The sequence below is a fragment of the Schistocerca piceifrons genome, chromosome 2, assembly GCF_021461385.2.
Source record: "Schistocerca piceifrons isolate TAMUIC-IGC-003096 chromosome 2, iqSchPice1.1, whole genome shotgun sequence".
NCBI lineage: Eukaryota > Metazoa > Arthropoda > Insecta > Orthoptera > Acrididae > Schistocerca > Schistocerca piceifrons.
In genome coordinates, this window is record NC_060139.1 from 310,314,082 (window position 1) to 310,386,170 (window position 72,089).

The 72,089-nt window shown below is 37.9% G+C and overlaps 1 protein-coding gene and 1 non-coding gene across 2 annotated transcripts; one reads left to right on the top strand and one right to left on the bottom strand.

The window, feature by feature from the left end:
• Window positions 1-12,631: 12,631 nt before the first annotated feature.
• LOC124777502 lies at window positions 12,632-57,329 on the top strand. Its single transcript, XM_047252944.1, has 5 exons — window positions 12,632-12,814; window positions 25,355-27,591; window positions 28,768-28,983; window positions 35,156-35,381; window positions 57,230-57,329. The coding sequence occupies exons 2-5, from the start codon at window positions 25,494-25,496 to the stop codon at window positions 57,288-57,290; spliced, it is 2,601 nt and encodes an 866-aa protein (XP_047108900.1). The 5' UTR covers window positions 12,632-12,814; window positions 25,355-25,493; the 3' UTR covers window positions 57,291-57,329.
• An 11,947-nt stretch (window positions 57,330-69,276) lies between these two features.
• On the bottom strand, window positions 69,277-69,350 carry Trnat-ugu. Its single transcript has one exon. It is a non-coding gene; the product is annotated as a tRNA-Thr (tRNA).
• Window positions 69,351-72,089: the final 2,739 nt, after the last annotated feature.

Below are 72,089 nucleotides of genomic sequence, written 5' to 3' on the forward strand. Positions count from 1 at the left end.
CCGACCGAGACTCGAACTCGGGACCTTTGCCTTTCGCGGGCAAGTGCTCTACCATCTGAGCTACCGAAGCACGAATCACGCCCAGTCCTCACAGCTTTACTTCTGCCAGTATCTCGTCTCCTACCTTCCAAACTTTACAGAAGCTCTCCTGCGAAACTTGCAGAACTAGCACTCCTGAAAGAAAGGATACTGCAGAGACATGGCTTAGCCACAGCCTGGGGGATGTTTCCAGAATGAGATTTTCACTCTGCAGCGGAGTGTGCGCTGATATGAAACTTCCTGGCAGATTAAAACTGTGTGCCCGACCGAGACTCGAACTCGCTAGTTCTGCAAGTTTCGCAGGAGAGCTTCTGTAAAGTTTGGAAGGTAGGAGACGAGATACTGGCAGAAGTAAAGCTGTGAGGACCGGGCGTGAGTCGTGCTTCGGTAGCTCAGATGGTAGAGCACTTGCCCGCGAAAGGCAAAGGTCCTGAGTTCGAGTCTTGGTCGGGCACACAGTTTTAATCTGCCAGGAAGTTTCATATCAGCGCACACTCCGCTGCAGAGTGAAAATCTCATTCTGATCAAATGTGACTTCATTAGACATGCAGTTTTCAGCATGCTTAAGTTTTAATTCCTTAACCTCTAATTTCAGCTGGAATTGTTCAGCCGTAACTTCATTATGTAAGTCATCATGCTTTCTTGTGAAAATATGAATGAGTTCCTTTTGTAATTACCCTAATAATTTTCTGTGCTGTAAAATCTTTAAATCTATAGCTTACTCAGTATCACTGTATCTTGCAAAATGAATTTTGTAAATTTTCTGTACATCTGATGTCTAGAAGCTCTGTCCTGGAAAACATGTATATTCAAGTACTATAAAAATGAGGATTCAAAAGTGCTAAATTGCATTAAGTGTATTATATTGCGTTGTATTTTATGTTAAACATACCTCACTTAACAAAAGAAAATCAAGCAAAATGCCACTGTAAAGAAATTTATCTTTTGTAAAATCCGCTTATACAAACAGCATAAAATGGCCCTAACGAATAATATTCAATGTAACAAGTTTAGATAAATGAAATTTTTGGCCAACATCTAAGGTATAATATATATACCTCAAATAAATGAAAGTAAATAAATAAAATGCTTTTGGAAATTCTTGTGTGGGGAAAAATGTTGTACCTAGCAGATAGAAACACATGATATATTTTGGTTGGTACTTCAGTCGGATGACTGATTTTAGAATCACATGAAGTAACATGCGCTAAAGACCTCCATATGCAGTTTCCGCCATTTTGTTGCTGTTGTTACAAGTGAGGTTGTGTCTGGCTGATTTATTGATTCATCTGTTTTGCACAACATTTATAAATTTCCACCTTCTGCATATTTAAGTACTGTTAATATATTAAAGCGATTTGGAATTTATAGTTAATTCTTCAAGTATAAAATTTTATGGTGAGTAACATGCTACATATATTTCCAGAACTATTTATCTAGCATTTGGCACAATTAAGCCATACTTCCTGCACCATCTTGTACCTTGAAACAAAAGTAGGGTTTAACCACAGAACACATGATAATTGCAAATGAACTGAGTTTCTTTATATCTTAACTATTTTGCCAGTGTTGGGAATGGAAATTTGTGTTCATTTCCATTCGTTTTTATTGCAGAATGTATTTAACTTGTAAATGGTTTTTGATAATAACTCTGTTTAATTTGATATCAATTGCTGCTTATTGGTGTACAGTAGATTAACAATGTAACAGACAGACTTATAGAACTGACTAGATTTTATCGATTGCAATGCTTTTAAATTTCTATCTAATGTTTGTCTCTCGATACATGTTGTAATTTCGAATGTGTTCACATTTGGAAAAAACTTAATTTTCCAGAATAATTTGTTCAAATTAGAAAAAAAGAATGCAGCACATAAAAACTGAATGCCACCGTTTAAAACTGGAGAAAGGAAATATATTAAACTTCTATTATGGGGCTGGCTAGAGGCAAAAGTCTAAAGACATACAAAAGTCTCCTTCACTGCTTTTGACCTGATCCTCCATATGAAAAGTATTATCATTTGCAGCCTAAGATCATTATTCATTGCCTTGGTAGAAACAAACAGTTCATTTAGTCCCACCCTTACTGATTCATTGCTAACTGTTTGTTGTGATAACCTTGAATGATGAGGTGGGTACAGGTTCCCTATGTTCACCATTTTCACTATTTAAGTTACTATTACTTAGTGTGATTCCTGATTTGCACCCATACTCAACATCTATGGTCGTATTGTCCTGTATCTTGTTATCTCCTTACACCACTGTAAGCATTCAATATCAAGGATAGCATGTGGTCTCTTATTTCGAAAAGTCGCCAGCTGTGAGGCATCACTTGCCTCTGTTTGTTGAGGATTAACACTTCCCCTTATTGATAATCAATTGCTCCTTAATTAATATCATTTCAATATGATAGATGAAGCCACAAAGTACAACAGAAGTAGGATGCAGCTTTTGATTTATTAATTCGTTTGTGAAAGGCACTTATTGAATCAGAATAATGAAATCATGCCATGAGATTCTAATAACACTAACATTCTTCACACACACTGCCAAACACACATGATGGCACTACTTCGATGTTGATTCTTAATGATTTCCTGCTAATGCTTCTACTCTAAAACAATCCTGGTCGACTATGAATGACAATTCCTAATAATGTGCTGCTCACCCAAAATCCAACAATTCAAACCTGATTGTTGTCCCCAGAGATGTTTAACCACTTGCTGCCACAGCTGACAGAAGCTATATTTTCTCTTCTAATGATCGAGGTACAGCAATGATGACCACACAATATGTTTATTATTGTATTTGTAGCATTAGAATGCGATACAACAGTGAAAAATAAAATTGTGCATACTTTACTGTAATGTTTTAAATATTTGTATTAGCTATATATTGCCATATGTAATACCACAACAGCTAATAATTTGATCTATATGTATCAGTTGTGTACGTATCATAGCTGTATTGACATTTGTAATTCTTTAAATGAACTCTGAGGTATCTAACACAATAAAATTTGTAAAAGTTACTTTTAAATTACTTATAATGACATCGACTTCGTGTACATATTTAAAGATGAATGAATTAATAAATAAAATAAAATAAACAAGTAGTACCATAATAATATTTATTGCAGAAATTTCAAGGAAAAAGTGCCACAATTTAAAGCACTTGCACAATGTGCCTGCTACAACAAGACAACAAGCTTGCTTATTGCCTGGTACATGCTTGATGGCCGCTTCTTGAATTTTCCCAAAGATGTAGTGCACACAAACACTAATATACATTGTCCTCTTGAGGCAGTTTACTGGCACTTACATTATCAACAAGAAGAATAAGAACACTCTCTGGTGCTGAAATTTCTTCATAGAGCTTGGATAGCCATATTTCTTCTCTTACCACTTCTCTGGCAGCCAAATATTCTGACTCAGTTGTTAACAGTGATATGCACCATTGCCACTTAGTAGCCCAGGAAACTGCTCCTCCACAGAACCTTGCAATCACTCCACTAACTGAGCATTAAGTTGTTGAATCATTGGCATAATCAGCAACACTATCTATCTCCAATCTTCCGTTTGCATGGCTAGCATTAAACTTTATATGCAATGACACTCATTTTACATACTTTAGATTCCTTTTTACCAAAGACCAGTGATTTTCTTGCAGGTTCTCTAAAAACTTAGACACATAACTCACTACAAATGCTGTATTGGGCTTTGTACCAACAGCTAAATACATAAGATAGCCAAATGCTTCTCTACATGGAACATTAGTTGGTCTATCATTGATCAACTCATCTGACTGTAGATATTACTCAACTGGAGTTGACACAGGTTTTGTCTCTGTCATATTAAACTATTGAAAAATGTCTCTAGTATAACTTTCTTGATTAATCTCTATTTATAAATTCTCATAACATATAATATTAATATTTAAGAAATATCCTACTGGCTAAACAGTAATCTTAAACTTATCCTAGATTTTCCTTAGGAAAACTTCAAGGGCCTTCATCTTACTTGCAGATATTAAACCATCATCGATGTGCAGGACTACCACCAACTTGTCATTGCAGTCTTCTCCTTAGAACAGACACAGATCTGCCTTACTTTCCACAATCTGAACATCCATTAGGACGTCTTTGATCCATTGGTTCCAGCATCTTGAAGATTGTTTTCGTCCATATAAACTTTTATGAGGCTTGCACAAACCATCAGTCTCACCACTAAATCCCCCAAGCTGCTCCATAAACAGGGTGAATCACCTAAACCTAGCATCACAAATGGAAAGTGCTGTTGATGTGCAGTTTTTGCAGAATGGATTGGTAGTAATAGCTTCATATTGTTTAACGACCAACAGTTTGTAATAATACTTAGAAAGTGACTTTTTGTGCAAACATACACTTTTAAATTGAACAATGCCTAGTGACATTAACAAACTAAAAATAAGGTGAATTAGAATGTCGTTGGTGTTTGTTGCAAGATCTCAGTGCAAGTCGTTTATGAGGTAGTATATTTTGAAATGTTCCCATACTGTCACCTGTGCAAAACCTTTGGTAGCACACACTAAAGAACAACACTAATGCGTACATTAGTTATGTGAATTCTGACCAGTAACAAGAAAACTGACCATCACAGATTGTATTCAAAATGACCATTCGTACCACCAATACATGCTTCCAACCTGGTATGGAACAACTGCAGCACACATGCTAGCATTTCAGCAGTGGTGTACAAGCAGGCTACAGTAATATGTCATCGCATGCCACTGGTTGTAGTTGGTACATCCTTGTAGGAAGTGTCTTTCAGCATTCCCCACAGAAAAAAAGTATCCAGGCATCAAATTGAGGGAACAGGCTGGCCAAGATACAGATCCTATATGTCCAATCAAGCGATTTGGAAACAATTCATGAAAACATTTTGTAGTAATTCGTGCATGATGGGCTGGACAGCCACCATGTTGGTACAGCTGGTTCCTCCTAGTTTGCAGAGGAATGTTTTTTAGCAGCCATGGAAGATGGTCTGTTAGGAGGCTGTCATACTTGTGCACGTGCAGTGTTCTGTCTATGAGAAATGATGTCCCACTATCCCACATACCACACCACATGTTTACACTCCACAGATGCTGCAGCTCCACCTGACCATGCCAATGGAGATTGTCAATAGACCAATAGTAATGTTTCGAAGGTTTACCTGATCATGAGTGGTAACTGTGGCTTCATCACTAAATAAAATATATTACACATCTAGAGTATCCTGTCTTAATGCTCATGTATAAAAGCTAACAATATTCTCATAATCGTATCACACAGCTCTTGATGCACAGAGATGTGATAAGGATGGAGCCTATGTCTGTGGAAAATGTGTAGGAGATTAGCCTGACTCATGTCACTACCTCATGCAATTGTACAGGAGCTAACATGTGGGTCAACTGCAACAGCAATTAGGACATTTATTTCCCCCTCTCCTGTTGTCAACTGATTCCTTCTGTAATATGTTGTCTGGGTGTTATACCACCACTTTCACAGAACTGATAGAAGAGGTTGATAAATAATTGCCAAGATGGTCGACGTCTACTGGGATATCTTGCTGCATACACCATACAAGAACGAATTGCGTTCTTCCTACACACTCCATACACCATGAACATGATGGCTTCTTCTGCATTGGTAGATCCCATTGTCCACTCACAAACAACTGCTTGTAGTGTCACTAACTGACTAAAAAGTCGCAATGCACTCAAGAAACATTCAAGCACACTGTAAGCAAACATAACAACATCGTACCAAGCAGTTTAGCAGGTTGAATGAGATAAACAAGAGTCACCGTGGGAGCCTTTCAAATTCCGATATCTCATAAAAGACTTGCAGTAGAATCCAGCAACAAACACCAACGACATTCTAACTTACCCTACTATTAGCTTGTTAATGTCAATAGGCATTATTCCATTTAAACATGTATGTCTACACAAAAAATACAATTTCTAAGTATTATTACAATCTGCATAATGGCTAACAATCCACGCCTGTGACTACCAATGTATTCTGTGAAAACTGCACATCAATAGCATGTTCCATTTCCACAATATCTGTGGTGCAAGTTGTAGATGATTCGCCCTATATATCCCTTCTCTTAAGAACCCATTCAAAAAAGCAGCTTTTACTTCGAACTGTGGTACTTGGAAATGCTTGCTAGAAGCAACACACAAAATTGCCCTAATTATATTGTATGTAGCAAGAGGACTAAATGTTTCATTATAATCAATACCTTCTTGTTGACTAAATCCATGAACAACTAGTCGTTCTTTGTAGTGATCAATTTTATCATCACCTTTGCACTTAATCCTATAAACCAAATGGTTTGTAATGGGCTTACAATCTGATGACAGAGGTTCCAAAGTCAGTGTACATTTTTCTCCAACAAAGCCATTTCTTCCTCAATTACTACTCTCCAGTGTTAATGTTCTACAGAATTAGTAGCCTCTATATAATTCTTAGGCTCATTTATTTTGGGGAGCATCATTTCAATAAGATGGTCTGGTTTCTTCAGTTGTTGCCTATATGTCAGTTCGCTTTCACTAGAACTTGCTTTTGCAGGTTTTTTAAACACGCCTGCATCATCCTTATGATGACTACTCATCGCCCATTTCACACTGAAATAATATCATTGTCCTTCCAGTATTCTCAGGTTCAAAACAACATCCTTACTCTGAATAATGCTGTTTTCTGATTCAAACCGCACTCAAAATCCATCAACACCATCAGAATAACCGAAAAAGATTCCTGGTTTTCAGTTGTAAACAATATATTTCGCTTTTCCTTTAGAATATGAAAAAACTCTTTGCCCCGAAATTATGAAGTTAATTCAGCTGTATCGTGTTTCCAGTGAATACATTATAGGTTGTTCTGCCGTTCACACAACTTGTACCAGTTCCATTTAACACAACAAAAACTTAGCAGACTGTGAGCTAGTAACATGATTTGAGCCAGTTCAGCCACAGTTCTAACCGAGCGAGGTGGCGCAGTGGTTAGCACACTGGACTCGCATTCGGGAGGACGACGGTTCAATCCCGCGTCCGGCGATCCTGATTTAGGTTTTCCGTGATTTCCCTAGATCATTTGAGGCAAATGCTGGGATGGTTCCTTTCAAAGGGCACGGCCGATTTCCTTCCCCATCCTTCCCTAATCCGAGCTTGTGCTCCGTCTCTAATGACCTCGTTGTCGACGGGACGTTAAACACTAATCTCCTCCTCCTTCAGCCACAGTTCTGTTGGTAAGCTCAACACATCCATTCTGCTCTGGATTGTAAAGATTTATGATGACGAGTTGTATACAATTTAATTTCGTCACATCTTTAACTTGATTATTATCAAATTCCTGTCCGCCATCACACTGAAATGCTTCTGGTACTTGGCAACAAGAAGTCGTAACACTACACACCATTTCCACAACCTTCTCTGCAGCCTCAGATTTCTGCTTGAGAAAATATACCATGCATAATCTTGGAAAATCACAAATAAAGCAGAGAAAGTATACTGCTCCTCCCTTGATTTACACTGCACAATTCCACACACATCAGCATGAACCATTTTTCCAAGTTGTGTGGCACACTGCTGTCATGACTGAAAACTGCTCCGATGCTGCTTCCCCTTAATATATGCCTCACAAAATTCTTCCCCAAAGGATTCAATTTTACCACCACGTTGCTTCAGGAATTACTGGATGTAATGTTTGCTCATATAACCCAAACGTTCATGCAAAATTTACAGAGATTCCCTTAACGCAAGATTTACATCAGGATTACTAAAGAAACTAAAGTCCATGAAGGCCCTAACGGCACTGACCGGTCGGCGTGTCATCCTCAGCCCACAGGTGTCACCGGATGCGGATATGGAAGGCAAGTAGTCAGCACACCGCTCTCCCGGCTGTATGTCAGTTTCTGAGACTGGAGGTGCTACTTCTCAATCAAGTAGCTCCTCAGTTTGCCTCAAAGAGCTGAATGCACTGTGCATGCCAACAGTGCTAGGCAGACTGGATGGTCACCCATCCAAGTGCTAGCCCAGCCCGACGCTACTTCTCAATAAGTAGCTCCTCAGTTTGTCTCACAAGGGCTGAGTGCACCCTGCTTGCCAACAGTGCTCGGCAGACTGGGTGGTCATCCATCCAAATGCTATCCCAGCCCGATAACGCTTAACTTCGGTAATCTGGCGGCAAGCGATGTTACCACTGCGGCAAGGCCTTTGGCACCTCAGGATTATGACAACGAATTTGTTTTGTTGCTCGAATCAGTATCTTCAATGAGTTGTCACAGAGTATGTCACACACTTTTACAACCCCATCGTTTCGGAATTTACTCTTGTCTTTCGACGAATAAAAATATAAGCCATTATAGTTAGCAGATGATACAGAAAAGATATTTCTTCGCCCTTTTGGAGTATTCAAAACATTATCCATATGGCCTAACTTCCATTCTCCATCGACAAAAGCTTCAAAATAAATAGTCCCTTTCCCTAGTGCATTCGCAAATGAATCACTGCCCATACCTGTCTGCAGTGGTTTTGCAAACTTAGTAAACAATGTGTACCACTCAGCTTTCTTGGCCTTGTGATTCGTCGTTCCACGATTGTCAGTTCACGAGTCGTCTTCCAATTCCGCACTCATTACTTCACCAATGAAAGTCTGGTCAGGTAGTTCATTTTGGCTGTCGACAGTTTTTTGTTTGTGTCTGACATTTAGACAACCGAAAAATTTCAGCTTCTTTTTGTTTGTCGACTTTTCGTATTTATTTGATGAAGTAACATTTTTGCCAATGATGTGACTGTATTTTCTGTTTCTCTATTGTCATGCTTTTGTAGCGAACAGTGCAACTAACTCATCTCGTTTCTCCCTCCGATAAGCACGACGACTTTCATCAGATATTAATACATCCATTAAATGTTTTAAATCTTGCCCACTATGACTGTCATAGACTTTCATAATTGTCATACAGTGTGTCAAGTAGTCGCACTATTAATGATGGATAATCAGGTTTCACAGTTGAGTTGCCGCATTTGAAGAAGTTTTCAAAACGAGCGAGTGTGTCACCCTGTCATCACCAGAACTCATGTGAAATTAGTTAGATACGTATTCCATGGATCATTTTGCACAACAGATCGGAATGGTATGGAATGAGTCATTTTACATTCACATTGCTAAATAATTTGTACATGCTTACATTCTGAACTATATATATATCTCTGTGTATGTGTGTGTGTAAAACAAAAAGGAAAAAGATATACAAATGTTAATTAGTAATTCCTACCCGCAACCTAATACACATTACAGTGATAGAAATTCTCCTATGGCAACAAATTGAAGACCTTTGACAGAACAGAATAACCAGGTTGCTTTGTTTTCTGATCAAACACTGTATGCAGCTTAATGTCCCACGTATCTCACGCACTCTAAAACGCAACCAACAATGCCATGATTTCTCCTTCAACAGTTCTGACAATAATGCGCCACACGATTAGTTTAGCCCCACGTTTTTAGCGCGGCATTAAACACATCTATTTGTGCTGATGTCGTATCCGTTTGCAAAGTCACCAATTTTTCTATGTCGCAAATATACGCTTCATAAGAGCCGTCTGAGGCTTGTAATAATTTTTGTACTACAGACTTCCATATGGTCGAATTTGGAAATACAGAAGCGTCCGATCTTACCCGTCGGCTTTGACCCATGACGTCACAAATGTAGCGGAAACGACTATAAACGACAATTCCAATATGGCGGATATAAAAACATCGCATACGTATTATCCAATATGGCGGATATAAAAACATCGCATACGTATTATAAACACTGAAATACACAAGTTTCACAAAAAGGCTAATGACTCTAACGGGACAAGCGTGGGAAATTGGGGGTTTTTGGGTGGGGACAAACTAAATATACACAAATGTAGCCACCGACCTCCATACAAAACCACGCAAAACAACGAAATAAATCAACATCACAAAACTGACCAAATACCAAAAAACACATTCCTATCCAGAATCGGACACTTCCCTTGACCTATGTAGCTCAACAGAACCTACCGATCACATCCTCCAATACAAAAAAAAAAAACGAACACTTCCCTTACACCTACATACATCTACAACAGCTCCCAATCACATAAATTACGATCGAACAAAGATAATAATAAACAAGTGGTACTCGAGGCCTGACCCCCCCCCCCCGCCAAAAAAAAACCTCCCAACCTAACCTCGTATTCAGGGCTACGCTACAGATCAATGTGTAGGTCCCTAACGTCACGGGTCAAAGCCGACGCGTGAGATCGGATGTTTCTGTTGACACAAAACACACATCAAAAACAAAAAAAAACGGAACTTACCTCAAAAAAGTTCCAGCCCCACAAACTAGATTAGCCACCACAATCACACACAAATGCACCCTAACTAACCACTTTCGGCCTAAACATTTTACCCACAGCCCTTAAAAAAACCCGAAAAATGCAATAGGCCTCTGGGACACTCTTCCGCCAACAGTACTCATCTAAATGAGACTGAAGGTTGGAAGAGCGCCTCTTCCCCCTCCCAAGAACTGACTTAACCGCCCCCCACATCCCCTCAATTGTGTTAGTGCAAGTCCCAGTATCATAATTCTTAAATTCTAGACTGTGGTTCACTACTAAATGATTAAATCCCCTGTCACCCAACCCCCTATAAGAAGAAAAAGCATCAGAAACTATTGTGGACCCGGGCTCTACATACTCCTCAATTAACCCCACTAATTCAGCCTTCGACCTCCCCTCCACAACCCTAAAAACACATTCAGTACCCCCACCCCGTGAACAACAGCCCCCCCACACCCAAAGACCAGCCACAGACTTCCCCCTCCCATACTTCCTTTTACCAAACTGCGACTCGTCCACCTCCACAAGCACCCCATGCCCACCCAACTTACCCCTGTACTTAATAAATTCCGAACACACTTCACGACAAAAGGAATACCAGTCTAAAACAGTCCTCTCACTCACACCAGTCTCAAACGCGGAAAAACTCTGTGGGCATCTATAACAAAAATAATATGTAATAAGCACAATCTCACGCATGCCCAATCTAGACTTCTCGAACCAGGTACCACGCCTTATAGAACGCCATACGCCATCTTTCCGGCAACACCACATGTATCCGTCGCTGGTCCGAGAGGCCGGAACTTTAACCAATTTCATCCCCTCAAGGCAAAGAGAACACTTAACAACTTCGGCGATTAAACCGAATAGTTGTAAGAACTTGATAAGTTCTAACGCTGTCTCGCCCATCATCGCCCTCAACCGAACACTATTAAGGCGGTCTTTCATATCCATTCCTAAACAAAAAACCACAACCAAATACACTCAATAACAAACTCACCCGACATACAGCAATGAGCATTAAATTAAAACAAACGAAAACCATGAACACACCACCAGAGAGCACCACAAACAAAAACAAGACTAAACTCCGCGCCGTAATGACGTCACACACCACAACACGCTTACGTCACGGGTCAAAGCAGACGAGTAAGATCGGAGGTTTCTGTTGACCCTCGAATTTTCAGGCCCACACAGCGCTCAATACCACCGTAATCAATTGCAGCCCTGTAAAACAGTTCAGATTTACAGCTGCAAAAGTTCTATACATGAATGTGTAGCAGTTGTTTGCGTATACACAGTACGAACCGTGTGTATCCTACAACACACGCTAATGTGCTACAAAATTACAGAATCCAGTTTCTTTCTTCGTTGATGGACTGGGCCAATAATCTGCTACAGAAACTTTAAGAAAAAAGGGTCCAATACAAAGCACACACACAACATGGTTGCTACAACAAGAGAGATATATTTTAGGGCAGCAGCTAAAAACAGAGACATGCTACACTACATAGGGATATAAATATTTCAGTTCAACAATATTTTTTACGTTCCAGTTTCCTTTTTATTGACGTTAGTATGGTAGAACGATCTACACATTAATTCTAGATGGTGTTAAAGTTGGTACTTACTCATTCTCATTTATCGTGCTCCAAGACTGTCATCAAGAATCTCGAGGGCCATGAAATGAGTCAAGATATACGTTAAAGAGGGTGCCTTCAGACTATTTATGATTCCAAAACCATCTTCTCTAAATATTTGTCGTTTATTATTTTTTCGCTTCGAGAAGAGGTTGAATCCAATAAATTTGTTTAAAGGTCGCTCCTGGCTTTGTCGGTTATTTATTGTATCATTTTGTAGTTAAATTCTATCCTGATTCACAATCTACAGCGCAAGCAATGAAATTCTTAGGTGATATGCTGATTGAATACGTCAGGGCTTCAATTATATTGCTGAGTGAGTTCGTTGTGTTGAACTCTTGAATATATTCTTTCGAATCTTGATATTTCCAGTACCGTAAATTAGTGAACGCATGAAATCAGCCACTTTAGCTATAATCGATACGTATTGATCGATTATAAACATCGATTTTGCATGACCTATATCACATTTTCAATAGTTTTGTTTGCTGTGTGGTATTACTTCAGAAGTAGTTACCATTACGACGTTGTAATTGTTGTAGAATTGCCGTTTTACGAACGTTAATATAAATTCACTTCATTATTAACAGCCAATCCGATGCACTTCCTTTTTGGTGAATATAGTTTAAAGTCTCCTGGTATGTGCTAAGCCATCTGTCAAGATCGTCTTCAGCTGTCAAAACTGTCAAAGTAGCCGTGTTTGTTATTAAACTGACCAGCTGTGTGTACGACTGAAGTTGGTTAGTATCACACTAAGCACTACAACATACCATGTAGTGCATAACGCAAAAACAAAGTTGTAAATGCTATGCGAGAAATAATAATACGTACAGTGATTAAAGAACACACTGCTAAAACTTTAGTGGTATATACCATTGCTATTCTCCACTGAATGCGGTTTCTTGTAATCAATATCGAACAGTAATAGTAATTACCATGTCACCACTCTTTTATAACCACTTTTAAAGGTGCGAGAACTGCGTGCTATTTCAATGTATCGTGACACATATCGCACAAGAAGGCTTGTGAAATTGGTAGAAACACATTGTGAGGATTCGGCGATCCCCATTACGATAAAGCAGCAATGAAAAATGATTGTTGAACCAACCAATACAATTCCTAAAACAAGTTATGGTCTTAAAATTAAGTTCAACAATTCCAGCATAATGTGAGAAAATGAATTTTACCTGTCAACACACACACACACACACACACACACACACACATACATTCCTTAATCCTTGACTTCTACACGCATTTATTAGATATTTTATAACTGCTGACCGTCATTTGAATGTAGTGAAACAGCTATGGATTGTCATTTGGTTTTGTGAGGGCGAAAAGAACTGGAAATTTTGGACACACTAAAGAACACAATAATATGTACTCAGTGGTGAAGAGAAATGAGAACGGGCGGACTCATGCCTAAATTATGCGTAAGTCATGAAACAACGATAAATATGTAGTAACAAAGGTGTTATTTTGTATGTCATATGTACGGTATAGACATTACTTACTATACAAGGCCCATATATCCGCATGGGTGAAGAAGTTGCTTGCATGTGAACAAGTAAATATGTCGAATATAAATATGTATTCTCGTGTCATTTACATCTGTTGTGACATCTGAAGGCAAAGAAACACAAGGACAATGATATGAGTGTTGTTGTAATGTGCAAAGTAACTCCTATCCATGGAGAAGTGAAAGAAAAGGAAAACTACCTGAGGCATGTAGGGTATCAGTTCCCTACCAAATATTTTGGTTCAGTTTGTGTAATTTGACAATTTCTGTACCACCCTCTTAATTCAGGCTAATTTGTGGTTGGACTCCAAGAACTATTATGAAAACCACTTTCTAAACTGAGGGCTCACATCATCATTTTGACTGGTACTATAGAACTAAAAGAACCAAACTAATTCATAATATTTATTTACTATCCAACTTTAAGTATTTAAATGCAAGTGGTTAACATCATTTTGTGTGCATACATGTTTTTTATGAAGTCACCATGTGTAACTATGGAATCCCTTAAAATATGGAAGAGATTGAGTATAAACATAGGAAGGGAACTTAGCCACTTGCAACACACTAATATAATGGACAAAAACTGAAACAAAACTCTATATTTTGGAACTAGAAGTTCAGCTATCTGGCAAAAGAGAGACGTGAAATGGAATGGAGGTATATTGGTTTCCCTGTAATTCCTCCCAGTTCTCTTTTATGTGATCAAGGATCATATGTGACTTTTGTAACTAGTCCTTGTATAGCCAATTTTCTCCAGCCCTATCCTCTTTTTTTTAATGTAGTGTTAACTGTTATATTCTCTTATTTATTACTCTGAGTAAGTAGTAAGACAAAGGAATTGTCTGCCGTAGTTTTTGACATAATGACTGGAAGAGAAATATGGTAGCCCAAATATTTATTCAGTCCAGTAGGCTGTGGCTTACCAATACATTCTGACAAATAACTTTGTGAATTTTTGATTGATTTATTTATTTGTTTATTCATCCATAGAACAATATACGTATGGATGTCGTCAAATGTTTGATGTATTGCTGTATCAGCTGATTGGCGAAACTGGCTGTAAATGCCAATATGAAAATTGGTCTGGTTGTGATCTAGCAATTGGCCAATGTTTGGTTTTAAATTGATGCTTCATTTACAATGGCTCCTACAGCTTAACATACAGTGTATTACGTCTGAGAAAGGAAAGCTAACTACACCCAGATTGAATCCACGTGGTGGATTAATGACTGTTGGCTGATACTTTGGCCAGAGTGAGTGTGGTGTTCAGGTAGCTTCTCACACCCGTTTAAGCAAGTACTGGACTAGTCCTCAATTTCTGTCTAAGAAAACACAATACACAAACAGCAAAGTACCAAATGATATACACAGAACAAAGTTTACGCAATCCATGTACAAATGGCTCACATGACTTCCCTCCCCCATGTTAGCTGTTGTACTTGGCTATAGGGTTGGCATCTAGCTATAAAGTTAGAAGAAATAAATTTGCCAAATCGTGGAAACAGGGGTCCCCATTTAATGGGATAAATATTAAGAAAGTGAGAGAGATTTAGATGTTACATTTAGGAAATTATTCTCTTTGAGACAGCTTTAAAATCATGATTTTAAAATTTTATGAGGCTATTATCTTAGTAAGAGATTATCATCTTCTCAGTGGAGTCAAAATATTGTATTTCACTTAATAAGTACAGGTTATCTCGAGACAGACAATGATGGTAAAGTTTGTTCTAAGAATTGGACTTAACTACTCATGTTGTCTAGCTTGAGTATAATGTAGCAGAATTAAAATGAGCAATAAAATTAATTGAATTATATTAACAATACCTTGACAACAGTAAGTAATATAAAACAATTTGATACTTTGTGTTGCATAAAAATTAAATACTCTTCCCTGATGTTCTCATTTGATCCTGATATGCACGTTGTCTTGACTTCTGATGCTGTTAAATGATTTTTCACAGTTGTTTTTCATTGCTTCCTTTTTCATAGATCCTTCAGTTCATAATTTCTTCTTCTTCTTCTTCTTCTTCTTCTTCTTCTACTACTACTACTTCCTATCCAGTATTAGTCCAACTGGCCTGTTATGGTCTCAGTCCATCTCCCTTACCTCCTTGCTGGTTCTCCTACATCTCTTCTGCCTATAGGTTAGTATCTGAGGTTTTTTTTGTGATCCATCAGTCTTTATCCATAGTACATGGTCTTTTCCAAAATGTTCTGTACTCTGCTGAGAACTGATTTTAGTTTGAGATCCTTAAGAACATCTTCAGATCTTTTGCTGTACCTTAGTGTTTACCTAGATCTAATTTTTCTGAACCACATATCAGTGCTCAGTAGTCTCCATTTGCTGTCTCTACAGACTGTCCAAGCTTTGCTGCCAGTCAAGAGGCTAGATTTGACCAGAGTGTTGTAGATTTTGGGTTTGAAGTGTGCTGAACATGAGGTAATCTGAAGATGTTATTTATTAGTCCTGTGACTTTTGTGCAGTTTGTGATTTCGTGTTTCATATAATTTTCCCGAATGATGCTGAGATTTGAATTTTCATACTTTCTTGAGGATTGTTGTAGTGGGCACTGAAATAATATTACACAATAAAACACACCTTTCATGTAATTTCTTTACAGCATTTTATTTTACACTACATACATGTCAGCTTATAAGTCCCATTTTTAGTGTTATACAAAACCTGAAACTTAGGTTGCCGAAAATAAAAATTTGCGGGTAGGCAAACAATATGTTTTCTTTTGCAATAATTACAGTGTTTCTCCAAGAACCTACAATCAGGTCATTTAAAATGAAATACTTATTCTTTCAATGTCTCTGTGAAATATCAAAGCTTGAAATTCTGTTCTGCAGCAGCTGCTGCCAGTGAGACTGATTCTCACGTAGTACTCCACAAGTCTAATCAATGAAGATCAGCCTTTAGTGTGGGGGAAAAAATCCTGCTGCTTACTAACAGGCAAATTCTGAACATGATGTGCAGCATTACTCAAGGGACCTGAGTTGTTGCTACACATTTGGATTCTCCCACCCCACACTTGTTTACTTGAACTCTGGAGGTGAGGATATGCTCTCCGATACATTCTTCCATCCTGAAACTCTCGTGGACTTAATTTCTGTTAACTTATCCACTCTTTCTCTTTTCTTTATTACACATATTGTTATATATGCTTTACCCTGCAGCTTCATCTGCATTCATGTATGTCACATATAATGCGCACAGCTCTTGGTCCATCTCCTCCTCTCCTCTCTCTCTGCCTATTGTCTCCTCACCTCCATATCTGTCCCTCTCATCCTCCCACCTCTCTCTGTCCATTCCCTCCCCTCTTTCTTTCCATCTCTATTCATCTCCTCCTTCCCCTTCCTCCCTCCTGCCCCCCCCTCTCTCCCTATTCATCCCCTCCTGACCCCCCTCTCTTCTCTTCTCCTCTATGCATTTCATCTCCCCTCCCTCCCCCCCCCCTCCCCCCTCCCAGGCATGCTCATCTCCACGTGCATCCACTGCAAAAGAGACAAGTAATGCAGACTGGTATTACTCCTACGACATGCCTCCCATGCTGCACAGTCTATATACCAAGGGCTTGGAAACTGATTTTATCCGATGACATGTAAGTTGCCATCAAAGCAGACAGATGCTACTTCAACACATCACACTTGCTGTGCTGGGAAACCTACACTTCGAGGGCTGGAAAACTGTTTCTTGCATCTGACTAGTAGGCTGCCGTGCATAGTGGGTCGATAGGGCAGGTTGATGATATTCCCATACAACACACCTGTTATGCAGGACAACCTATACAGCAGAGGCTTAAAAAACACTCATGTATGTTGTTGTTGTTGTGGTCTTCAGTCCTGAGACTGGTTTGATGCAGCTCTCCATGCTACTCTATCCTGTGCAAGCTTTTTCATCTCCCAGTACCTACTGCAACCTACATCCTTCTGAATCTGCTTAGTGTATTCATCTCCAGTAAAGCTGCATGCCCTCGGGAAAAATTACGGCTGTAGTTTCCCCTTGCTTTCAGCCGTTTGCAGTACCAGCACAGCAAGGCCGTTTTGGTTATTGTTACAAGGTCAGATCAGTCAATCATCCAGACTGTTGCCCTTGCAACTACTGAAAAGGCTGCTGCCCCTCTTCAGGAACCACACGTTTGTCTGGCCTCTCAACAGATACCCCTCCGTTGTGGTTGCACCTACGGTACGGCTATCTGTATCGCTGAGGCACGCAAGCCTCCCCACCAATGGCAAGGTCCATGGTTCATGTATGTATCTCTGTAAATATTGAAACTAAAACATAATAAACTCCCCTAACTTATTTTTTTGTATTCACACTCTTCGGCCTTTCCAACTCACAATCAGACTGCCATTTTTAGCCTAATCTGTACCTTGGTCTATTCTGGAGATCAGTCTGTCACAAAAACGACTTTCCAAAATATTACAGACACAAAAAAATCTGCCATTGTTCTGTTATGGCAAAACTGGTATCTGGTGGTATAGTGTGTAATGCCTGTCTAACTGTGAAAAGTATAGATTGCTATTCATCATATAGAGTAGATGTAGAACCACAACGAAAAGACTGCTTTATGTTTAATCTTTTGGTCAAAAGCCCTTCTTCTGAAGTAGCAAATACACATTCACACAGACTTGTGTAGCATTGTTGTTATCTGTCCTGTACTTTGCATTGTTTGATGGTATCTATCTAAATAAGTCTAATGGCTCTACTTTTGATGTTTTTCCCTGTGTCTTTACTTATTGTTGAAAAGAATTCATTGAATTTAGGAGCCAATGATTTTAATTTAACGTTGTCTGTTTCACTCCTGTGTATGATTTTTGCCTTTTTGGTGATGTGGTGGGAGGGTATCACCAGATGATTACTTTTGCATGTTTTTAATTAGGTGTTTAATATAAAATCTGTGCCTATACAGATCACAGAATGTAAAAAATGAGTATCTCAAATATCGGTAAACATACAGCATTATACAACTACCATAAATTAATTTAAATACGGATATCGTGTCTAGTAGGATCCACACATACATGGACATGAATCCCATGTGAGAGAAATTACAGAGACAAAATGCCTGGCCAGTTCCTCTCTCCAGATGGTACAATTAATTCATAGTATTACTGATAGAAACATACCATACTTTATTTTATTTATTTATGCATTTATTTCACCTGGTGAGATTAGAGCCTGCTGGCCTTTTCTTACATTGAACCAGACATCCTAACTAAGTTTTTCTCAGGTATACTAGGAATTACATCTTTTGATGGTAAGTATTGGCTATCCATTTGGTCTCTGTATAATTATTTTCCAAATTTCTTTTCTTAATTGTGTTTTGTGTTCAATATAAGTATCAATATTGAATCATTACCTAATTAAATCTCAGTGTCTCTCTTCCCGTATTGGAAATGAGGAATAAAGTGTTGGGGAGCTCCCACAACCAGCCTTCTGGTCAAATAATATTCAGAATATTTATGGGAAGTAACTAGTTTTGATGCTGTGTGTTTTTACTGCAATGATACGGCATAGAATATGAAGCACCGGAATGAATGGGAACAAACTAACAGTCTTTGCATAGTATTTCAACATCCCCACCCTTCACCTCCTTGACACAATGTAGTAATGACTGCCAGTGATGGATTGCTATTGGACCAATTGTACTAAAATCTATGTTCACTTATCTTGAATTTTGTTTACGGTGATTTTTCTTGATTGTTTCAGACCTGTTCTAGACTTGTTCTTCAAAGGAGTATATGGCCTTTTTCTTCTCCATTGAAGCAGATACTTTATCCTGAATGACCTCTCTCATGATCTGATACTAAGTCAAGATGAAAAACTATCCATGTAATTGGATCTTTCTGATACTTGAGAGATATTACAAAGCATACAGTTTGTGTGCACTAGTCTACATGCTGTTACATGTGAATGAATGTTATGTCATCTCTATTATCCTAATCAATATTGCCTCTATAGTTTCACTTCTGTTCCAAAATTTTGCTGATTTATTCTGCAACTTAAAATTCTTGACATATCCAAATCAATAATTTGCTTTTATTGGACAAATAACAAGGATTGTTTCCACCTGAATATGGATAAGGTAGGTGGAAAAACAAAACCTGCTGCCAATACTGTGATCAAATATGTACTGCTTTTTATTATTGAAAGAGTAGCAAACAAATGTAGACATTGCCACACCTGCACAAGCATTTGATTGAAGATCATCATGATAAGACATTGCTATGTTTGTTGGAGACACAAATTTTGAACACATGTCTAGCACAAGATTTTACTCACACCTGCTTAAAAATACTGTAAATGCATTTACTATTTTCACACATTTTCTGCTGACTTCAGTGAAACGATGTGGAGGGTATGTGAAATTTTTGTGTCAGTTTTCAACTACAGTGTTGCCACATGAGAGTTCGGACCATTTCTGAACGTGTTATATTAGAGAGTGATGACATAAATATTGAAATTTCCTTGAGTATGGAATTACATTTTCATTCATCTTAATATAACACTTACAAGACAGAGGAGGATTTTGAAGGGCAGAAGTGATAGAGCCGGGCACTCTTGTTTCAACAAAACCGTTAGTGACCAAACTGTCCACTTTTCTCCGCCATGATCTTCATGAGCTTATTATTGCTGCATGTCTCATAACGATTAGGGCATAATTTCATACATTGCTGCCCCCATTTGCATTTCAGCTTCATCTTTTTGAATCTGGGGGGGGGGGGGCATTTATGACCAAATAAGAATGGTAGACAGCTGAATGAATAATAAGACACAGGTTGTGGTCTCTGGTGCTATGCATTTGATTATATTGTAGTATTTTGTAAGACTACAAATACCCCATTTAGAGAAATTGTGAAATAATTAAAAAAAGCTCACACAATGAGGATACTTTCATTAGGAGATATTGGTCATTTGTCATGTTTTGAAACTGTCTGTTCAGGTTTTGTAAACATTAAAGGTTATGTTATACTTCTTCTTCACATATTGCAAGTTTAATCAGTCAGCACATTTGTCCAAAATTAGTCATATTGGAAAACAGGCCATAGACAAATTTGAAGTAGGCTGGTTCATAGAGGACTAGGCTGACACACTTATTCAGACACAGGACTCCTGTCAGGAGGAATGGGGTCCAGATGTAGGTTTTCCATAATTTTCTTAGATCGACCCAGTCATTTGCCTGTTCACGTATGGGTCCCACACTATCCTCATATGAAGTTATGTGACTTTTAATGTGCGATTTTTCTGAGTTGTATCTAAAAATCATGAAGTTTATAATATAATGCAATTGGATAGATAAAAAATCTACTCACCAAGTGGCAGCAGGACAACACATAAAAAGAGGTTTTACATATGCAAGTTTTCGGAGCCAGTGGCTCCTTCTTCTGGTAGAAGGGTTGAAGGGAATGGAAGAGGGGTGAAGGAAAAGGACTGGGGAGGTTTAGAAAAAGGGGTAGAGTTTGGTAATGTCACCCAGGAGCCCAGGTCAGGGGAGACTTACCAGACAGGATGAGAAAGAAAGAGAAGTTTATAATATACATGTTGAGCAATGAGTGGTTTCAAAATCTTTCCAAATATTTACTTTAACAGTCTCAGTTGCAAATTTTCACAATTGACTACTAGTTATGATCAATTAATGATCATCTTCAGATCTATAAACATAAGTAAACCTGAATAAGTATATGAATAGGTAACATAGACTGAACATATTTTAAAAGTTTTAAAATTATATCTGATTAATCCCAGGTTGTCAAATGTCAAATTTCTTTGTAAAAGAACTTACTCAAAAGCTATAAAGACAGAGGAATAGCTCTAGACAAGATTTTTAACAGCACAGTTTTAAATTTTTTAAAGATTTTCAGTCTGTGTTATCTGCTCAAATGATTACTCATTAATGTCTGTTTTTCTTTTAGCTCTAGAGATAATCTTTAATTGATCAAAACCCATAATCATTTGTGACAACTTTTAACTAAAACTGTTAATATAAATGTTACCTTGTGACATCTTTCAGACACATATTTATGCATATCATTGATATGTTGTTTGATATTGGGGGTGTTCATTACATCCATCATAATCTTTTTTCCTTTTACAAAGATCTCTGTCTCTATGCGGAAATTGTGTTTGTGTCTTGTGTCACATTTATGGATACTGTAGTTTGTTTGAAAAAATTTCTGTTGCTTATTATGGTTGGTTTGTGGGGGCTGAAGGATCCAGACTGCAAAAGCCATCGGTCCCTTGTTACTTATTATGAATAACATCATATGAATGTAAGTATCCCAGCTTGAGAAGAGGCTCCTACATGATATGCAGTCACCAACTCCTACATCTACACCTTCATGACTATTCTGGAACTGACACTTAAATGGCTGGTAGTGTGTTCAGCAACATCTTTAGACTATTTCACTACCATTCCACTTGTGAACAGCATATAAGACAAATGCTTAAATCTTTCTGTGCCATCTCCTATTTGTCTTATTTTATTATGATGATTTCTTCCAACATAGAGTAATCAACAAAATATTTTCACATTGAGAGGAGAAAGTTGGGGGCTGAAATTTTATGAGGATATCATCGCAATGAAAAATGCCTTTGTTTTAACAATTGCCACCCCCAACTCACATATCATATCCATGACACTCTCTCTACTTTTTGTGATAATATGAAGTGAGCTACCCCTCTTTGGAGATTTTTGATCTCTGGCATCAATCCTATCTGGTAAGAATCCCATACCATGCAGCAAGTACTCCAGAAGACAGACAGACGAGCATAATGTAGGCAGTCTCTTTAGTAGACCTGTTGCATCTGCCAAATGTTCTTTGGTTCGCCTTCCCCACAATATTATCTGTGTGATAATTCCAATTTAAGTTGAGATATCTTGTCAAAATCATTTTACCATTGTTTTTGATCTTCTTGGGGAAAGGCTTCTGGAAATCTAGAAATTTGGAATCAATTTGAGATCCTCTGTCGATAACAGTCACTACTTTGTGCGAATAAAGAGGATATTTACTTACTCATGTTGCCAGGTATTCTTGATTCAAATTTTGGAATATTTACTGTGTCTTCTTTCGTGATGGAATTTCGGAAAATTGTGTTAGTAACTCTGCTTTAGGAGCACTGTCATCAATAACATTACCATAGCAATCACACAATTTAAGTATTGACTATCTTCCCCTGGTGCAGTTTATGTATGACCAGAATCTCTTTGGATTTTCTACCAGGTTTTGAGACAGAATTCTATTTTTGAAATTAGTAAAAAATCTGTGTTAAATTTCGAGCTTCTGTGGAACATTGCTAATCTTGGAGATTTTGCTTTGTTTCAAATTTGGCATGGTTTTTTGGTTGCTTCTGCAACAGTGCTCTGACCTGTTTTGTGTACCGAGGAGGTAAGTTCTGTCTCTTATTAGTTTGATTGGTATAAATCTGTCAATTACTGTTGATACTATTTCTTTGAATTTAAGTCACATCTTGTCTGTGTTTATATAGATAGTTTGAAAGGAGTGGAGCCTGTCTCTTAGGAAGGCATCAAGTTAATTTTTATGTGCTTTAATTTTTGGTGGATTTGGATGTTATGGTATTGAGTCTCATTATGATGATCTTGCAGTCACTAATCCCTGTATCTGTCATGATGCTCCCTTTTTGCTCAGGATAAGAGCTCAAGTATATTTTTACAACCTTTTACACTCTGAATGGGCTCCTGAACTAAATGTTTGAAATAATTTTCATTTAGTATGATTTGGGACAATTATTTTTGTTTACCATTAAATGTGCTTTTCCCAACATATTGAGGGTAGATCGAAGTCACCACTATCTATAATTATATGAGTGGGATGCCTGTTTGAAACGAGACTCAGCTTCTCTTTGGACTGTTCAGCAACTGTATCATCTGAATGAAGGAGTCGGTAAAAGGAACCAATTATTAATTTATTCCAGTTGTCAAGTATGACTTTTACCCACACTAACTCACATTCAACTTCTCTACGAGACAAACTCCTGCTAACAACAACAAACAAGCCACCACAAACTGTATTTAATCTGTCCTTTCAGAACATCATTAAGTCTTTCGTAAAAATTTTGGCAAAACTTATCCCTGGCTTCAGTCAGCTTCTAGTACATATAACAATTTGAGCTTCAGTGCTTTCTACAAGGGCATGGAGCTCTGGTTCTTTCCCAACACAACTACAACAGCTTAAAACTATAATACCAATTTTTACTAGGTGTATTCTTATCCTTTGTTTGGCATGAACCCTTTGAGAATGAAGTCCTTTTTGTACTTTTCCAAGAACCTTTAACTTAAATCACCAAGTGCACTCCACACAGCCTGCACTATCTGTCTGTTTGTCTTCTGTGTGAAATGGACCCCTGCTATTAAGTGGAACCTGAAGCACCACAATCCTACCGCAAAAGTCGAGGAATCTGCAACAGACACAATCACAGAACCATTTAAGTTTCTGGTTCAGACCTTCCACTTGACTCTACCAAAGGACTGCAATTGATCCTGTCGATGAGCTACAGATGGTGAGCTCTGCCTTCATCTTGCAAGCAAGACTGGCAGTCTTTGTTACTTTGGACAGATGTCTGAAACCAGAGAGTATCTCTTCCAATCCCAAGCAACACATATCATTATTACAAACATGAGCCACCACTTGCAGTTGGCTGCACCCTGTGCTTTTCATGGCATCTGGAAGCACCCTCTCCACATCTAGGATGACTCACCGCCCCCCTGCCCCCTCCAGAATGCTTGAAGAGTGCACACTGGCCTTCTTCCTCTCTTTGGTAGCAATATCCCTAAGGAGCCGTATTTGTGCTTGACATTGGAGCTCTGAGTTACTAGTAGTCTCACTATCTGTGAATGATCATATCTTGCAGGCTGAGAAGCTCCCTCTGAAATGGGGCAACCGACTGCATATGGCTCAGGATCTTTAGCAGCCACAGACAGCACCTGAAACCTGTTTGCCAGGTGAACTGTGGAGGCCTTTCAATTATCCCCTCCTCTGCCTCCCCACTGCTCTGCCTTGGGGCAGTTGTTGAGTGACCGTTGTTCAATGTTTTCTGTTATGAAAATCTTATCGATTTAGACATGTGCTACGACAGTTTTATTTAAAAACGCTTAACTCAGTTTCTCCATATTCCCTGCTCAATTACTGTTGTGTGTGAGGCTGAGGAAGTGACAGTTTTGATTTGTTGAAAAAGCTATAATAGGCTAATTATCAGATAAACTGTATACTACATTGTTGAAAGCAGTATCACTGATTATATTCATGATTACATTCAATGTATGTATGTGCACTGATGGTGACAGATCAGTCTGTCTTGGATTATAATCACAGTCACATTCACATCAGATAACAACATGACAGCCTGAAAATTATTATTTTTTTTTTTTTTTACACTGCTGTCAATATTTAATACTTTCCAAGTGATTTCCTTGCGTTAGAATTTTCATAAGCGTATATATTTTCTGCAGTGGTGTCAAGTTACTTTTTATTAAGATTTAGTTGTAAAACTGGTAATATTTAAATAATTACTAATGCACAACAGGCGAAGATAACCTTAGTCTACCTTAGCTTACTCAGCTGTTAGTTCAGTAAATTTTTCAGAAGCTTGGCAAACGATTTCTACATTGTTGCTCTTCAATCAAATACTCATTTGAATGTTGCTTTGATTCTCTCATCATTATGTAGCATTTGTATCCTGACATAATGTGGACAATTGTTATAATATTACAATCTGCTCTTTTTGTTTCAGATTGTTGAAGGTAGTCCTCCTGTGGCACTCTGAGCAGTATTCATAATTACTTTTGAGGGGAGTGAGAAATCTAGGATTATTGCTTCAAAAAGTCACTGTCTGCGTGATATAAGGGTATAGTCATGACAGTAGAAGCTGAATGGAAAGCACAGAATGTGGGGAAATGTTTGCTCCATTGGCCCCTGACACACAGCACCTGGAGACAGTGAGGGCACTGCATCAGACAGTTGTTGCCTTACGTGTGGCCCTCGATAAGTCACGTACAGAATTGGAAGCACTGCGACTTAAAGTACGATCGAGTGCTGTTTACACAGACACAATTGAAAAACTCTCACTGGAAAACCACATTTTGCGGCAGCGAATTTTGGATGTAAAAAATGTTCCAGAATTCGTGGGTAATGTATTACACCCACGTGAGGAGCAGTCTGCAGTAGAGCAAGCTACTGAACACATGGAGTCTTCCACAAACAAAAAACTGAAAGAAAGTTCAGAATTGATTGTTGAAGGAAAGGATCTATCAGGTAAAACAGGAAGCTCCGCTGAAGCTGTGCAGGAAAATATAGAGGCAAGAGTAACTACTTCATCTGTGCCAGTAAAAGGTGCTGAAGCTACTACACAAGCTGCACATAATCTCCAAACTATTTCTACAGCTATAAAAAATGCAAATCAAATTACAGAGAATACTGAGAATAGTGTTGCTGATAAAGGCAATAGAGATGCTGTTAAACTGGATTCAGATGAGACGAAGACACAGAAAGGTGAACAAGTGCAAGTCATCAAGTCACTGTCAGAGAGCAGTGGAGACAAATCAGCATGCAGTGAGCAGGAGCAGGTATCCCCACAGGGTGGCAAGAACGCCGGCGAGTCTGACAACGAGTCTGAAGAGGTGGATGACATCGAACTCATATTTACGACAGAGGAAACAAAAGAGTTGGGCATGCTGCAGGAAGACCTCGTATCAATAACTGAAGCAGAGAATTGGCAGCCGGGCAGTGTCTTGGTGAAATTTTCTGAGGCTGACCATTTTGATGAACTACCTGAAGAGGCACAAGAGACAGATGGTGAGGACAGGGGATCAATAGAAGATGCTAAAGATGCGTCAAAAGAATCTAACCTGACGAAAGTATGGACACAGTCTGTACTAGTGGAAACAGACATATCAAAGTGTGGAGTTGTTGATGAAATTGAGCAACAGGGACGTGTGTCCAGAAGAAACACTCTACCAAATCCCCTTATCCACCAGCCGATAGTGCGTGACCCACTGCCCGGTAGCCGAGGCCATGGCACCGTTTTGTTTTCTGCCAGCCCAAGGAGCGCCACTGTAAAATTTTCACCAGTGGTGAGTAAAACAAGTGGTTCTGAATGCAAACAGTCTCCAGTGAGACCTATTCTTTCAGAAAAGAATGCCATAAAAAGAGAGTCTGAAGCACAAACTGATATCACTGCATTACCATCTCACTGGAAATCTGAAAGCTACTTAGCACATAAGGTGGCGCACAACTTTACAACCTTACCATCAAAATTCACACTCCCAGTGCAACAACTGCCAAATAAGTATTCCCTACGACTCTCTGAAAAAACTCGAGAGGCACGAAGAACGTTATTGTCTGACATCAACTTCACAAGTATGGTACCAGAGCTTTCACGCAGTGCAGATCATCTTTGCCAGGATGAAGTTGAAGGAGGTTGCACTGGAGTGGTTGGTCCTGCTCTTTGTAGGAATTACCCTCATGCTCATGCATATATGAAGAATGTGAATGGAGGACATGATGGGCACACAGGATCTAGTCTGATATCTCCAGGCTATTCTCATTTCCGTGATTATGGGAAGGATGCTTGGTCTCCATCCTGTGACTGTTCACAGAGTGGCCCAATAAGCTATGGTAGTTCTCAAAACAGGCTCGGATGGGACAGTGTACCAGGGAGTACTCGTTATCGTGGGTCACTGACATCCATAACCCATCAGTCATCATACGAATATCCTGAATCCAAAAGGAGGTACTCATGGAGACCTTCTCCAGATTCCTATCACAAAGCAGGTGTGCCGCAGAAGCCGACATGGGGTTCTGTTCCCTCATCACCAACACGTTGCCGGTGGGGTCACGTTACTCCATTTGCACCTTCCTATGCTACTCCACAGTCTGAAGCAGACTTGTATACTCCATCATATTGGTCTGCAAAACAGCCCCAAACAAGATTGTCAAAAGCAAGAACGAGAAACAGAGTTACTTTCTTTGGTAAGAAATAATGTAAAATATTTGTGTAGTATCAAAATATCTTTTTTCAAAACTAGTTAGTTTTACAATATTTTGTGTCTGTTATAAAAGGCATCCATTTCTTTCAATCCCTTTTATATATATTTTTATAGACTATTATATTCACCCTGGAAAATCAAATGCTAGAAGAAATGAGTTGCTTTCAGGTTTGATAAAAGTCATTTATGTTTGTGTCTCTTTGAAATGAGTAGCAGTGAAAAATTTGCCATGGGAGTAGAGCCTTTTGCAGTCCAGAATTGTTGTATGTATTCAGTTAGTATCAAGGTATCCGTGCAGGTTTGTGAACTAATATCAATTCAGGATTGTGCATTACTTTTATGCTATATGAAAACATGTCATTCTAAATGTCCTAAAATGGTTAAGTCCTATATGTGCTAGTGTCGTACAGTTACAAAGAATTTATAGTTAATACCGTGCTTCTCCTTTGGCTTTTGGAATTTAATGCAACAGTGTGTGTTTTTAATGAAAAGATGAACTTCCAAGGCCAATTAGAGCTGTGTGCCAGGCAGGGACAGAAGCCCACATCTTTGTGGTTAAAGTACAGTGGTCTAGCACCTGTACTATCCAAGCTCATTAGACCTACTAAAAGTTTTAATTGCCTGTGTTCTAGTCTATTTTTCCAAGCTCCTGGGAGGCTTTCCTTGACACCTTTCTGAACTAGCACATCTTATAGAAGGGATGTTTTGGATAATGAGTTAGCCACAGCCTGTGCTCCACATTTCAGAAAACAAATTTCACTCTAAGACGTTATATGAAATTAGTTTTCTGTCAATTAAAATTTGTATCAAACTGGAACGCTAGTGCAGATTCAGGCTGTGAGCTTGTTGTGGGATGACTGTTTTTGTCAAGACACTACAAACATCGAGGAAATATCTTGAGTTTGAGTCCCGATTTGCCACACGCTTTTGAATTAGCCAAGAATGTTCAGTTTACATGGACATTCTATTGAGAATTCAAAGTTTCTTTCTAGAATAGAGCAATATTTTGAACTGCTGGTGCAAAATTATTAAAAAAGGAGCACAAAATTTTTTAGAATGAGATGCCTCTTATATTTTATTTGTTGAAATTTTTATTAAAGGCATACAGTAAAGTTCCAATCACACTAATTACAGTCATGTTACATCTTAATGGCTACAGATGCTCCATTGCACCATCGAGGACACCCTGGCCAGTCACTGCCTGATCTACGGGCAGACGTGGAACTGGAGAGTGGGGACTCGACAGATTCTCTTATTGATGAAGCAGAAGAATATTTGAGGCGATCAATTGACTCAATGTTGACTGGTACAGACTGGAGTAGAACTGTAAAGCGCAGGCAGGTCCGACGTGTATCAGAGCCCGATCCAATAAGAGGTATGTCAACTTTAATAAGGTGTATATAATATGTGTGCATGTCTGTGTGTGTTGTGGATGGGGGGATTCTTTAATTTGGATGTATTAAAAACATTATTTTAATGCTTTTTTTCATCAGCGGGTTAAGTCCAAATGTTTGTTATAGTAATGTCTAAAAATCTGAAGTAAATGAGTAAAGTAGTTTTTCAGATTTTTGGCAAAAATGTTTCCCCTTTATATATTATATACTTACATAATTAAAAAATATATACGTAAAAACATATGCCTATTTGCATGCAACTTTGTGTCAAATTTTCAAAGTAAACATTGAAGACCTTTCAGAGAGTTAAGATTTTAAACAAACAAAGATGAGATTTTTGATAACAATATATCCCTTTATATATTATATTTATATACTACATGGCACTCCTGTAGGTATATAGAAACATGCTAGTATTCAAATGCAAAATTGTGTCAAAATTTGAAAGCAGTTGGTGAAGAACTTCCGGAAATTTAAGATGTTGAATAAAAAAAAAAAATTTACATTTTTGTTTAGTCTTATCTCGATGTGTATCAGAGTGTGATTGCATTTTCTACTACATAGCTTTGTAAACAACAGTGCTATAAATAATGAAATCTCCAAATGTTACTGTGAAGGAGAATCAGCTTGATCCAGAAATACTTTTCATAATTTGATAGAGAGAGATCCATCCTAGTTGATGTATATATTGTTGCAGTGGACTTATGCATTAGAGGAATGCAAGGCAACAGCACACATTTGTCTTACAGTGATAACTGCCACCTAAAACTGTGTAGATGCACTTGTACTGCATGGTGTGTTATTAACATACCATGAAACTACAGTGTTATAGAAGAGTCTTTTTTGTAAAGTATATTTTTTGTATTAGTTGTAAACATATCTACAACCAAAAGCGCTGTAAGTAATAATATGAGTTGTCATTCTAGCAGTGGCACGCCACCAGTGAGATGGCAGAAAGCTGAACTAGTGCTTCAGCTGGATCAATGTAAATAAGTAATTAGTCACTAGATGTTAATGCACTAGCTGTCATAACAGTGACTAATTAGAGAATGCATTTCTTGTGCTGTATGTTCTCCCAGATGTTATCAAGATGCTTCAGTTCCTGATTACCACAGTCATTTGCAGATGACACTTGTGGCAGGTAACTTAATTTTTGTGTACAGTGCTTCTCTGTGGGACGTATTTATTCAGCACATGGTCAGTAAAGCAGTGGAGAGAAGTGATAAAAGCTGTTACAATCCAGTAAAGTGAACTCGGTTCTGCATGGCAACAGGGACTATGTAAATGTTTTCAGTAGGGGACTGGGCATCTATTGCTGCTGCTGCTGGTGCCACCAGACTGCATATGCAGGCAATTATTGAAAGACATAGAGGCATCATTGCATATTCAATTACACATAAGTGTTGATCATTTTGTTATTCTGAAGCAGGTACAGACAAAAAGCCACTCTCTAATTTTCATTGCACCCTTCCCTCTCTTTTGAAGGAAATCTTGACGAGTTGTGTCTTCTAACTGTAAGGCAAGATGTACATTGCAGCGCTCACACAAACATTCTCCACCATCAATGTCACACTGTGTTGTCTGGCCTGCACAGTATCAGTGCAACTCCAGGCAATCATTTTTGCACTGCAGTAATCAATACTTTATTTTCTTTTAAAGTGTTCTTTGTGTTTTGTTTTCTTCAGAAAAGTCTATTTCATTAATAAGATAGTGTTAAACAACAGCAATAATATCACTCTGAGTAGGTTCGACTCATCTTCACTGCCAATTCAGATGGTCCAGTGCTTAAGACACTGAAACTAGACTTACACTTGGGGAGGACCAAGGTTCAGTTCCTTGTCTAGCCATCGTAATTAATGATTTGTATGGGTTTCCCAAAATTTCTGAATTTAAACATCTAGACGGATCATTTCAAAAGGACACAGTCAATTTTCTTCTCCATTCCCCCCCCCCCCCCCCCAATCCACTCTTGTATTCTATCTTTAATGACCTAGTCACTGGAGGGATAGTAAACCGTAATATTCCTTCTTTTTACTGAGCAGGTACCCTTAAATGTGGTCTGCAGCTCGTGGTCGCGCGGTAGCGTTCTCGCTTCCCACGCCCGGATTCCCGGGTTCGATTCCCGGCGGGGTCAGGGATTTTCTCTGCCTCGTGATGACTGGGTGTTGTGTGATGTCCTTAGGTTAGTTAGGTTTAAGTAGTTCCAAGTTCTAGGGGACTGATGACCATAGATGTTAAGTCCCATAGTGCTCAGAGCCATTTGAACCATTTTTTGAACCTTAACTGTGGTAGTGTTTATGAACTTTGTCATGTGGTACTATTACTTCCATCTCTGTCACAATTCTGTTTTGTGGTATTCATAAAGTGAATTCATAAGGTGAATGAATAATTGAACATCACACAAGCAATGCTTTGCAACAGATTACTGTTCTAGACTTGAATGTGCTCAGTCCCATCCCATCTGACATAATGATACCCACCTAGCAAGATGTATTGTGGATGTGTGGCCAGTGGCTCCATCCAGCTCAGCTCACTGTAAAAGTGCCAGTAATTCCTGAGTGAAAGAGATTAATGGAGTCTACTAGCAACAAAATTAATGCTGACTGTGCAGTAACATTCCTACCATTCATTAATTCACTATAGTGTACAAGGATTTACAACATGCTGTCAATTATAGCCAGCATCCTCTACATTTACCAACCCAACCCCTATCCTACTGCCGTTAGCGTAAGTCACAGACAACATTGCACTTACAAATGAAACACTTCTCAAACATCATTGGTACAAATGTATTTTATATAAAAACTCACTTAATAACTGCAAATAAGTACTCACTTAATGAACCAAAAATAACTACATATATATAAATATGAGCACAGTGAAGTTACTTTGTCTACTCACATAAGAGAAATTGGTGGGAACTGCTGGAGAGGTATAGTCTGTCTGTAAATGAAAAGCGAGCATCACTCATGATGGGGAAAGCAGCATTTTCCTAGCAGAATACTGCAGCTGCCATTCCCAATGACTAATAATCCATTTCCCACGTAGCACCGAGTGTAGATTTACATAAGTTCTGTCTGTACAGTCTTCTTGCATTACTATCATTAGTAACTAATATCTGTATTCTGTGTGATGTTAATGGGTTTTATGGGAAGTAAACTCACCGCGGGTGTGTCTGCACATTGCATTGCTACTGGTTTATAAGGCATGATGCAGAAGGGTTGTTATAATCATGGAACCACATTTAGCTGCTTCTTGTGACATTTTGGGCTAGAACGAGTGGGGAGTCTTAGCAGATGCACAAAGGAGGAAAATGTTTGACCACATTCCAGTGACCTGCCTTCCTTCATTCTTCTACTCACCCGACGCAACCCCATCACATCCCCAGACCACAATTTATCCTTTAATATGGATCTGCAGCACACAGATATAGTACACACATTTTACATAGTGCCCAACAGGAAAGTGAAGTACCCAGAAAACATGGTTAAATGTTAATGTAACGTCATATGTGTACACACGATTGGTAAGTATGTAAATGATAGAGGTATGTAAATGATTCAAACAAACTCTCAAGGAGTACCTGATAGAGAATTCTTTTTATACATTTGATGAATGTGTGAAAGAAAAGTATATAATCACTAAATTTGTAAGTGGTGTAAACTTAGTATAATGAATTTTATTTTGAATTCTATCATAGGCATATGACAATTATTTATTGGTATTCCTGTATTTCCTTTGGAATATTTAGTTTATCTTGACTCCTGTATATATTACACATCCTTAACATGTGAAACAAAAAAGTTCTGTTAACTGAATGTGCTGTTGTATAGCTGATATCTTATTTACATTGTATCTTTTATTTATGTAAGATATATTTCAACTGTGTACAATCTGACACATTCCATATCATGAATATATTACTCATCCTTAACATGTGAAACACAATTTTCTGTTAATTGATTGTGCTATTGTTTAGTTGATTTTTATTTACATTGTATCTTTTTATTGTATTTATACAAGTTATATTTGAGCTATTTAGAATCTGACATGTTCCATATCCTTGTGATTCATTCACTACCAGGATCTACGGAACATGAAATGAAATAAATAAATAAATAAAAGTAAACAGGCAACACCTATATAAGACAAGAAGTAGTTGTTAGATCAGATACTGCTGCTACAATGGCAGGTTAAGATTTAAGTGAGTTTGAACATTGTGATATAGTCGGTATATGAGTGAAGGGACACAGCATCTCCGAGTTAGTGATGAAGTCAGTATTTTCGTGTATGACAATTTCATGAGTGTACCATGAATATCAAGAATCTGGTAAAATATCAAATCTCTGACATCACTGCGGCCAGAAAAAGATACTGCAAGAACAGGACCAGTGACAACTGAAGAGAATCATTCATTGTGACATAAGTGCAACCCTTCCACTGCAGATTTCAATGCTGGGCCATCAGGAAGTGCCAGTATACAAACCATTCAACGAAACATCATTGAAACAGGCATTCAGAGCCGAAGGCTCACTTTTGTGCCCTCGATGACTGCACGACACAAAGCTTTATGCCTCACCTGGGCCCGTCAATACTGACATTAGACTGTTGATGACTGGAAACATGTTACCTGGTCAGACGAGTCTCGTTTCAAATTGTATTGAGTGGATGGACATGTATGGGTACGGAGACAACCTCATGAATCCATGGACCCTACATGTCAGCAGGGGAATGTTCAAGCTGGTGGATGCTCTGTAATGATGTGGGGCGGGTACAGTTGGAGTGATATGGGATCCCAGATACATCTAAATATGATTCTGACACCTACGTAAGCATCCTGTCTGATCACCTGCATCCATTTATGTCAACTGTGCGTTCTAACATACCTGGGCAATTCCAGCAAGTCAGACATGAATTCCAGACATGAGCATATCTGAGATGCCTTGCAATGTGCTGTTGAGAAGAAATCTCCACCCTCTCATACTCTTACGGATTTATGGACAGCATTGCAGGATTTATGGTGTCAGTTCCCTCCAACACTACTTCAGACATTAGTCAAGTCCATACCATGTCATGTTGCGGCACTTCTGCGTGCTTGCGAGGGCCCTACCGATATTAGGCAGGTGTACCAGTTTGTTTGGCTCTTCAGCGTATTTTCAGGTTCTGAATTCCACTTACATATCAATATCACTTAAAGAAGTTTGTAGTTATATAAGTCCATGACAATTAATGATCTTTTTCATTAAAAAAAAATCTGGGTGGTCATAATGAAGCAATCAGGTGATCTCGTTGCCAAAATTACTTGTGTTCTGTTGAGATGGTACAAAAGTTGGGAGCTGTGATTTTTTAAAAAATAGATTTTTTTTTACCTAATATACACAGTAAAAATAGATTAAATGTACCAGATGTCTCTCCTAACAGTGGTTAGGTGTATTTTCTCATATGTTTCAGCAGATAGTTGCAATGTAATATTTGCAACATGTTGCTGGAATCAGCCCAACAAATACTGCTCATCACCAGTGCATTTGGATGGCAGTAGCAGTCAGCAGGGGCCAGGGTAGTGCAGTTGCTGCTGGAATACTGGTTATTCTCTGTGTTTTCTGTCCCAGATAATAAATATTGATAGAATGAATACCACAGTAGACTAATCTGGGACAGCTCTATCGAATGAGATGTAAAATCTCACTTTAAAAATCATTTTGTTTGTCCGGGAAACATACCAACACTTTCTGTTGACAATGGCCACTGCATGAAAGATGCGATGAGCAGTATTTGTTTGGACTGACTCCATTTAAATATTGCAGAAACAGAAATTGTGAATATCTGCCAAAACACCACAGGAACTGCACCTGGCCACTCTTAGGAGGAACACCCTTTATAAAATAATTTGAAAGCACTTCCCATAATTATCAGTGTCAGTAGATTAGCACTGGTCATAATTTGTTCTTAGTAAACATACCTTACAGAAATAGCCTCTAGTGGCTGCTTGTGTGCGTTGATGTATAATTTAATCTGTTTCACATCCTGGGAAGTTCGCCATTTAGGGTGGGATGTATGGAACATGATGTTTAACTCTCTCTCTCTCTCTCTCTCTCTCTCTCTCTCGCTCGGCTTAGTGTGTTACTTATATGCAAATGACTTCCATGTTTGCAGAGTTCAGACCACCAAAATCAGCTCATCCTTTCCTTCCAAAAATTCCCCGTGATCTGAAGCTGGATTACTTTGTGAAAGTTATTACCAATGAAGGACGAGTGATGGTCGGAAGGGTGCGGTATGTTGGCTCAGTGCCCACAAAGGATGAACCATATGTTGGAGTAGAATTGCCTCAGGATGCTGGAAATTCAGATGGATCATTTGAAGGACGTCGATTCTTTGATAGGTGAGATTTATTGTGTTTAATTTTCTTGTTTCATTCATAATATGTGAATTATGGCAAATGCTTTTTTATGTGGGGAAACTAGCAACCAGGCATGGCTTTGCTTGGGAAGCATGAAGTTTCAATGGCCAGACAACTTCACTGGCTTAGTGTATTTTGTTTGTGGGCCACGAGTAAAATTTAAAAGAGCAGCATTAATTTAGTGAATACCACCACTTTCATGTAACTTACATGATGCGAAAAGGCAGTTGTCTGGAGGCATGAATGTTGTCTGCTCCATACAGAATTGGTATTTGGAGTGACATGTCAAGTCACATTGTGATGTAAGTAATATGTTTATAACCAATGTAAATACTGTATGTGAATCTTGTGTGTGTGTGTGTGTGTGTGTGTGTGTGTGTGTGTGTGTGTGTGAATCCGTACAAATTGGAGGCTGGCTGAGGTGGCACAAATAAAAGAAAAAAATACATGATTGACATGATTTGCTCATGTTTCATCACTCCTCTTGTGTAGACTAGTATGCACTGTGATCCATTGTTAAGATTAATTGCCATAATTCTTTGTTGTGTGCTCTTTGTGGCAGATTTCTTTGCCATGCCAGCAAATAATTGTGTCCACTTCTAGATTTGATTCAAGGAAAGCAGGAAACGAAAGCTCACTCATGTGCTGCACTGCAGAAAGAATGTATTGCATGTAAATGAAGCAAAGTTACTGAACTACTTTATATGAAAATGTTTTACTTGGAGCATAAAAAATAAAACACCATATTTTTTTGTTTCACATGTTTTTTCACTGTAAAGTTGTTCTCAAATGATTGCAGGGAAACTGTTGCTTAAAAATATTTTATTATTTCAAATTGTAACTAGCTGATGATGAGGTTGTTATCTTTTCGTAGTTAGTGATGTTAGTTATGATACTTCAAAATTGAGTAACTCACTGTCTGTTGTTCGAAGAATTTGCAGTGAATTAAGAGTGTGAATTGTAACCAGGAATCTGAAGTAGGCAGAAACTGGCAGTCTGAATTGTCATCATATTCATACCTCAACCATCTGCAGAAATATTTCGAGATCTCGTATATTCATCCACAAGAAATTTCTGAATCCCTTTCAAGAACATCATGCTCATATTTTCTGATCTTTAAAATACCTAAATCTATTTCACACCAGTGGAGATTCATTTACCAGTCTTCTGTACAGTTTGAAAATGCCCAAACAAATAATATCTTTAATAATATCTTTCACCCCACCACACAGAGAATGATGTTCACATATATGTTTGACTCAAGGAAAAAAGAAAACTTACAGTTGAGTCATCTGCTGTGCTGCTGCAAAACTTGCTTTATATAAATGAAGTAAAGCTGCATCCTATCCTCCATTTTACTGTATGCATAAAAATAAAAACAATGGGTTTTGCACTCATATGTTTTTTTCACTATGCAGTTGCTGTGAAGCGACTGAAATCAGTTGGATGTTACTTAGATGACGTGCATGACCCTAACCTGTTACAAAACCAGGAAAAGGGAAGCTGCAATTTAATGTGGAGTAGAGCCACATTTCATATCTGGCAAATCTCCACACCATTGAGAGCTGAATGGTAGGTTAAAATGCAGTGTGAGGGGGGCAGGGGGGGGGGGGGGGGGGGGAAGGAAGAAGAAGATTAACCTAGTGGGAATTCGATCCTAGAAATTTGCAGTGTCTAGCCAAATGTGCCATCCCCTTGACCATCGCATCAGATGTTAAGTGGGTCACATTTAATGCTACTTCAAGGCACTATTGCTCTGTCCAGTTATCACAGCTGTTTGGTAGGTGGTAGTGGCATTTTTTTCACTTCTTTATTTCAGTTCATCATAATTGAGCAATTTGCATGGTATATTTATCAGTTACATACAAACACCTCCCTCTGGAGTATATGTATATATAAATGAAAGCTGGATCAAAATACCTACAGCAGTTCCTGAGATTAGCATAGAGAAATGTGTGGAAGAGTAGAGCAGTAAAAAGAAAAGCTGGTGGTTAGGAGGAATCTGTTTTCAGTGGGTATTTATGCTGTATCATGAAGTTGTAAAAATATTTTTTCTTACATTAATACTTCAGATTTCAATATTTTCAAATGTAGGTCAGTTTGTTCAGAGCCTTGTGATCTTGATAAGTACATATCCTGATAATATTCACATCCACATATACTGCATAACACTGTAAAGTGTATACTGACTATACTTAAAAAAATGGTTACTATTACTACATTAATTTCAACCTGTGCAATCACTAATTATATAATTCAGTGTAGTGATAGTTTACTGTTAATGCACATTTACTTTCTAAAAGCTGCTTCTCTCATTCTGTGGCCCTGAACATTCTTCATGTGGAATCTACAGCACACAATGAATGAATGAATGGCAGAAAGTATTTTTCATCATGCATTACATTTGAGGGTTGTTCTCATTCAGATCACACACGAGGAGAGACAAGAATGACTGGTTATTTCTACACCTCTCTCTGATCTGTTAGTAATCTTTCTAATCCTTAAACAAGCAGGATATCCTAGATTTCTCCATTGGAGTGTTCTTACTATGAAAATTTGTTAGATCATATTTTTTAGCATATCTGTGTCAACATTTATACACTGCAAAATATTGTAAAGTACATAGCAAATGGTGCTTCCCATGTAACCACATATTAGTGTTTCTTCCCATTCCATTAATTTATGTATCGTGCGAAGAATGACTGCTTGAATGGTTTTGGATGCACTATAATTATTTTAATGTTGTCTTGCCTTGTCCCTATTGGAGTGACATGCAGTGAACTGTAGTATGTTCCAAGATTCTTTACTTAATACTGGTTCTTGGAAATTAGTTAGTAGTGTTTGTGGGATGGTTGGCATATGTCTTCAAGCATCTGCCAGTTCAAGGTTTCCTGCATTTCTGGGGCTTGTCCGTTGAGTGAAGCAAACCTGTGAATTTTCTTAGTACCCTTCTTTGTGTGTGTTCTGTTACCTCTTTTAGTCTTTTAGTTGCATTTGGTATTCTCCCAAACACTTGATCAGTATTTTGTGAAGAGTCACAGGAGTGTTTTTTATAAATTTGATTTGTAGACTGACTGAATTTTCCCAGTATGCTACCAATGAGCTACTTTACCTCTGATTGAGCCTATTTGAGTGTTCCATTTTATATCTCCACAAATTGTTACTGTCAGGTATTCGTATGAGTTAACTGATTTCAATTGTGACTCATTGATATAATAATCATAGTAGTAGTATGACTTTATATTTAGTGAAGTACACAATATTACATTTCTGAACATTTAAAGCAAGTTGCCAATCTTTGCACCACTTTGAAATCTTATCAGAACCTTCCTAAATAATTGTGTAGCATTTTCCAGGTCATACCTAGATAAATGTGTCATCTACAGAAAGCCTGAGTTAACTATTAATGTTGTGTATGTATGCAGATTGAAGTGACAAATGAAAATTTGTACCAAGGCTGGGATTCGAACCCAGATAGCCCAGACCTGCTCACTAGGTAGATGCACTAACCCCTTCGCCAACCTGGCACAGCGGCTTTGCACAGTTGCATGGACTACTGTAGCATGCCTCCCTCCTCAGTCCAAATTTCCACTCATGCCTTGCCCCACTTGATACTCCCTAAACTGAAACAGCACTGCAGAGGCTCTCCAATTGTATTGCAAGTATCTGCAAGTTTAGGGGGAATATCATGTGGACTGAGGCATGAGTGGGAATTTTGATTGAGGATGGAGTCACACTGGGGTAGTCAGTGCAGTTACACAAAGCCACTGTGCCAGCGTGGTGTAGTGATTAGCACACCTGCCTGGTGAGCAGAAGTCCCAGGTTCGAATCCCTCGCTTGATACAAATTTAAATTTTTGTTTCAGTCTGCATATATACATCATAGATATCTTAAGACTTAAAAAGGTCTCTGGAACCAAATACTTTCATTTTATTTATATTATTTGTCATGTCATTAAGCCTGGTGATGTCTCTTCATCCAAAATTAACAATCTGCATTGTCCTGACAAAGGAATCCTCAGTATAGTCACAAAATTTGTTTGATACCTCATACAATTGAACTTTTTTAAATGAACATTGAAGTGGCATTGAGTCAAATGTTTTTAGAAGATGTCTACCTTATTGCCTTGATCCACTGCTGGTAGGACATAATGAGAGAAAAACCACAAGTTGGGTTTCCTGTGGTTGTTGTTTTAAGAATCTGCACTGGTTGGTATAGAGGAAGCGATTCCGTTCGAGACACTCCATAGTATTCAAGCTCAGAATATGTTCTGAAATTCTACAACAGATGGACGTAATGATATTAGATTATTGTTTTGTGGGTCACTTCTACTACTGTTCTATAAAATGAGTGTGATGCTCGATTTCTTCCAATCAGTGGGCAAAGTTTTTTTTTTTTTTTTTTTTTTTTTTTTTGTTGAGGGAATATATGATATATTCTGGTAGAAACAGAGGTTAACATAGTCACAAATTCTGTATAGGATACCATCAGGCCTTGGATCTTATTTAATTTTAAGAATTTCAGCTATTTCTCAACACTGCTGCCACCAATATCTACTTACTCATCTTTTCAGTGATGTGAGAATTAAAATTAAACTGTATCATCCTTTATAAAGGAATACTTAAAAACAGAGTTCAGCATTTGTGCTTTTCTGTAGGTGCCCTAATTTCAGTTTCTGTGTTATTCATGAGTGCCCATACAGTAACTTTGGTATCATTGACAGCCTTTACATATGGCCAGTCTTTCTGTGGGTTTTGTGAGGGGTCTTTTGATAATATTTTTGTATGGTAATGATTGAAGGCTTCATGTATTTCTCCTCTGACATCCGATTGTATTTCATTTAGTATCTCCCTGTCTATACCCTTGTGCTATACTCCTTTCATGTAACCTGTGATCACTCATGCTGTCCCTCTGTGTATGTGCTAAATAGTCTCTATTAATGCAACCTCATGTTTCTCACTTACTTCAGCAGCATCCCAGCATATTTCATATGAATCCTTTATAAGGAATGCTTCTTGCACAAGAACTGTATTTTTCTAGGTACCATTTTTATGTATTGGTATCGGACTTTCAGCCACTGTAGCACAACAGACTGAGAAAAAAGAATGTCTCTTGGATGGATATTTAGTGCATTGTAGCATTGACACTGGATATTTGCACAGTAAGCGATTATAAATATGAAATCCACCAAATACAGCATGATAGCTTCGGAAACTGTGAATCGAGATTATACTGTTCAGCACAACCTTTTGAGAGCTACAAACTTCAGACTATGGTTCACTCTTAGGTGTTATAAACCTTCAGTACATAGAGTGTTTTGTGATCTGAAGCAGTTGCTAATGATCATCATCCGAGGGATGTGAACAAGACTTCCTTAATCTGAAATTCAACAAGCTAAAGGAAGCATTTTTTCAACCATTACAGAATTCCACTGAATGCACAATTTCCATGGATTTTATGGCCTCTGTTGCCTCCTTTTACCAAATTTCACCTCGTCTATTTCAGTGACGACTGCTGGTCCCTCTTAACAGTTGTGAACTGTTTATCGCCCACTTGACTCTCACTTCACAACAGAAGGAAGCCAAGTTAGTCTTTGTACACATAAACAAAGCAAAATTTGTGACAAGTCTCCCTGTCTTCAGATAACACTTGGAGACCTGCGTGGCACAGAAGTCTGAGATTTTTTGGACCATCATTTGCAACGTGCATCATCGAACCAAGTACCATTCTGGGCACTGTGCTTCAATGCGCACTACACATTGACGATGTGATTGCCCTTTCACATCTTCTGTTGGTGCCAGCAACAGAATGAATTCTAATTCGGCAAAAAATTACACAGTGCATGGCATCTGGGGCATTCTAATAATCGTGGAAGGACATTATGGTGGATCAACCATGACCGTAATTTGGCTTTTGTAATTCTATGAAATGAAATGCTACCTCACCCAGAAGATAGCCATGGCTCTCCATGTTGAATACTCAACTATGACTAGACAAATGATAGTTTTCTCCAAATGGGACCAAATTTAGTAATAAGTCCCAGTACTAGAAACGATATTGACACAGTGCAGCGAATCTGAACTTTATGTCTTGCCATGAGATGAAAGTACTAAATCACATATGCTGATTGTGAAAATGAAATGGGAAATGTTCCAATACTTAACAGTTTTTCTGGAAAAGATATGCCATATATAGCACTTTTGAGAAACTTCAGAATGACTCAGTAACAATACACGAGGAATCTGTAGTTGATTAATATACAGATCATGTAAAAAAAGTAATTGTTTTTTTTATTACTAAACATAAAATAAAATGAAAATAGTATTAGAAATCTGAACAAAGCACATGAAAGATTACCCAAGAGACATCCTTTTTTCTCAGTTTCCTATGCTACAGTGCCTGAAAGCCCAATACAGATAAACAAAAATTTAATCGTTTTCTAGTACCTTGTTATTTAACTTTAAAGGCATCAGGAAACTTTGTCTAGAAATGTACCTTTGGGATCATGACATTGTTACCTCATGTGTTTGTGTGACCTGAAGTTGAAGGGAACTACAATTTAATATCTTCCAAAGTTTATAATTGTAATTTTTTATATGTACAACCAGTAGTTGTATTTTTTATGAATCTGCAATATTATCCAATCACACCATGTGGTATGATCCTCTAACATGGATCCATTTTCTCCATTTAACATAGTGTTGTTTTTAACCATGTGAGATGTAGTTTTACAGCCTTTAGGTTGCAGTGTTAGATCTCTCCCCAGCTCTGCCTAGGTTTATCCTTCAACTTCTACCATTTTCTAGGCTGTCCTTTGCATTGTGTTGTCTATTGCGTGTATCATATGCATAAAACATTATTGGTGATTTTCTGACAAATTTTATTTAGTGTTAGTTTTAATACTGTGTATGTAAATCACAGAAACAAACTACGTAAAGTTTTTAGGCCTGCTTCTTAACAACAATTTACATTGGAAGGTACACGTTGACTACATAGGAAATAAATAAATAAATAGTTTAGTTCTGCATTTGTCAGGTATCATGAACATGATTAACACAGAGATAGCATATCACTGTTACATTGAGATGGTTACATATTATGCTGGGGGAATTCAACAAATATATTGAGGCTGTCAGAAAATTATCGAGAATACGTGTATCACCAAACAAAGGGTATAATGTTTTCCGTTGTTAAAAAATTTGGAAGTACTATCCATTTCTTCCCCATATATTTATGAGCTTTTGATTTTCTGTAGGAAAAGTAATGTACACTTAAAACTTCCATTTTTAGCTCAATTACATTACTGATCACAGGGGGGATTTTAAACTTCCAGATTGTATGGGGGTTAAAAATTTAAATAAACTAAAAGATAGAAATATACTCAACAAGGAGCTCAGTTGACTGAAATGGTTCCTCTTTATTCTCCTGGTAGAAAAGTGGTACTACTTTACTGAAGAATTCACAGGTGATGACTTTGCAGTTTGAACAAGGGATTTGTATGTTTTTCTGTAGACTTTGAAAACTATAGTGATTATTGTGCTCCATATCACAGGAATTTATATAAAATAATGTAAAATTCCTGTATTATTAATTTTTCATTCTAAATCTTGACATAAAGACTCTGTATAAAAAGTCTCCTGACATTACTGTACATCACAGCACACTCACACCATGTATGCTTAAAGGTGGTGTTGCGACCTTCAGCACATGTCAAGTGCCAGTAACCTGCAAGCATTTGTTCTGGCAAAATTGTGTATTTAGTCTAACCCTGTCGAGTGACTAGGTACAAGCTCAAAATGCAGTGAACTGGTGAATAGCCGTACGCCATCAAATTTGGTGTTGGACTGGGAAAATTTGGTACAGAGACACTGGCTGTGATTTTCCAAGTATTCAAGGATGAAAACCTGTCATGAACTGCAGTTTGTAAGTGGCACAGGCTTGTCAAGAGTGGCCGAGAGTGTGTAGCGGAGAAATCTCACATTGGAGTGCTGTTGGCACAAAGAACCGATGACAGAAAGCAACATGTGCTGAATTCAGACTGTCAGTTAAGTGTGTACATGTTCATAGATGCAACTAGAATTGATGAGATGACAGTGCACACCATTTTCAATGAAGATTTTGCGATATGAAACATCTGCACAAAACTTATCATGAAAGCCTTGACGGATGACCAAAAGCAGTGGCGGTTGTCCGCTGCAAAAACCTTCTGCATTGCATTGGGAAGATATTGGCTTTGTAGAAAATTTAATTATGGGAGAAAAAACTTGGATATTTGAATATGATCTAGAAACAAAGCAGCAAAGTTCTAAATCCAAGGGGGTGGTCCGCTACAAATTTGTATCTGAGGGACAAGCAGGAAATGGTGCTTTTTACCGAGAAGTGCTAAGAAGACTGAAGAGAAGGGTGAACCAGGTGAGGCCAACCATCGCCGAAAACTGGAAGTTGCATCACGACAATGAACCTACCACACCTGCTCCAAGGTCATCAACTACTTGATGATAAACAGCTTCTTGACCATTCCCCAAACCCCTTGCAGTCCCACCTTGGGACCCACAGTGCCATCAAAGAAGCTGCACATGTACGCTTAAGGATCTTCCAGAATCCTCATATCTGGGAGACTTCAAGTCATATGAAAGCTGCTGACAAATGTGTGTTGACACTCAGGGACTGTACATTGAGTAATTTTGATGCAGTGTAACAGTATCTCAACAAATCTACTTTCCTGAAACTTTTTCCAATACTTTTTATACAAACCCTGTATATCCTATACAACAAATTATATGATTTGAAAATTATACATAATGAGGTGAGTCAGTGACATTTTGTGATAGTATTTTACCCAGTTTATTTTAATTTATGCTATTAGTCTGAGTTTCTGACTTCATTATTTTAAGAGAAAGTTGGCTCTGCCTATAACCTGCCTACTTTCCATTTGAAATGTATTATTGGGGGCCAGGCTCCTGGTTTGTCTTTATATTCAGGCAAACTAATTACTGATCCCTTTACAATGGCTTTGGGACTGAAATCAGTTGTGACAATAAATATAGTTTTATACAACTGTTGCTGATATTTCTTCAAATTGATCTCAGCAGTTGGGATTATCCTATGTACAAGATGACACATTGAGTTGCAGACAAGCATAACAAAAACACTGTTACACAGTGAGCTTTTGCCCAAAGCACTCATCAGAAAAGAAAGGAATATATACACACACACACACACACACACACACACACACACACACACACACACACATTCACTCAAACAGGCATACATCATGTACCCATGACCGCTATCTCTGCTATCACTGCCCTGAGTGGCTGGAGATAGCAGCCATGTGTGCACGAGGTGTGCCTACTTGAGTGAATGTGTGTATGTTTTCCTTTCTTTTCTGAAGAAGGCTTTGGCCAAAGTTCAGTGCTATCTTTTGGGTGAGTAGCAAGCTATCTTTTGTATAAATGCTTCATAATCAACGAGAGGTCCATGATTACAAATGTGACTGGGCAAATTTCTAAGTATTCAGAGCAGCTAATTTTGTAAATGTTTGTGACTCTACATCGAGGATAATATGCTGCATTCTGCATTTCGTAAACCCTTGAATCTAGTTATAAATTCAGGTTTATATCACTTATGAACTTAGTTTTCAGAGAACACTTAGGAGGTATTGTTTGCAACATTTTAAATTCCCCGGTGAATTTTTTAGCATTTATGCATCATTCTCAAAATAAGACCTGCCATAATCAGCAGTTCGCATAATGGTTACCTGTGAACCCATAGTAGGGAGTGAAACTAAAACGTCCAGAAAACTCTCCTGTGATGTAGGATAGAATGAACTGCCTGGCACAGTAAGTAGAACATGAACAGGAGTGGTAAAGCAGAGAGTTAACCCAGTCCTATCTTTTTGTGCTGCATACTCGAAGTTCATCTGCACATATTCAACCTGTTAGCCGTAAGTACTATGCAATCATTTGTAAGCTGTGCTCCCATTTGAATGACTTGATTAACCTCTGCAGCAACTCAACATAACTCCAGGAGAGGTTGGTACACCCTAAAATAAATAACAAGCTAATATAATACACTACTGGCCATTAAAATTGCTACACTAAGAAGAAATACAGATGATAAGCGAGTATTCATTGGACAAATATATTATACCAGAACTGACATGTGATTACATTTTCACGCAATTTATTCTGAGAAATCAGTACCCAGAACAACCACCTCTGGCCCTAATAACGGCCTTGATATACCTGGGCATTAAGTCAAACAGAGCTTGGATGGTGTGTACAGGTACAGCTGCCCGTGCAGCTTCAACATGATACCACAGTTCATCAAGAGTAGTGACTGGTGTATTGTGACGAGCCAGTTGCTTGGCTACCATTGACCAGACGATTTCAGTTGGTGAGAAATCTGGAGAATGTGTTGGCCAGAGTAGCAGTCGAACATGTTCTGAACCCAGAAAGGCCTGTACAGGACCTGCAACATGGGATCGTGCATTATCCTGCTGAAATGTAGGGTTTCACAGGGATCGAATGAAGGGTAGAGCCATGGGTCGTAACACATCTGAAATGTAACGTCCACTGTTCAAAGTGCTGTCAATGCGAACAAGAGGTGACCGAGACGTGTAACCAATGGCAACCTATACCATCATGTCGGGTGATATGCCAGAATGGCTTTCACCACGATGTCGCCAAACATGAATGCAACCATCATGATGCTGTAAACAGAACCTGGATTCATCCAAAAAAATGACGTTTTGCCATTCGTGCACCCAGGTTCGTTGTTGAGTACACCATCGCAGGTGCTCCTGTCCGTGATGCAGCGTCAAGGGTAACCGCAGCCATGGTCTCTGAGCTGATAGTCCATGCTCCTGCAAACATTGTCGAAATGTTTGTCAGATGGTTGTTGTCTTGCAAACGTCCCCATCTGTTGACTCAGGGATCGAGACGTGGCTGCACGATCCGTTACAGCCATGCAGATAAGATGCCTGTCATCTTGACTGCTAGTGATACGAGGCTGTTGGGATCCAGCACGGCATTTTGTTGTTGCTATTGTCATTTTAAATCACCCATTCACCTTTAGTTTGTGGTATCCCCTTACTTGTTACAAACCCTTATAGTTGCTTAGGCCATTTTATTTTCTACCTCTTATAGGCAAAGCACTTGATACCACAATTCTGTTTAAATAGCACATTCTCTTGCCATCTATGTGTCCACACTTAAAAAAAAAATACTTCAAGTAACACTCCACGTTAACCAAACACTAATACACAATAGAAATAGAAGAAGAAAAAGAATACAATTAGGAAAAGAAGAATTGTTCTAAACTGTGCGAGAGCACACAATTGCTCAACTGTGAAGTTTCGTAAAGACAAGGAAACCCCCAGACTTAATCTTGTACTAAAATCCATCTTTCTGAACTGAAATCCTTTCTGCTAGCTTGAACCTTTGTTTTCACAGTTCCTTCTCCAGAGGATGGCTTATCACTATTCTGCCTGGTTCTCTTCCACTTTTCGGTCAATACAATTTAATCTTCTGTATGGTATACTCACCAGGCAGTTCTCCTGCATACTGAACTTCAGAGGTTGCCATACCTTTGTCACTTTGTTTTATAAAGGAACCAGAGGCTTTTACTTTCATGCAGTTGCAAGTGACACATCTCAGAATTCATGTTGCAACAATAAATATTGAAAAAATCAACACCTATAACCATACTGACACTCAGCTGCATTCTAGTATGACATCCTTAAATTATACAGACAACATAACTTCTTGGCTGGTGGCTTCGACCACTTCCCCATTGTTTCGAAGATCTTAACATTCAATTCTGGCATATCTATCATGCGTGTTTAGCTTGGCAAGGCTTGAAAATACTCTTGAGAAATCGCCAAAATCTCAACTGCTGTCTATGAGTACCTCATACTCTATTCCCCCTACTACCAACATTACAATAGAGTTAATACCATTGATACTTGGTACTGGTGCTCTTCACATAAGTTCTTTAATGACCACTTTTGTGAAAATCTGGTTTAACCAGGGAATTTTCATATTTTATTCTTCCTAAAAGCGGATACTGAAACTTATGAAGTTATAGTTCACACAAGTGCTGTGCTTTGCACCACTTGGGCTGTGAGTTGAAAAGCAATCATTCTTATTTCCAGCCTGAAGGGTAGTACATGTTCATAATTCCTATTGAATATAAATTTGAAGATAATGTTGCTTTCCCCTACAGGCACTTCTGTGCTTTCTAATTGTTTTGCTTATTTGAGTTCCCAAGCTTGCACTTTTTGAAGCATTTCCAACCTTGCTCACTTCCTCGTTCTGTTTTAGAGGCCATAACTCCCATGCTAGCTGTTAAATGATTCATTATTACCCGCTGTTCATTAAATCGCCTTCCAATGCTGAACATATCATCCTATCCAAGCTTGTCAAAAATGTTAGGGTGTAGTGAACTGCAACACCTGAGGTCATGTCGCAAGACTTTCAAGTTCTGTGCCACTTGCGTGCCCCAATTCCTCTCCTCCCTGACCAGGTCACTAGAACTTCCTATTAGCTGCGTTACCTGACCGGCCAGCAGACAAGCTATTCTCGAGTGCACCTGTCTCGCGCATTCAAGGTCAGCTGTGGTGATCCCATTCTGCACTTCATTTTCTCAAAATCAGTGATATTCACTGCCAAATTTTCTCTAAATGTTGGAGCCTCAGACCTCATTGTCTCTGACCAATGCTATGCCGAGACACTGTTTAGTTTCATGGGTCATGTGGAATATGCTGATTGCCATATTTTGCCCTCTCACAGTGGCTTCCATTCAGTTGCACACTGCATGATTTTTGCCTTCTGTTGCCACTATCCAGAAGATGCACCTGCCTTCTTCCATCTTGTCATGGCTGCATTTTCTTGTTACCAACCCCCTGCTCTTGTAACATTTCTGTCCTTGCCAAGAATCTAATGTAATTCTTGTAATTGCCACATGGCACTGCAATCAACTCCCTTTGTATATAGGACAGTAACATATGCTCTATGTGCACTCCAGCCATCCCTGCATCAATATACATCATCTTCTTCCACTAGTACTCGCAGTGTAGTGTTTCCTTTCCTCGGGGTTCTGCCGTGAAAATACAAAAAATAGAAAATCTGATTGGGTTTGGAATTTTGATGGAATAAGTTATGGACAAGGCAGAGTTCGTATTACTGATTGAGATAGTGCTGTAATTTGACCGTGAATGGCAGACCGGGTTGGCAACACTACAAAAAGCGACTGTAAGGAAATAACATCAGAAATAAGTTGAAATTTACCTTATAATTCTGTCAGAAACATAGTATTTATTATAATATAGTCTTTGTGGCTGCGTCTGGAATATTTCCTAATTTTCTTGTAGGATGACCTGTTTACATTGTTTGCTGGTCCTCTTGTTCATCATCTGATGAAAATTTCTTGAAGTTGTCACTTTCACTGTCAGGATTAATTTATAAATTTGGCTATAACCATTGCGCATCACTACTGAAATAACTTCGTTTCGTATATAGTTTTAATTTCCTCATTGTTTAACACAGCGCCAAAAAATACACGTCTTGAATGTATGAAGACAAGAGAGTAATGAATTAGTTGTTAAAAACAAGCACCTATGCAAAAGTAAAAAAAAAAAAAAAAAAATCAAAATTACTTATAAAAATCTGGCGTAGCGCTCTTCTGCAAGCACGATCGTAAATCATATCTTTGCACTGGCAGAGGCGCGGTAGTCAAAGTACCGTTACAGCAGAAATCTTTCATAGTTCAGAAATCTACCAACAGCTTCCATTGAATTTCTGAAGAGCATTATTCCTTAAAAAAATTTGTCATGAAACTCTTTCAAAGTCTTCACATGTATTTGTGGTATCATTTGTCCAGTGAACTGTGTATCATTTCAAGTGGCCTACTATGAAAGAGAGTTGTTTCTTTGCCAACCAAGATATGGACAGCATGTCTGTAAATTCCTGTATGAATAATTGTGACTGCACATTACGTTCAGGACCAAATAATTAAATTTGAAACACAAAATAAAGGTTGCTTCTGCTGAGGTAACAGGTGAGTGCTGTACAACATTTCTACACAACTTCAAAATTTCTTGGTCAGTCATGAGAAATTTATTGTCAACATCTTGATCAAGTGCAAGCACCTCCTTCTGAAATGACTAATGCACTTTTCGCTCAGTGTCCAGGGTACAGTTCATCTTTGTTCCACGTTTGCTAAAATTATGTGCTAATTGTGCATGATAGTGTGAATTACATTACTCAGTTCTTTACCCACAGCCACCTCATGTGCAACTTGTCTTAGCTCTACTTGCTCCCTGAAAGTGCAATAGACGACTTTGATGACCTCCAACTGTTTTATGATCAGTAGCTCAGCGTCTTTTGCAGGTGTTTCACAGCTTTTGCGTACAGTACTGTGTTCTGAGTCTACCTTTCAAACAACATTTTTCAACTATACATTAACAAGTTTGTCCAACTGTACTTAACACTGAGCAAACTGTGTTTCAGTGTCTTGCAGTACTTCTAATTTCAACTTTGTAATTTCGTTCAACACATGAGTTCAGACATTCTCTAGTTTGAAATTTACTTCAGCAATTACAGTCTTTACACTAGAATTTTGATTGGTATTATTCTTTTATAATTTGGACTTTATGTTAATCAGTGTCTCTATCAGTGACAATAAGAAAACGTTTTGCTCTTCAGGCTTAATATCTGGATACAGTTGCGAGTACCATAGGACCAGTAGGAACTGAATCACTCAGCTCAAGTAAAACTGATTTAATTTTCACATGTTCTACTGAAACAAGACTAGGAGATTCTACCACCGATTCATATCCATACTGTATTCGTGCCAAGCACATATCCGGATAAAAACTTTCATACTACTCGGTTCTTGCTTAATTCTGTCCATGTCAATAATACCCTTTACTTCACTCTGTGAAGTGGAATCTGTTGGGTCCTTAAGCCTAGCAGCCATTCTGTTCTGAAGTGTAACAAGAATGCCCAGCAGTTGGAAAATAACTTGACAGCACAGATTATAACACGTTTCAATGTTGTACAGATCTTGCTTTGTTAACAGGTGTATTCTTGAATGAGATTTTCACTCTGCAGCGGAGTGCACGTTGATATGAAACTTCCTGGCAGATTAAAACTGTGTGCCAGACCGAGACTCAAACTCGGGATCTGTACAACATTGAACAGTGTTATAATCTGTGCTCTGCCTCCATCAGTCACCAGAATAATGGAACCAGCGTCGAGGCTTGAGTACAAGAAGTAAACTCAAGTGATAGTCCTTGTTCCTGTTTTACAAACCACAATACACCGTAAGAGAACTGCACCCACAGTTACAAAGTTGAGATTTTGCGTAATGAACACTGCTCAAAGTGAAATATTGAAGAAGTATAGATATGATTGTGTATGTATTGAAGGAATGCATAGGCTTAACAACTAGGGTTTTGAGCTCATACATTACTAGTAGTAGATGACTTGAGACAAAAATCCCCATGTGCCTTTCTCATTTCTAACAGGAGCGACCCTCAAGTGTTGTCCACATTTTTTCACTATATAAAATTGGAGACTGGGAAGATTTCCCCTAAAGTCTTTATGGCAGACATAGCAGAGTCCTTCTATAATGCCTGGAAATCTACAATGGACATTCCAAAAATGAGGCTGTATTGCACATAGTACATGAACAGAGCATGGTGGAAGAACATGAACAGTAGTGTCACAGGCCAAGGAAAAGCAGATGTTTACAAGATTATCAGAACTTTGTTGGAAGGAAGAAATACTGCTGCATTTAATAAGATACTTTCTGCTGCTCTCAACATGATAAAGAGTGGCAAAGAAATGTCAGAGTTCGCAATTTACTTCCAGGAGAACTATGCTAATAATGTAGAATGTTGGGCTTGCTGCCACAAACTGCATGCAGGAATAAATACAAACATGCATATAGAGAGGATTCACCACACTGTTGAATACATATATCTCCATGGAAAGAATGTGAAACATCTGGATAAAGCAATAATCACTCTGTCATTCATTAAGGAAAAACTTTATGACAGGCTCATTGCACTTACAAAATGACAACTGACAATCAAGATAAAGGAAATTCATTGTTCAGCTGCGAAGAAGGAGATGATGATTTTAAAAGGAAGAACATGGATGGAAGGTAGCATTCGCATCAAATAAGAGTAGAGTATATTTTGTACAAGAAAGTGATGCTCAGTGTCAATATAAACTGATGTGTAATAAATGCAATACATGTCTACACAGGTATTCCTGCCCATGTTTGAACTCCAACATCAAACGGAACCTGTGCATACATATTCACTGTGTAAGTAAACTTCAACTACATGAGCAACCTGTTGCAGACTCTCCTGACAAAGATGATCTGATTGTACACAGTGAGGACACCCGCACTGTAAATGAGCATCATGCAATATTAGCCCAAGTAAGTGCATCGGGAACATCCAACAGCTCCTTATCGTTGTCACATAATTGCTGCTCAGTTACTTCAGTTTATTAATGGCATAACTACAACAGAGGAGCTTAATATCATCAAGAAGCACACGGCGTTTTAATGGCAACATTGGCTGCAGTGCACAATGAAAGCGAGCGAGCGAGCGCACGCCAACCTTCCAAGTAAAAAATGTGTCCCCGAAGAAAAACATTATTCCACAAAGAAGATTCCTCTTGCAAAACCAGAAGCAAGTGAAGCACAGTCAGTCACTCTTTCTCTACTCCAAGAAAGACTGATAGTGAGTGATGCCACAGAAGGTGAACAAATACAAGGGAATTTTTTTGTAATTGCAAAAATAATGAAAAGTGCATTCGTAAGTAAAATATGATTTCCAACTTCTCAGTTGTGTGTCGTTTCTCTCATTACCAGCATATTCATTTACAGTTTTCTTTATTTATGTGCCACAATTACGTAAATAGTTATTGTGTCAATAGATAACTATTAAGGTTACCATTACAATGTGCTAACATAAGTCGTAAAATAACTAGTTACCACTGAGTTAATTGAATATTCAATGACTTAATTATTCCTTGCCATTTCATAAGATAATGCAGTGGGATGAATTGAAGGGGTATTCAGAAGAAAGTGATAACCTAAAAGAGCACATTTTGAGCTGCTGTGTATTATATGTTTAATTAAATTCCAAGTCAGGAACTGAATTACAATAAAGCAAAACAAATTGTGAGCTCTGCTTGTACATGGGAAAAAGTGTTACGACGTTTTGCGCTTGAGTGAAGCACATGTTCTGGTGACACCTCGGCCAATGCTTGCTTCCTGATATTTTGGCACCCGTCATTAGCATTCGGAGTGATGCCGCCAATTACCTTCCTGTCACTGAGGTCAAGTTGAACCATTTGTGTTCTTGGGTAGTGATCATGAGGGCTATATTTTGCATTGTGGAGTTGAGCGCTTTTGGATACTTGTATCATCAGTAAACATGACTTTTTTGATCTGTCATTAATTGTAATTGGTACTCATTAGTGCATATCAAGAAAATCAGTGGCCCAAGTACCGAGCCCTGGGGCCCCCAGTCTGAATTTATTTTTATACCTGCCTCCATTGGGCCCTCTTTGTTTTCTGTTGTGTAAGTAAGATTCTAACCAGGTCAAAGGTTTGTTTTGATGCCATAATGTGGAAGCTTTTTGACCAGTGTGATATGATCTGCACAGTTGAATGCATTAGAAAGATCACAAAAAGTACCCATTGGATACCTTCTGAAATTTAGTTCCTTATAATTTCATCTGCTAAATATAGCCCTTTCTCTGTGGAGAGTCCCTTATGGGAGCCAAACCATTTAGGTGTCTCTCAGACATTTTGTATAGTGTGCTTATAAACCCTATCATGCTCTACCCTCTCAAATACCTTTCAGAATACTGGCAGCAGAGAGATGGGCCGATAGTTGGATACTACATTTCTCACTTCACACTTTACTTTTGTGGATTGGCTTCAATATCACATGTTTTAGTCTATCTGGAAATACATCAGTTTCCATTGACTGGTTGCATAAATAGCACAATATGTGACTGATCCCACTTGATACACCATCATACCCAATTTCATTAGGAGTTCTGCTTTTGAAATGAAATGCTACATTTGGTGCGATTTGCACATGATTAAGTACGGTAGCTGTATGGCTTCTGTGAGAGATCTTTCAGTACGGTTCCCTGTTTTTTCAGCTATAGTGAGAAAAAAAAATTGAAATCTGAGGCTGCAACTTTAGGACTATTTTTGTCTGTACCATTACCAGACCAGAGGAGTGTGACCCCCCCCTCCCACTACCACCACCACTACCACTACCACTGCTCTACTCTGCCGCAGCTTGCTGTGTGTCCTTGAATAGCCACATACATGCCATTTTCAGTGGACACTATGGCTTGGTCAGGTGAACATCACACTTTTGTAATAAAGCGCTTATTCAAAAAATGGTGGATCACCAATAACTACTCAACGGGCCTTCTGCATTCGCTTCACAACTGGTTGAGGGGACCCTGTTCCCAATAAGAAAATCATTTATTTGTGGGTTTCAAATTTTCTTGATACAGATTCTGCATTGAAACGTAAATCCCAAGGTTGATGACAGAGTGCTACACACCAAGAAAATGTTGCTGCAGTGAGAGGTTCAGGTCAACAACCTTGTTGATGTTATGCAACAAAGCATGTGTTAGCATTATGATCAAAGTGTGGGAAGAATCTTGCATCGAGATTTGAAAATGGATCCCTACAAGTGTGTGTCGGTTCAAGAATTGAGTGGAAGAGATTACAAAGTCCGTATAACATGCTTCTGAACATTCACCAAGAAGATGTGATTTTTTTCAGATGAGGTACATTTTCGTCTGTCAGGTGAAGTAAACAAACAAAATTGCAGGTACTGGCCCAAAAACAACCTCCAAGAACTCAGTCAGCAACCACTCCATTTTTTTAAGAAAATGATGAGAGAGTTACTGTGAGCAGCAGTTGGCACTGTGCTATGCTCAGTGAGTTCCTACAGCAAAAATTAGTTGAAATGTTTAGTGACCTTGAGAATGTGTGGTTGTAACGAGATGGCATTACGGTCCACATAGCATGTCAGTTCTGGCATTAGTGAGGGAAATGTTTCCTGGACAAGTCATTTCTTTGGATGGTTATATTGGTTGGCCACTAGATTGATCAGACCTGACACCCTGTAACTTTTTTCTGTGGGGGCAATCTCAAGTGCAAGGTGTACTAACATTGCCCTCAAGCTTTGGAAGCCCTCAAGAAAATGAAGCCACAGTGGAGCGGCCATATAAGTGACATATTGTTTGAAACACATTAATACTGTGCATTCTTAAATGGCATTATGTGTGTTCTTAGCTAATAAAAATAAAAATGTTACCTACTTGGTTTCATTTTTCTTAGCTTCCCTAATAAGGGAGTTCTTTCTGCCACACCCTGTAGGTTCATATTTGTCTCAAGTTTTATGTTGTTTCGTATAGTTTTTACTTGATTATTTGACTTGCTAATTTTCTGTGCATAATGCATGTGTTTGGCCTTCCTTATGACACACTATAATTTTGCTGTATTTCTTGTAATGTAATTTCACTGCTGGTTTTGTACTTGTCCTCTGTTTTGTATACAGATCCCTCTTTTCAGTGCATAATAATTTAATGCTAGTTCCTAACAATTCTTTCCTATCACTACCAGTTGGTCTGATTTTAAGTCTGCAGCTCGTAGTCGTGCGGTAGCGTTCTCGCTTCCCGGGCCCGGGTTCCTGGGTTCGATTCCCGGCGGGGTCAGGGATTTTCTCTGCCTCGTGATGACTGGGTATTGTGTGATGTCCTTAGGTTAGCTAGGTTTAAGTAGTTCTAGGGGACTGATGACCATAGATGTTAAGTCCCATAGTGCTCAGAGCCATTTGAACCATCTGATTTTAATCTGTGTATGAGGGAAGCAGACTTCAAAATATTTGAGATATACTTTCAGAAATGAATTGGATTTTTCATTATTTGTGTCTGCCTGGTGTACTTCCTCTCATTGTTCATGGTGTTAACATTGTCTAAACAGGCTAGTAGGTTGAATATTTGGCTGAATAACTCTGAGGAAGGGATTAATTGTTCCAAAAGTTGTGAAGTTACTTCACTTTTAAATGTGTGTATTGCCAGTACCAAAATTTTTCTCCTAAAGGTAAGTGGTTGCCAGCTATTCTGTCTATATTTTGGATAAGTATGGAAAACAACATTGTTTATTTACATGAAGCCTGCAAGTGATTTAAGCAGTACAGGTTCAAGAAGCATGAGGCAGATGACATGTGTTTTGGCAGTGATTTGATGTGTTTCTAGAATTATCATAACTTTGTGTGAAACCATTTAAAATTCAGTTAGAATTCAATGTTTCAATATTATATGAATGAAATTCACACTGATGTAAAAAAAAAAAAATTGCAACACAAAAAACTAATTAATATGGATTAATGAAATTTCGGGAATGTATTTGTCTAGATAACATATTCAAGTGATTAACATTGCAAGATCACTGGTTAACAAAAGTGTGAGATAAGCCGTTGCAAATGTGAAATGCAGGTACATTAATAACTGGTGAAACCACCAAAATGTTGAATGCAAGCATGGTAGATGTGCATGCATTGTGTTGTACAGGTGCCACATATCAGTTTGTGGGATGGAGTTCCATGCCTTTTGCACTTGGTCGGTCAACACAGGAACAGTTAATGCTGTTTGTGGAATATGCTGGAGACATCATCTGATAATGTCCCGTATCTGCTTGATTGGAGACAGACATGGTGATAAAGCAAACCAAGGCAACATGTCGACACTGTGTAGAGCATGTTTACAAATTTGCAGTCTGGGTGTGCTGGATAACTACGAGAGTGCTCCTGCTATCGTATGAAATCACACCCCAAACCATAACACCAAGCATAGGTCCAGTGTGTCTTGCATGGGGACAGGTTGGTTGCTGGCCCTCAATTGGCCGCCTCCTAACCAACACACAAACATCACTGGTACCAAGACTGAACCAGCTTTCATTAGAATACACAAAAGACTTCCACCTTACTGTTCAGTGAGCTCTTGCTTGACGTCACTGAAGTCACAAATAGCGGTGGTTTGGAGTCAGTGGAATAAACACTGCAGGGCATCTGACACAGGGCTGTACTTGAAGTAACTGATTTTTAACAGCTCGCTGTGGCACTGTGGTGCCAACTGACGTTCAAATTGCTGCTGTCAGTGCAGTATGACTTACCAGAGCCGTGCGCTGAACATGGTGGTCGTCCGTCTTGGTAGCGCCACGTGGCCGTGCCGAGCCCGATCTTCTTGTGACTATACATTCTTGTGACCAGTGCTGCCAGTAATCACGTACAGTGGCTACATTCTGACCATGTCTTTCTGCAGTATTGCAGAAGGAACATCCAGCTTCTCATAGCTCTGTTCATGACCTCATTCAAATTCAGTGAGTTGTTGATAATGGTGTCTTCATTGCCTTAAAGGCATTCTTGACTAATGTCAGCTAACCATGCCCAATCTCAAAGGTAACTAATGCTCATGACCATTACAGTGTGTATTTAAAACAAACCTGATCTACATCCTCATAGTGGCACTATTAGTGCCACTCTTGTTCTAGTGGCAAAAAATTTGAATCAACATCATCTTTCAGATGTAGAAACATGCCTACCATCTTTTGTTTCTCTTGCAAAACTCCTTGTTGCTGTTGCAATTTTTTCCCATCAGTGTATATAGATTTCAATAAAACAGTCATTTTTAAAAATTACTTCTAATGTATTTTGGATATTTATTATGCTTTTACATTATTAATTTTTGACGTCCTATTTCCAGTGATCCTGACAAAGCAGTATTTGTACCCTTCAAGAAAGTTGTAATGGCTTGGAGTATCTAAACAAAGAGTAATGTATCAATTTACTTATTGTTGAAGAAGCTATTTTTGTTGATTTTTTGTTTGGCATGATAGAAGGCGTGAACTCGCGCGCGTGCACACACACACACACACACACACACACACACACACACACACACACACACACACACACACACACACTTTACACTGCACACAACCAGCACACATTTGTATATATAAAGAAAACTGCTTACTCTAGACTTGCAGCGGCTTGATATCTTATATTAGTTACGAATGCTGTATGAACTTGTTTTGAATACTAGTGTACCGATGGTATTATTTTTTGAAAGAAAGAACGAAATAGACACCGTTGATTCATTTCACAAACCAGTGCATGACTCTTAAACTCCTGTTCATGATATCTGGTGCCTGATTATCGTAATTTGTGGTAAATGTCATGACATTCCATGTTAAATATTATGAATCACAACATTGTGGTTAACTTGATGCTGCAGATATTTCTGTCTATATCCAAAATTTGATGCACTGCAATTGTTAGTAAAATAAACGCATACTTTATGTATTTCCATTGCTTGAAGACGTCAAAAGTGAAGTGGGCACATTTGTAAATTGTTAAGAGGGTTTCCCATTTGTTGCTGTAACTACAATAATGTAGTGCTGAGTCTTTCTGCCTGTTGTATTTGTCAAAACAGAGAATATGTATTCTGGTCATTTGCACATTTTCTTCCTCAGCCGTTGGTAATTGTTTGAAAACTAAATATTTGATTGTTGTCAGCTAGTAAACATGTAGCACATGTTACATTTTTCATGTAATAATTTTGCTCAGAAATGAAGACCTTAGTGTCAGTGAGGCAGTAGTATGAATATTAATTTACTGTAGTTGGTAATGTGTCTTTCTTATCTCAGCTGAGAATTTTGATGCACTGTATGTGGCTTTTTTTTCAAGCTTGGATAAGTATTTAGCACGTTAAGTCTTATAAAATTAAAACAGAAGCAACAAAGTGCCAAAATGTCAACGTTAACACCAATTGAGCCAAATTACAGATATTGTATTTATATAAACTATTGTTCCAATGTTTTGAGTGGTCTAAACCACTTGTGTCATAGTTTTAAATACTAAGTTTCACATGTAAAATAGTATTTCTTTAGTCTTGCAATTTATATGTTTTACATGTCCAAGCACAGGTAATTATTAGACTGCTTGAAGATCTGTTGTGATTTCACATATTGTAAGTTGATAGTTTTTTTTCATGCAGTACTACTTAAAATATCATGTAAAAATTACAATTGAAAGACATGACATTAATTTGCATTAATTTGTTTGTCTGGAACACTATACATCTGTCCTCTCTTTTGGAGGAAGAACATGGATTTTGCTTCCATGTTTTATTTGGAGGCAGTTTCTCGTATATTTTGTGATATTTCTCTTTATATTTCATAATGTAAGTTTATATCTCTTTTTTTCTCTCTTACTTTTGTGACTAGAGATTGCGATTATTACATAATGCAAGCATAGCTGTAGTTTATTTAGATACTTTGTGATAGCGCCATTTCAATTATCGTTTCATTACTCCATATTTAAATGTGTGGCTGTGTATTGTGTCAGCATGGTGTGATGTTTAAATGTGGTGCAGTAGCAAATTTCTAGGGAATTTTTAAGCTGTTAGGCTTTCCATGCCATTGATTGGACACTGCAAACATAACTTTTTTTACTGGAAGCTAACCTTCCTTCTAGATTTTAAAAATTCTGACCCAGCCTCATAAATTTGCATCAGTGGGCAGTGAGGATGAAACGTGTTGGGCACTCGAAACATCAACTGACAGTGAATACTGTGTCATCCTTACTTTTGAAGAAAATGCTTTGCCCTGTTAGGGTTGCTGCAGTTATGTGTAAAATACCTATTCTAGCCCTGTAGTGTAGGTAATTGTTAGCATTTGTGAGTGGCCTTAAAATGCATATTGTCAGATTGTTCTTGGTAATAAGATATCCTATGGTAGTACAAATGAGAGAAAGTCCATAATGGTTTCTTTCACCCCACAAGTTATTTTAATTTAGTTTATGTGCACTTTTAATTCAGAACTGTGTATGATTGTTTCATTGTAAGAGTGTTAAAAAAATAGTGTAAGAAGTGAGAAGTATTGACTTCAGTGGCTATTGTTAGTTTCAATACAAATGTTAATACCAGTGTCATTTATTAGCAGTTGTGGGCTACTGGTCTACTAGGATGTGCCAGTATTGGCCACTAAAAGCAAATAATTATCATCCATAAAACAGGTCCAACTCCCTCCTCTCCACACTCATCAACCTGGCATGAGATGAGTCATATAATGCCCTTCCAGACACAGTCATGAACCCAGAACAATTGTACTGAAACACTTTCCACAACAACTTACCTTATTCATTTTTGTGAGGATTGCTGGTGTTTCTTTTGCACAATGAACTTATTTTTGGTAGTATTTCGAGAAGACTACTATGAAAAAAGAAATAATGTTGTCTTACATATGACAGACTGAGATAAAAACAGGTGATTTTAATTATAATTAGAGCTTCGAGTCAGCTGCTTAATTATTTTGAAAGTCTCATAATCAGGGAACATAGTCTCCCAGTCACTGTTTACTGACACCCTGAATAATATCTTGTTTTTAATATATGAAATCAATATAGTCGATAGATTTTTGCAACCCTTTACTTATAGACCAAAGCAGTGCTTCAGCAAAGACAAACAAGAGAAAGAAGATACTGAACAAGAAAAATGGAAGAGACAGGAAGATGTAAGGATAAATATAAATAACAAACTCAAACTGCAGGAGGTCAATGTAAATTGCAATTTAGTGCCTCACAATTGTCAATTTAGGTTTTTGTATGTACTCCCCTCTTCTTATACTACATTCCTTTATTGATCTTTACAAGTTTGCAGAAGTTATGGCATCATTTGTAACTGCTTCTAATGGCATCCTGTCATTAATGCTGCTGCTGGTGGCAAAATAATTCAGTGACCTATATTTTCTTCTTCTTCTTCTTCTTCTTCTTCTCCTTCTCCTCCTCCTCCTCCTCCTCCTCCTCCTCCTCCTCCTCCTTCTCCTCCTCTGTGTTATTTTGTATTTTCTTTTCTATCTGCCCATTGTACTTGCTATTCTTATTAATAATGAAAAGCAGTCTTGAGCATAATAGAAAAAGGACATCATAAAAGGATACATACATTCACTCAAAGTGGTAGATAATTAAATGTGATGTAGTTATTGCCCTGTGAAAAATCTTCATTTTTTTCTTGATTCTTAGATATAGAATAGAAGTAAACTATAAAATGTGGACATTTCTGTCTGTTTCCATGTTTTATCATGTACATCCCATGTAGCATCCAAAAATGGAATTATTAGGGAGTGAGGAGATGAGACTGCACATAATAGCTTGTGGAGTACAGATATAGAGTTTTTGGTTAGGCACTCTTCCATCTGTGTATCAAAGAATGTTCTAACTATGTTGCTGTTTTTCTTTTCTCATCTAGAATTAATTATGAGTGGTTGCTGTCATCATTTTTGTTTGTTGTTACTGTACTGGGATTTCTACTGTCATAATAAGTAATAGATATATAGAACAGGTGTAAAACCAATAATTCACTGAACAGAATAATGACACAAAAGACTGAGAGATTAATTTTTACTCTCATAAATAGTGCAACCTGTTGAGACTGAATAGATGTGTTTGTACATTTTCAGGGGTATTTTATAATATTCTAACTAAAATGAGAATAATCACTGGCATAGAGCTTCTTAATACTAAACCAGGAACACTGAAAGGAAGGTAGAGAGATCTTCATTTGTGCTTTATATTTGGAAATGAACTGCGAGGAGCACTGAGCCCCAGGCAGCTTTAAACATTTGAGAAGGATCAGGTTCTCTGTTATGAAACAGAATAAGTCACCCTTGAAGCTATTTCTGTCTGGATAGATCTAACACCCTGCTTATTGAATCTGATACTGTGTTGTCAACCTATTCTAGAGAATGGTGTAAAATATTTATCAGTCAAGTCTCCTGTACAAAAATTGATTTTTATGATTTCAAGAATATTAAAATAGGCAGTAAATTTTGTATCAGTGTCTACAAATACTTTGTAGAATATTATAATTTCATTATTTCTATAGTATCGATGTCCATTTCTTTGTTGTTCATCTGTAGTTTCTTGTTTGTTTATAATTCTTCAGTTGCTTCACTTGTTTACGAAAATGTCACAAGGAAGTACCTCTCGTGTAGTTGCCACCTCTCCAACTGAATATAAAAATTTGAACTCAGTGTTTCACATCATATATATGCAGATACATATCTGCCATTTTCATCTCTGTGTTATTGATCAAAGTGGTAGGCCACTGTGTATGGGGTGATGGATATGGATCAAGTGAAAGCAAAAATTAAATGAGAGTGCAGGTGAGTAAATGTGGCACCTGTATGAAGTTGTAGCAGTTATTGAGATATGAGAGCAGTTGGCTACAGCATATGTGGAATGAGAGGAAACAAAAAGTGAAAATTCGATTAGAAAGAGCTGTGTGAACAAATAACACAGAATAACAAGTGGGCTGAGGAATGATGAAGAATGATTAAATGTTGCTCTCTGTACACTTCTTTCATTAATTTCATTCTCTTGATCTCAGTACTGAATCTCTTACATTGTACATCCTGTGTACCACTGCTTTTGCTTTGTGTATCATTATCACTATGGCAATGTCGTAGAAAGACAAATTATTTCCCATTGTAAAATCATGAGGTTGCCATTATTGTAGTTTGTTAAAATCATTTATATTTATAATTGAATTAACAATGCTTATTTCATGTGGCTTTTCCATTTCATTGGGAACTTCCTCAACTGAGTGTTCTAGGATTTCATATAATGTGAAGTGAATAAAGCATTTCATATGTGGTGTGGCACTCTCATTTTATGTTAAGCTGATTCAAGTCCTGGCGATGACAGAAATTTTCACCACTAGTAGTTGGCCAGGAAGAAGAGGAGAGAATTTGGCATAAAGTTCCTGATTTCTAGACTTTGCAGCACTGTCCTGGCTTAAATACCAAATTGCAGTCTCTCATGAAGTCGGGGTATGTGGCAGTATTGATAGTGATCCGTCCATTGGATGGGATTGTTAAGCTCAAATGTCTCCCTTGGGGCTACTCAAGAATACTAGCCCTTATATGCACACCCAGGATTTTACACTTCCATCCTCCCCTTCAGTATTAACAACTACAACAATACACTTAACATCCACACATCACAGTCACTCTTATTGGATATTTAAATCTCCAAAATGGTGTCCATTGGGAAGACTTGCTACAGACATAGAGTTGCTTGGAAAGTAAGAAAGTGTTCCTGATTTTATTGGTGTACTGTTATTGTTGTTATTGGCCGATATACTTTTGATTTGTAGTATTGCCAACATCTGCCACCAGTAATTTATTTGCCATTGTTTAGCATGTTTGTCGTTAGTCTTTTTGAAAACATTTTGAAATACGCAAGAATAAGAACAGTGCAAGGTGCTTAATCAGACATATCGATGTAGTCATAGTTCTTTTGTGTTCTGGTCATTTTTGACAGAGCAGTATTTATTATTACAACTATTTAATTTGGTTCTGCACGACATGCATCTGCATTTTTTTGCAATAATTGTAAATAAGTTGACATCAGTGCTACAAGTTTTCATTGTGTTCTGTCTATCAGCGATCATTATTTCTGCTTTTCTGTTGATTATTGTTAATCACTCTTCACTACTACTGTTAAGCATGCTCAGTATTGCTACCTATATCTAGAGCTTCTGTTTAGTCTTGTGACATTCATGAACATTCACTTTAAATACTGAGATAAGCAGCGAACATTAGCAAATACAGACAAAACGTAATTTTAGCTTTGGTATATTTAAGTTGATGTAAAGAAACAACACATTATTACATGGGATCATTAGGAGGCAAATGATGTTAATATGTATGATAAATAATCATTATGTTGTCCACTCCTCCACATCATTCTTACACCTGCTGTGACTTGTGTGTTATGGACATTGGCTACCAAACAGTATCAGAAGTAGCTGCAAGAATGTATATAAATAGCACTGCATTTAAATTCATATGTTTCATGTTGCGTTTGTTGAATATTGACACATAAAAATTTACTGTTATTGTCATAATAGAGGGAAACATTCCACCTAGGAAAAATATATCTAAAAACAAAGATGATGTGACTTACCAAATGAAAGTGCTGGCAGGTTGACAGACACACAAACGAACACAAACATACACACAAAATTCAAGCTTTCACAACAAACTGTTGCCTCATCAGGAAAGAGGGAAGGAGAGGGAAAGATGAAAGGATGTGGGTTTTAAGGGAGAGGGTAAGGAGTCATTCCAATCCCGGGAGCGGAAAGACTTACCTTAGGGGGAAAAAAGGATGGGTATACACTCGCACACACACACATATCCATCCACACATATACAGACACAAGCAGACATATTTAAAGACAATTTTTTTTATTTTATTTTATTTTTTTTTTTTTTTTTTCTTTAAATATGTCTGCTTGTGTCTGTATATGTGTGGATGGATATGTGTGTGTGTGCGAGTGTATACCCATCCTTTTTTCCCCCCTAAGGTAAGTCTTTCCGCTCCCGGGATTGGAATGACTCCTTACCCTCTCCCTTAAAACCCACATCCTTTCGTCTTTCCCTCTCCTTCCCTCTTTCCTGATGAGGCAACAGTTTGTTGCGAAAGCTTGAATTTTGTGTGTATGTTTGTGTTCGTTTGTGTGTCTGTCGACCTGTCAGCACTACTGTTATTGTCAAATATTTTAGAATCACAAACTGTCATGTTTCATCTAACAAGAGAAGTGCAGCAGGAAGCATCATGAAGCAAAGGGTGAAAAGTTACAAGGGGAAAAAAAAGAAAAGAAAAAAAAAGAAAAAAAATTGAAGAATAATGTCTTTCAGAACATTCAGCTAAGGAATACACATAAAAGCAATACCTAAAACACAAACAGTGGAAGGCAGCAGGTGGGAATGAATTTCCGATCTTCCCTGTAGCATGCATTTTGAGTTTGTGTATGTGTGTCAAGTGTTCACTTATGACACAAATGTCAGGACAGACAAAACTGAAACTTTTTGCTATAGATCGTTGATATAGCGCAGCACTGTAAAAGTACTATCAGAGCATTTTGCACATTGACATGAGGACAAATGAAAAGACAAACATAATACAGTGATGTTAAAAACAAACCACTTGTGCCGTAGCACACAGGAAACGTATTTTCATATGACATAGGTTTCCAAAAAGGGAAGAGTATCTCACAGTCAAAATTTTCAAAGAATTCAATTATCAGATAAAAGAAAAGTAAAATGTAGAATGCTGTAGAGTAGTGTGGTATAGGTGAAAAAAATGAACTCAGGTATAAGAATTTCTACCAAAGCAGAGCAGCAGTTTGCAGAGTAATAGTGCTGCAGGTCTCAAAGGGCTTCCCCAGACCGTCTGTTCAAAATGTCGATATCATAAACATCCTTTTGTTGGCATCATCAGTTATTAGCAACACATTTTCTGGATATTCTTGTTTATTCCAGTACATCCCTTGGTGCTGTTTTACCAAAAGAATTTCTTTGATCAGCTTTATATTTGAAGTCTGTCTCTGTGTGTGTGTGTGTGTGTGTGTGTGTGTGTGTGTGCACTCACCACTCACATGTGTGTATTTGTGTAGCTGTGTCTGTCCATATGTGTAAAGTTACTGGTTTTGGTGCAAGATCTCACAAACAATGCATCCACACTTCCATACTATCCACAATATGATATCTGATTATCTTGTGGTAATTGTTAGTAAAGTGTATGCAGTGTCTGTCATCATTCATCAGCCAGTAATTTTGAGCTTTACAACATTCTTGCCACATACACATTAGCAGTCAATATGAAAATGTTATATATATTTAATGTGTGTAATGTAGCAGACTAGTTAGTGAATCTAAGTAGGTGCCATTAAATATGGAAAAACTTTGATAAAGGAGATTGTTTCTTGTAGCAGTAATTTTGGAAGCTCCTTCCTGTTGGCATCTTCATTACTACAAAAATTCTCCAGACTTCAGGTACCAAAATTTTCTTCCATCACATATGGATGGGTCAGTCCCTGTATTTCTAAGGCAAGAGGTAATCTCTTGCCTCTGTAATTCAAATATTTTTTCAGAGTTTTCAGCTTTTGCATGATCCATATATTAAATTTGTTTTTAAAAAAATGTGACTTATCATAGTAACATGTGTCTATGTTTTTCCTGTACTTGTCATTCATGGTATATTTTTTGATTTGTTATACACCAGATCATGTGTTAATTTTTAAGGAGATATGATTCCTTTTGTTCTGTGATATTTCTGTGAAATAAACCATGAAGTATTGATATATACTATGTAGAATTACTTTCAGAGATATGCTGTACCAACATGGATAGGTACTTTACTTAAGCTGTTCAAATAACTACTTAATCTCCATTACTTTTATTCATCAGTTTCTTTTCGGTTGACAGTAAAATACCAGTCAGATAGTCAAAACATAAATAAGAAAGTATCTATGTAATTACTCATGTTCCAGCAAGAATAGTATTGACATGTGTGATCTATTGCATGAGTTTTTATTTGTTATTTGGACTGTCTTTAGGTATCAGCTCAAAAAAATGTGTTGCAGCTCAAACTTTTGAGTTTTCACCTGGCTGGCAGCCTAAGATGGTTTTATCAGTCATTTTGACCAGAAAGCTTCCCAGTAGTTTTGATGCTTACCAGTTACCTTTCATAATGGTATTTTTCTGTTAAACCAGATTTTAAGAGAGTATTGTCATCATTAAGAGGGACCATGAAAACATTCATGTGGCTTCTTCCCCCTATATTATGAGGTTTGTCTTTCTGTATTTGACTACATACAAAATTTAAGAATATAAGAAAACTGTAACTATACTTTGTTTCATTAAGATTGTGTGCATAAAATGTGCACATACCATTAATAGTAATTGTTTTCCAGAAATAACTTTACACTTCCAAATGACCAGTATAACTTATTTCTGAATCCATTTGCTTTATAGGCACAAGAAAACACATTCTCAAGTCTGAAAAGCTTATGATATTTTATATAAGTTTGAATATCTATGAATGTTGGAACATATGCTTAATGTCCTATCTTGAGATTTTTTATAATACTCAAACACTTTTAGCAAAAAGATGTATGCTTCATAATGTACTTTGAGCACATGTTCTGTATAAACAAATGAAAAAAATCATAATCAACTATAAGCATATCTTCTATCAGTCATGTAAAATGGAAACCAGAAGTAATATTAGAATTATCTATAGTCAAATATATGTTTATCAGTGTTATTTACTGTTTCTGTGTACTGTTTAAATGTAATATAATGATGTTATTCCAAATATAAAACTATGTAGGAATGCAGATAATGTTAGTAAAATGGCGGTTGTGGGGCAGTCCATAAACTACACACAACTGAATTCATCTTCCACAATGTTTCTGAAATTTGTAAAAGATGAATATGTTTTTGATGCTTCGGTGTATTTCTTATTGTTACCGGTACTGTAAAACAACATTTGTTCAGTGAGAATATTATTTTGAGTATTAGTGAATAAAGATACATAGTTTTGTGTAAGTGGCAGTTCAGAATGTCATTTGTGTTAGTGTAGTTAAACTTGAGTATTATACAAACAGATATACTGCTTGTAAGAAAAGAGCTTGTAAATAGTTTCAGGTTTCAGTTCAATAAACTCAATAAACAAATTGTTTTTATTTAAGAATATGAGGTAATATAATCTTTAATTATTGTATTGAAATCCAACTTTATAAAGCATACATGACTGATTTATTTTCTGAAATACTGCTTTAACTGATAATTCATGTGTTAAAAGAAAGTACTTTTGTAAAGTGTATTCATCTAGTAGTGTTTTACTTTTCATACAAGCGACCAAGCGAGATGGCACAGTGGTTAGCACACTGGACTCGCATTCGAAAGGACGATGGTTCAAACCCTCTTCCAGCCATCCTGATTTAGATTTCCCATGATTTCTGTAAATCGATTCAAGCAAATGCTGGGATGGTTCATTGGAAAGGTCACGGCCGATTGCCTTCCCCATCCTTCCCTCATCCGGTGGGACCGATGACCGCGCTGTTTGGTCCCCTCCCCAAATCAGTCAACCAAACAACCATTGCCTAGATTTAAAAAGTAACTAATCTTCAGCTCTGCTTAGACAACTTTCGATCCTCAGATACCAGTTGTTGCTTCTCATCTGATGTTTTCCTTTCCTTTTTTCCATCTTGTTGTATACATAACATTTATGCTTTTTTGTGTCTCTGCTGTCAATATGCTTTTGATATTAATGTCTTTTTCTTCAGTGTTTCACATAAATGACTGAATTTATGACACACAGTCCACTTTCCTTGTTTCATATTTTATGTACTGTATGTATTATTATATATTCTTTTAAGTCAATTGTGACACACTAATAATATATTATGACTGTCACAAAAGGTTGTACATAATACTGATTACATCAAGCTTGAATATTAGATGAGGCATGTTACTTATTTTTTGTTTCTGTTTTGTCTTACACTCAGTGTGTCTGATTGTATGTAAATGTGCATATCAGTATTCAAATATACCATGTAAACATAATATAAAATATTTTCCTTACACTACATAAATATTACATGTGGTTTTTATTGAAAGAAGATTATTTCATTGTACTATTCTAGAATGAACAAGCAAAAAAATGCATGAAAGTAATTTTGGCTGTCCCATGAAGTCATGTAGATTGATGAATACAAAATTTTGTCTATTTTTCCCCCCCGTTTCCTTTAGTCATAATTACACACAGGTTAGAAAATTCTAAAAAAATCTGTTTTTGTTCTCATTGTCTGTATTGTTTATTGTGATATTTGTTTATTTATAATCTGTGTAGTATTCAGTTATTGTATTGAAGCTGTTATTGGGACCATTTGTTTCAACAAGACTTATGTTTCTGCTGGTGCATTGTATACACTCATTATATATTTTTATTTTGTGCATTATTGCAGTTTCTGCAATAAAGATATTTACATGTGCATTAAGCAGGTTTTAATTTTTTCCACTGGTATTTTGTTTGTTTGCACTTCTTTTGTTACCACAGATGACATTTAGGTGAAATCATCGAAAAGACCCCCCACATATGTCATCAGTTTGGCTGAGTATGGGTCTTACAAAATATGATCCTCGAAATGGAAGACATATTAGCACTACAACAACAAATTTGAGTGTGTATGGCTCAGCTACAATTTTCTTCTGAACTCGCCAGACCAAAATGAGCAATTTTATTTCTCAAGAAAAATGTGGATTGCCTCAAATGGACAGCTGGTAAGCACTTACATAAACAAACTGCATTATTCTGATGACCATTGTTGAGCAAAGGTATAAGTGACAGATAAAGACAGGGTTCTTCTAAATGATTGTCACAGTGATTTTTAAAAAATCATAAGGCATAGTGCAATTAATGTAGGATTATGAATCTTATTTTGCTATGTAGTGCAACTCATTAAGAGTTCGTATCTTCCACACAAGCCCCAACGTGTTGAAGACGATGTTTAGGGAGGCAACTCAGATGTGCTACTTCAGTTCTAACATATATGACAATAAAGGAGGAACAAAGACTTGATATGTAAGAAGAATCAAAGAATCAAATGGTGTCAGATTTAGTGAATGTGGAGGCCAGTGTAAGAGCATCCCACAAAGGGCAAAGTTGTGCTGGTTGTTGGTATGAAAGTCTCTGACCTCTGTGAAAATGAGGTGATGCGTCATCCTACTGTAGATGAATTTATATAAACTAAGATGGTATCTGTTCTTTCGGACATGTCCAAAAGAACAGATACCATCAGTAACCATGCAGCTCGTTGGAATGAAATTACAATTGAAATGAACACCCTTAGCTGCTTACAGGTATTGACATATGTCAACGGGAACAGATGAAAATGTGTGCCCCGACCGGGACTTGAACCCGGGATCTCCTGCTTACATGGCAGACACTCTATCCATCTGAGCTACCGAGGACACAGAGGATAGCGCGACTGCGGGATTTATCTCTGGCAAGCGTCCCGCGAAACCCACATTCTCAACATATTGTCCCAGAGGCATGCCAGAGATAAATCCCTGCAGTTGCGCTATCCTCTGTGTCCTCAGTAGCTCAGATGGATAGAGTGTCTGCTATGTAAGCAGGAGATCCTGGGTTCGAGTCCCGGTCAGGGCACACATTTTCATCTGTCCCCATTGATGTATGTCAACACCTGTAAGCAGCTAAGGGTGTTCATTTCATTGTAATTGCAGATGAATTTGTTACCAATTCTATAAACCTCTGCATGTATGCCAGTCCAGATACTGGCTTTGTACAGTGAAGAATAAGCGGCTATAGACCTTTGTCTTCGCTACAACACAGAACTCATTGACCTCGGGGTGTCATTCATATGCATGATCCACATAACAATGGAGTTTTTCTGGTCCCCTCATATGAATGTTTTCAATTAATCACCTTTACATCACAAGAAAGGTTGTTTCACTGCTGAAAACTAGTTCTTTATGAAAAACTACTTCAATACATTCTTGCAGTGCAATAATAAGTAACATAAGTTTTTGTCATTACCTGTTAAGGTTTAACACAGTTGTAAGCAGTATGGCTTTAGCTTCAGGCAGCTTTGTAACAAACGTCATAATGTGGTTTGAGGTACTTTCCATTTCCTGCTACCTCTTGTAGGCCTGGATGCATACACTGATTCATTTGGGAAGGGAGTCATAAAGTGGAGCAAACTGTGTCACAACTGTTGTAATTGTATCTTGATATCTGGGATACTGGCACAGGGACAGAGTTGACATACAAGCTGGTCCCAAACGTATTCTATCGAGCACAGATCTGGGTATCTTGCTGACCTTGTTAATAACTCAGCATTGTGCAGACATCGCACAGAACATGTCCTTTTTGTGAATGAGCATTGTCCTGTTGGAAATGACACCACAATGTTGTCACATGAGAGGTTAACATATGAGGATGTCTGTGATGTACTGTTATGTCATTGTGCAGTTCCCTCAGTGACTATCGACCACGATGTGAACTCGTACTCAGTGACTCATCACACCACGATGCCAGGAGTAACGCTGTTGTGCCTCTCCAAAACATATGGAACAATGAGACCTCTCTCCAGGTCACTACCGTAGTTGCCAATGATGGTCATCCGGGAAAGTGCAGAACTGTGACACATTGCTGAGAACGAAGCGACACCGTTCATCAGCAGTCCGTGCTTGCCAGTTATGGCTCCACTCTGGGTGCAGCCATTTGTGTTGTGGCAGCCTACACAAGGGACTGTAATTCCTTAGTCTGGCAGTTGCTAGTCTTCAACATAATGGTGCTAGATGACACAGAATGTTATTTTCAGATAGCAAGGGGTTACAAAGTACAACATGCACAATATTTCAGTCCTCAGTTGTGATGGTCAGCTAGAATCCAGATTATGACTGTGCATGCCCTCACGTTCCCACACAACCTTACAAGCTAACAGTGCTATAGATGCATAAATGGTCTTATGAAGAAGGATCTCAATGTTTGGGAGTTCCATCTCAGAAATACCCTATAGAACAAAAAAGTCACCCTTCCAGTTCCCGAGTCACTAGGTGGACATATATTGATAAACCTCAAACACATTTAGCAAAAGCTTATTCCTTCAAAACTCAAACAATGGTTGACAACTATTTGGAGCTAATTTAAAGTAGCATTGTGTTATATAATGTGGTGTTTTTTGCACCATGTTACCAACAAATGGCACTTGTCAGAAGAAGGAGGAAGTGTTCATAATTGAAACTACTACCAACCTGTGTGCTCTAACATTGGGTGGCCCTCAAGAACCATGTCTGAACATTAATGTCTCTGTTAAGCATCTATGCACTGTCATGAAACTCAGGTGCTTGGTATGGCACAAGAATGTTATCTGCAGTGAATGAAGTTATCTATCGATTTTTCCATAGTCAACAATGAGTCATAACAAAGCAATGCTGCAGGAATGTGGATTACTTAGAATTTTTTGTAGTGATAAGGTACATGTGCCAAATAAGGCCACCTGAATGTATGCGGATTTTTCATTGCCATGTACTCAGTTGATTAACTTGAAACTTTGCATACCTTTAGAATAGCTCTTGAGCTACTAAGAAAAATAAATTCTGGTCATTGAATATAGTTCAAGTACGTCCTAAACTATAATTTAAAAAATGCAGTTAATGGTCTTTTTCGGGTACGCAGTGTGCCCAATAACACCACTCCATGTACCCCAATGAGGCCATGTCTAGGAAAGGATGGGTTGGAGACAGTGAAATGCTGAATAAACTGTCAAAAAAGTTTATTACATATTAAAAGAAAAGCAACAAGAAAATTCAAATTTTAAGAATGAGATTGTGTCATAAGATTTCATTGTAGGTCCACAAAATAACAGTTCTAAATTGTCTCTCTCTTGTCGATCCAGGCACAAGGCTCATGAACATATGGTCCACAGCAGGAGCAACAACTATTTTTGACCAAGTTCACAGTCCAGGTGAAACAATACCAAGTAGTAGATGTATCCAGTTTCGAGATCCTGGGTTGTGCTTGAGAGGTTTTCCTCAAAGTTTTTATTCTCATGTTGACCTTCAAAAAAATAAACTTTGAGTTACCCTGATTCCCACATAATTTAAACCTTTTTTCCTCTGGGTGCCGTTCTTCTTCCTTAAGATGTCGCTGAAGAACCTCCCCCGTAGATGATGAAAGTGCTGCTG

Coding starts and splice junctions, on each gene's coding strand:
- LOC124777502 (XM_047252944.1), top strand. CDS start 25,494: ATGGAAAGCACAGAATGTGGGGAAATGTTTGCTCCATTGGCCCCTGAC. Junction 27,592..28,767: donor AAACAGAGTTACTTTCTTTG/GTAAGAAATAAT, acceptor TAATGGCTACAG/ATGCTCCATTGCACCATCGA. Junction 28,984..35,155: donor AGAGCCCGATCCAATAAGAG/GTATGTCAACTT, acceptor CCATGTTTGCAG/AGTTCAGACCACCAAAATCA.